This window comes from Sarcophilus harrisii, chromosome 2 (genome assembly GCF_902635505.1).
Source record: "Sarcophilus harrisii chromosome 2, mSarHar1.11, whole genome shotgun sequence".
In the NCBI taxonomy this organism is placed as follows: domain Eukaryota; kingdom Metazoa; phylum Chordata; class Mammalia; order Dasyuromorphia; family Dasyuridae; genus Sarcophilus; species Sarcophilus harrisii.
The window spans coordinates 465,238,916-465,311,004 of NC_045427.1; positions in this window are offsets into that span (position 1 = coordinate 465,238,916).

The window sequence follows — 72,089 nt, forward strand, 5'->3', positions numbered from 1 at the left end:
TAACAAATATTCTTATTTGATCCTTACAACGACCATGGAAGGTAAATGCTATTATTATACTCATTAATTTATAGTTAAGGAAACTTAGGCAAATAAGGATTAAGTGATTTGTGTAAAATAATACAACTAGTAAAGAATCTTAACCAAGATTTGAATTCAGGTCTTTGAGACTCTGGGCCCAGAACTCTATCCACTGCATTGTTGACCAAAATTGTTGTTGTTCAATCAAATCTGACTCTATGTGACCCACTCTGGAATTTTCTTGGCAAAGATACTAAAGGGGTTTGCCATTTCCTTTTCCAGCTCATTTGACAAATGGGAAAACTGAGGTAAAGAGGGTTAACTGTCTGGGGCCAGATTTAAATTTAGGAAGTTGAGTCATCTTGATTCAAGGTCCAGTGTTCAATCCACAGCACTTTATAGTTGTCTAATTATAAGGGACTTCAGAGTGTTCAAATAACTCATTTTACACATAAGGAAATTCAAGTCCCAGACATGGAAAGTGAATCACTTGTGCAATGTTACATAGGTAGCAACTGGCAGAGCTAGAATTTGAACTTGGCTCTTCCAACTCCTGATCTAATAAGTAAGTAATCCTAGCACCATGGGATGTTAAAAATGGCAGGAACCTTGAGCATCTAAAGCAACAGTGTCAAATTCAAGTAAAAATAGGAGTCACTAATCCTCACATAAGGATACTTGTGGCTGCCAAATATTAATTTAGTTTTAAAATCTAATGTTGCCTATGTTTTGTTGTATTTGTACTTATTTGGTTAATTATTTCCTGGTTCCATTGTATACAACAGCAGCAGTATTGTGTGATCAACTATGTTCAGACTTAGTTCTTCTCAACAATACAATGATCTAAGACAAGTACAAAAGACTCACGATGGAAAATGCTCTCCAGAGAAAGAACCATAGAATCTAAATACAGACTAACTCAGACTATTTTCACTTTTTCCCCCTTTCTTATGGTTTTTCTCTTTTGTCCTGATTCTTCTTTCACGATATGACTAATGTGGAAATATGTTTAAGATGATTGTACATATATAATCTATATCAGCTGTCTTGGGGAAAGGAAAGGAAAGGATTAAGGAGGGAGGATGGAAAATTGGAATTCAAAATCTTATAAAAATGAATATATTTACATGCAATTGAAAAAAATAAGATACTATTAAGTGTGAATTTTTTTAATTTAAAAAAAAGAAAGAAAAAATATATCCCAGTTCCATTTTAAACACTTGGAAATATTGTAGGCTAAATATGACTCAAGGACCAATTTTTTTACACTTCCAATATAACCAAATCCCTGTGTATTTAAGAAGAGGAATCTGAAACCCAGAGAGGTAACATAACTATGGCAACTACTTCTTCCTCTCCTCTTCCTCCCATTATACACTGAAAGAAGGAGGAAAGACCCAGGCTAGAAGCAAAATCTAGTTTTCGAAGTGGGAAGGACCTAGGCTATTAATAAAAGCTAGGATTCTCAGTCCAGGCCTTTTACTATGTATAATAGTGCCTCTCTCAAGGCTTAAAAATGTTTTCTAATTTACACACAAAGGAATTAGTTTTCTTTTCATGCGCAAAGTAAGAAGCTCAAGTTGAGTTGTAAAGGTTTACTCAAGTTTACCTTTCTTAGGGGATTTATGCATTATTTACATAATCAGATTTTTTTCTTAAGGTGCAGAGAAACTAATTCAAAATGTAGTAACACGATATTTCACATTTCACTATTTAATGGGCTCTTCATCACTCCCCTCAGAGGGGGCACGTGGAATCTTGGAGAGATAATGAGGAGGCATCTACTGTGTGTTCAACAGCAAAGTTGCAAAGACTGCAGAACTACAATTCCCAGTGTACAATGCAACCTGTAGCCCATTTCTCCTTTAGCTGACTCTGGTTAAAGAAGAAATCAGGACTTGCAAGGTTAGCTCTGTGAGAGAGATTCAAAGCTAGAGGATAGTGCTTCCATAAGAGGAGGAGAGCAGAGCAAACACAGCCCCAGTGGCCAGTTCCTTGGGGACCTTCTCAGAGGTAGGAGAGGAGCCTTTCTCTTCCCAAGCCCTTCATGTTTTCAGTTTCTTAATAAAGATGGGCTAGCCTGAATGGTTAAGGTCACAGCCCCCGCTTCCTGGTTAAAGATGAAGGGAGCAGAGTGCGGAGCCTGGAGAAAACCTGCCTTTTTTCCCAGAAGAGGTAATCTCTTGATAACATTATCCTACTGACCTCTTCACTAATTTATTCTCTGAACATGGGGATGAAAGGACACTGTGTTGTTATATTGCTAAAAAAGGATCTGATTCCTGAGGACTGAGGACCGTTATCCTAACCTCTTCTCTTAGAGCATACCAAAGAAAAAGAGAAGGAAAAGGTTCCTGAAATCTAGGATCCCCGTGGTGGGTGGACTCCCATGAGCAGGAGTCTAGGTAGAGTGGTCGCTTGAAATTAAGACTTCTGAAGGAAGTGTTCTGGTATTCACCATAGAGCAAAGATGTGGGTTTGGATTTTGGAATAAGAACCCCTGAATCTGAATCCCAGCTCTTCTATTTACTACTTATGTGATCTTAGACAAGCTCCCAAGTATCTAAGGACTTCAGTGTCTCCATATATAAAATTATGCGTCGGGCTAGGATCGTTGGATGATAGACTCCCAGATTTAGATGTCTCCAAGGTCCCTTTCATCTCTCAATTTTATGATCTTAAGGAAGACCTAGGGACCAGGAAAGTACTAACTAGTGGTGTGACCATGAACAATCACTTAACTGTAATTGTTGATAGAGAGAGACAGACAGACAGAGAAGAGAGGCAGAGACAGAGACAGAGACACACAGAAACACAGAGAGAGATAGAGAGAGACAAAGACAAGACAGAGAGAAGACCTGAGTGGAGAGGGAGAGGCAGCCTCTGGTTACTGAAACTGAAACCCTTATGTGGGAATTCCACTCATCCCCAGTGATTACAAAAATCCTTTTGGTCTTAGAGGATAGGGAGGATGAACTAAAATCTGAACTAAATGGAAAAATTGTCACAACATGAGGACAATTTGCTCTTTTACTTTGCTCACTTATTGGAGCAATAAGGAACCAAAATGTTTAGCATTTTCTACAGATGAGCTGTCATCTGATACCTGACAGCTTTGCCTAGAATGATTGCTTAGAGTATAGCATAAATATGTTTATACATAGTGGATTTAACATATTTAACATAAATTGGATTGCTTGCCATATAGAGGAGGGGTTGGGGGGAAAGAGGAGAAAATCTGAAATACAAGGCTATGCAAGGGTAAATGTTGTCAAATTATCCATGCATATGTTTTGAAAATAAAAAGCTTTTTAAAAAATAAACAATTTAAAGAGTAACATTTTTTAAAAATAGAATGATTGCTTATGAAATCTCTGTGTCTGTCTCTATGTCACTACATAAGATACTGGTGACATATAATATAAGGACCGGATACTGTCTACAAAATGCTCATCCATCATTTGCTCTGCAAACCATTCAATCCCCAAGTTCTCTTTGACTTTCGTAACTGACTACCTATCTTCCTTTAGTTCTGTCCCTTTGTAGACAAGGGTAGTATCTTGGCAGGGTGGATAGAAAGATGCCCTAGAATCAGACTGGAGTTTATATCCTATCTTAGACATGCTAACATTGGATGACCCTGGGCAATCCACTTATCTTCTTTCATTCTCAGTTTCCTTGTCAATAAATTAAAGATGATAATGGCACCTACTTTAGAAGGTTGGTATGAAGTCTAAATCAGATAGTAAGAATAAAGTGCATGGCAAAGCCTAAAACACTATGTAAATACTAGCTTTATTTATGAAAATTAGCTCCAAATGACTCCATGACATCCATTTAGTTGGATGGAACCCCACTGTATCTTCTGCTGATGAAGTTAGAAATTCCTCTTATGGCAAACCTTAACTTAGAAGCCATCACTATTGGACCATTCCTGTGATCACCATTGTTGATCATTTTCAACCTTCTTATAAAAACAAGGTGCCCGTGATATCTATTTGTCACAATATCACTTCTGGGAAAACATTAGGGTTTCTAGTCTACAAAGCTATATGGAGGGTGTAGTTTTAAGGTAGAGGGTGTTAATACCAGTCATAGATAGATTATAGCTGTAGCCTTCCCTCAGATACATTTGCCCAAATGAATCAATGGTGTTCTAAGATTAAGTGAGCTTCAACAAACTCCTGTAGTGATCGTTCCTTATACTTAGCCTAAACAACTTGAGGAAAATTAGGGTTTTGCTTTTCTTTGTTCCAATGCTCACTTAAGAATAACATGGTGAGTGCATTATAAATGCTTATTGGCTAACTGAATGAATAGAAAAAATGTAAAGCCTACCTATTATCTTGACCTTGGTTTCCTTAGAAACAAAGACTGTATTCTCAGTTTTGGCCATTTTGTGGGACAAATGGACCCAAACATCACAGGAATAGCTCATGCTTTCTGTAAATTCTCAGGGAAAGCTGTGGTTTGAGACTCCAGACACTTTGTCTATTGATCTGCCCCCTAGAAATGCCCCTGGCATACCAATTAGAGAATCCCCCAGCTTGAAAATTTATCCAAGGCCAAACAATTAAACTTGAAGAATATTCCAACTTTAGCAATATTATATAATATTAAAAATATGAATATAACTGACACTATCTCCAAGCTAAGCTAGCATGACATTGTTTCATTGGGACTATATTAAGAGTTAAGGGACCTACATCTCAATACCATTGGTGCTATTTGTATGATTAATTCAAAAAAATAGTTAAGCACTATGTATAATAAGCTCTATTAGTAGGGTTAAAAAAGACAGGATTTGGGGTGCAAACTACCTTGGACATGATTCAATCCCATTTCTTCATTACTTTATATATGGGGAAACTGACATCCACTGATAATTAATGACTTTCCATGAGAAGTAAGATGCAAATTCAGAAGATCCAGAAAAGTCATGTTTTTTTGTCAGCCTTTTGGCACATAGCTCACCACAATGTATTTAAAAATTTGCTTTCTACACAAGAAAGTTGGTTTTAACTCATCTACCAGTCACTTAGATTTTTTTTTAAAAAATCATAAAAACAAGTGGATGAAATTTCAATCTTAACAAGAAAAAAAATCATACTATGTTAAAGTAAGAAAGGAACTTAATAGTCTTCTAGTCCCATTTCCTTACATTCAAATTTGGGAACCAGGGACCAGAGGTAAACTTATTTGCCACCATCATTATCATCATCATCATGATCATTGCCATCATCACCATCACTCTGTAACTGCTGGTTTCAATCTCATCACCATGGTGCTAACTCAAGCTTTGATTGATACCACCTCCCTTAGTCTTCTCTCCCCTCTGATTGGAAGACTGGAAGATAGAGTATCAAAATCCTCTGAAAATCTTACTTTATATAGGGCAGAAATTGGACTTTTGGCTAATTCCACTCTATTTACTGTTTTGCTTGGTTTCAACTCCACTGAACAAGATGACTCTAAGTAATCACTGGTGTCTCTTTTCCCTAAACTGTCTATTTTCCTATCTTCCTCTGTGTCTTGTCTCCCTCATTAGATTGTAACCTCCTTCAGGTCAGGGACTTTTTTCCTCAATTGTATACTCAATACTTAGCACAGTGCCAGTCACATAGTAAGTACATAATAAATGTTTGTTGAATTGAATTGAATAGCTATCATCTCTTTGGTATTTTAAGTATTTATATAGTGCTAAAGCACTTTACATATATTACCTTATTTGATCCTCATGCCAACTTTGTGAAGTAAGAAAAGTACCATTATTCTTTTCATTTTATAGATGAGGACATTGAGACTAAAGGAAACGACTTGTCCAGAGTTACAAAGCTGATGACTGAAACAGGATTCAACTCAGTTCTTTTTGCCTCCAATTTAGTTCCTTATCTATTGAGTCATTTTGCTGCTTGTTTAACCGTGTGATTGTAGAAAGCTAGGCAGAATTTGAACTTGTGTCTTCTGCCTCAAGATCTACTGTATATTACAATATCTCACACTGCCCCATAGGACATTACCCAGTTCTCTTTGTCCTCTGTACTTGTGTGACATAAGTTTCTTTTTTTTTTCATTTTTTTTCTCATTGTATTATTATTTTTTTAATAGCCTTTTATTTACAGGGTGACATAAGTTTCTAAGTACTTTGCCTTTTTTTGTCATTTCTCTTGAATGAATTTCGTGGCTGTTGGTCATATCTGCTCACCTCACTGTGAGCTCATTTGCTGGGGACTCCTAAGCAAGGCTTAACTTGTTTACGGAAGATGCCTACTAGTTCTCAAACTAGAATTATGCTATCCAGTTCAGTTCAAGTCAACAAACATTTGTTAAGCATGTGTTGAATGCAAATATTGTGTTAGGTCCTAGAGACACAAAGATACAACAATACTTCCTTCACTCTAGGAACTAACATTCATTCTACTAGGAGATATATAAACATATAAATAAATATATATGGCATGAAGAAAAAGAATGACTAAAATTATCAGAGAAAACTCCCTGCATGAGGTAGCACCTGAATTAAACTTTGAAGGAAAATAGAGATTCAGGAAGGGAAAGATGAATGAACAGTTCATTCTAGGTATGAGAGCTTGCTAGTACAAATGCACAGAGGTAGAAGATGAAATGTTGTGTTCATTTTAGTCTCTTAAATTCATCTTAATTCAAGATTAAAATCTAGTATTTGTGAAGAGAAGGTAGTATAAAATAAGTCTGTAAGATAAGTAGTACCCATACCATGGAGTAGCATCAATGTTAGACTAAGAAGCTTGTAATTTCTCCTTTAGGGAATAGAAAACCACTAGAGGTTTAAAACTAGAGGGGTAACATGGCCAAATCTATGATTTAGCAATATTATTTCGTTAGCCATGTGAAACATAAAATACATAAGGGAAGAGTCTGGAACCAGGAAGATTAGTTAGAAGGATACCAAGTAACCCAAGTTAGAGATGATGAGAACCTGAATGAAGATGGTGATTGTATGAAAGGAAAAAAAAAGACATGGATGTGATTTGGTGTTATGGAAGTAGATATGGTGGCTGACCAGATATAGAATGGATGTGAAGAAACAGGAAAAAAACAAAGTTAACCGAGGCTAAAGTCCTGAGTGACTGGAAGGATAAGATACTCTAAATAAAAATGGAATTTTGGGAGAGTGACAGCAAGATGATGCAATAGATAGCAGGTAGCACCTGGATTCAGAAAAAAACTGACTTTAAATATATCTTTAGATGCTTATTAACTATGAGATCCTGGATAAATTATTTAAATTCTCTGGGATTTAGTTTTCTCATATGAAAATGAATATAATATTTCCCCTCCCTCCAGAGTTGTTGTGAGAATAAAATATTTGTAAGGTTCTTTAGGAGTCTTAAAGCACTATAAAAATGAAAGTTGTAATCATTGTTTAATGAAGAAAATCAGTCCTGTTGTGGACATATAAAATTAGAGATACCTATAAAATATCCAGGAGATATCCAGGAGATAATTTCTATCTATTTTTTCAGGACATATATTAGAGATTGATATATTGATTGCAGTCATCTGCACAGAGATAGCAATAGAACCTATGGGTGAGGTTTTTAAGAGAGATAGTATATATAGAGAAAAGAGGGGCCAGGATGGTTCTAAAGAATAGTCACCCTAATGGGGAAGGAGATAGATGGATTATGAAGCAGCAGAGGAGACTGAGAAAGAATGGCCAGTCAGATAGGAATAGAATCAAAAAATGAGAAGCGTTAATAGCAGGTAAGGAAAGAAAGAATACCTGAGTGATCAACAGAATCAAAAATTGTAGAGAGAGAAAAAATGATGAGGACTGAAAAAAGCCATTGGACTTAGCAATAAAGATTTCATTGGATAAAGATACCAGAGAACAGAAATTGAAACTTCCCTCTGCCATCACAACATGGGTATGAAAAACAACTAGGACATAATATAGCATATATTGTTCGATAATTTCTATATTGGATATTTTACTAAATTATTTTCTTTGTCATAAAGAAGAATTAATTCTGGAGAATAATACATGAAAATTGTTGTGATGTAAGACAAAAGGTATCAATGAAATGTGTATATATGTTTTTATTGCTATTTTCTATTTCTCACAACACCAAATGTATCTCCCTCTCCATCCCCTTCCAGATAATTCTGAATGCTATTTTTTGAAATGAAAAATGCTATTTTTAGAAAGGGGGTGGGAAATCAGCACAATTGATTGACACATTGAAAAAGCCTCAAAACATGAATAACGTGAAAGACCTGTAAATCTCTCACTTCCACAAAGGGATGAATTGGGGTTGTCTTCTCATATCTCTTCATTCTAGTCCTATTTGATATTCATAATTGTTATATTTGCTTTCGATTTTAATGTATTATTATTCTTTTCCATTTTTGTGGTAAATGTGTGTATTGTTTTCTTAAATCTACTTAGTCACTCTGCATCAGTTTATACAGATATTTCCATACTTCTTTATATTTCTTTCACACTTAATTTCTTACAGCACAATAATATTCCACCTACATTCAGGTACCACAATTTATTTCATCATCCCTTAACTGATTGACATCTACTTTGTTTCCAAATTTAACTATCACCAAAAGTGCTGCTATAAATATTTTGGAATATATGGGGAATTGTTTCTTATTTGTGTCTTTCTTGGGGTATAAATGCAGTAATGGAGACTCTGGTCCAAAGAGCATGGACATTTTAGTCATTTTTTTGCATAATTCCAAATTGTTTTCCAAAACAAATGTACTATTTCACAGCTTCATCAGCTATGTATTAGTGTGTCTATCTTTCCACAACTCCTCCAATATTTAACATTGCCATTTTGGGAGTAATTTTTATCAGTTTTTAAGGTATGAAGTGAAACTTTAGCAGTTTAGTTAGCATTTCCAGAATTAAATCAAATAATAGTTGATAGAGTGGGCATCCTTACTTCACTCCTTTATTTATTTGAAAATGTTCTAGTACATCCCCACTGTGAATGATACTTGATTTTGATTTTAGATAGTTAGGATATTAAAAAACCAGTCTGTGTCTATACTTAGAGAGTTTTTAAGGTGAAAGAGTATTATATTTAGTCAAAGGCTTTTACTGCATATATTGAGACGAATATATAGTTTTAGATTTGGGGTTTTAATATGATCAATTAAGTTGTTTTCCTAATGTTTAACCAACATTGCTTCTCTGATATAAATCCCATTTGGCCATATGAGTGATTTCTTAAATAAATCATGGTAGTCTGTTTAATAGGCTATGCTTCAAAATTTTTAAGTTAATTGTTCACTAATGATATTGGTTTATAGTTTTCTTTCCAAGTTTTATCTTTGGCTAGCTTAGGTATTAAGGCTATATTTGTCCCATAAAAAGGGTTTTGGTTGGGTGAAATATAGATACGTAGATGCACAGATAAATGATAGATAGATAGAGATCTTTATTATTATTATTATTATAACTTTTTATTTACAAGACATATGCATGGGTAATTTTTCAGCATTAATCCTTGCAAAACCTTCTATTCCAACTTTTCCCCTTCTTCCCCCCCAAATGGCAGGTTAAAAAATATGTTAAATGCAATATATGTATACATATTTATACAGTTATCCTGCTGCACAAGAAAAATTGGATTTAGAAAGAAAGTTAAAATAGCCTGAGAAAGAAAACAAAAATGCAAGCAGACAAAAACAGAAGGAGAGGAAATGCTACGTTGTGGTCCACACTCATTTTCCATAGTTCTTTTGCTGGATATAGCTGGTTCTCTTCATTATTGAACAATTGGAACTGATTTGGTTCATCTCATTGTTGAAGAGAGCCATGTCCATTAGAACTGATCATCATATAATATTGTTGTTGAAGTATATATTAATCTCCTGCTCCTGCTCATTTCACTCAGCATCAGTTCGTGTAAGTCTCTCCAGGCCTTTCTGAAATCATCCTGCTGGTCATTTCTTACAGAACAATAATATTCTATAACATTCATATACCAGAACTTATTCAGCCATTCTCCAACTGATGGGCATCCACTCACTTTCCAATTTCTGGCCACTACAAAGAGGGCTGCCACAAACATTTTTATATATACAGGTCCCTTTCCCTTCTTTAAGATTTCTTTGGGATATAAGCCCAGTAGTAGCACTGCTGGATCAAAGGGTATGCACAGTTTGATAACTTTTTGGGCATAGTTCCAAATTACTCTCCAGAATGGTTGGATGCAGTCACAGTTCCATCAACAATGTATCAGTGTCCCAGTTTTCCCATATCCCCTCCAACATTCATCATTATCTTTCCCCATCATCCTAGCCAATCTGACAGGTGTGTAGTGGTATCTCAGAGTTGTCTTAATTTGCATTTCTCTTTTCAATAGTGATTTGGAGCATCTTTTCATATGGCTAGAAATAGTTTCCATTGATAAATAGAGATCTACATAGATTCTTATACAATTAAATATTGGCCAATATCTATATAGATATAGATATTTCATTCTACCAGACAAAACATATATGTATATATACACATGTATATGTATTTATACATGCATGTATACACTTGTGTCGGTGTATTCTCATTGGTAATTTTGGAAAAAGCAGTTTCAGTGAAGTTGTCCAGTTGAAAGACGTAGGATTATGAAGTGAATGGATTGTGAGGAAGTGGAGGCAATATATGCAGATGTTTCTTTCTAGATGTTTGACAATTAAAAGGAAAAATGCTTAGAATGATTTACAATATAATGGTTTGAGGGGATTGTGGGGTCAAACTTCTCAATTGCTTTTAGTTATCAATTATCATTTCTGTCACAATCTCTCTGAAAATGGAAACAAACAGGAACCCTTCTATAAACAGAAATATAATTACCTGATTAGACCCAGTCACCCAGTCATTTCTGCTTAGTATTGAGATGCATATATATTTCGTTTTGCTTCCCTAAATTTTTGGTTCTCTGTTTAAATAACATCAGACTTTGGCCAAATCACCTAGATGCTCTCAATATTGTGATTTGTAAAATAATATATAGGTGGATTAGATGTTCTCTAAAATACCATAACTCTAAATTCTATATTATCTAAGTATCTACAAAATATACTCTCTAATATATAGTCCTAAAAGCACACCTAGCCTTGGCTCTTCCCACTTGAACAGGATGAGGAAAGTAGTAACAGCAATAGTTTTCCCCAAATTTAGTCCAGTTAATTAGAACATTGAGAAATCAAATTCTCTTTTTGAAAAATTCAGTAAGCATTTTTTTTGTTCCATAGACATTCACCACATCCCAAATTTCACCTACAAGCCTCAAAATAGGTACGCTACAGGGGATTTCAGGTGAAAGAGTGTGGGTGTATTCTTTGAGAAATAGTGAGATACAGTGGAAAGAGCTGTCAAAAGACAGCTTATTATCAGGCTTTACAATTGCACAGTTGTGTGATCTTGAATGAATGAATGTATGAATGAATGAAAAAAGCATTTATTGGGTGATTACTATGTGCTAGTATCTGCTAAGTGCTAAGGGATACACATACAAAAGCAAAGGTAACTTACAGTTTAATAAGTGGAGATAGCATATATGGGGAACTGATGGTCAAAGAAAGATATTTTGGTTTGGAAAGTTACAATGAAGCCCAGAGGAATAGACCCTTTACAATAACAGTGACAGAGTTGATATGATAATAGTTCTAGAACAGGAAAGGGGAGAAAAGGAGAGCAAAGAGGTTATTGCACATTGGGGTATGATACCTTTTAAGAAAATGACCAAGAAGTTAAATCTAGAGGCAGCTAGGTGTTCAGTGGATTGAGCACCAGCCCTGAAGTCAGGAGGACCTGAGTTCAAATCTGGCCTCAGACACTTAACACTTCCTAGATGTGTGACCCATGGCACAATTGCTTCAGCAAGAAGAAGAAGAAGAAGAAGAAGAAGAAGAAGAAGAAGAAGAAGAAGAAGAAGAAGAAGAAGAAGAAGAAGAAGAAAGAAAGAAAGAAAAGAAAAGAAAAGAAAGAATGAAAAAAAAGAAGTGAAATCTGCCTAAATGTGGGCATTGAATTAGTAAGCAACCTAGACAAATACCAATAAGGAGAAGTAATTTAATTTTCTAATCCTCTTAGAATTCAAGGAAGATACAAAACACAAAACATAACTAGTTATAATTTGTCATTTTAAAAGCAAAGGAAATAATGAAAATGACATAACATCTGAATCCCTTTTGTCCTCATTCCAAGGTATGCCACAGGAAGAAATGAGATACTTCCAGGAGTTGGCCAGTTTTCTCAGAATGGCAAACTGAGTGTGAGTGACTCCTTGTCATTTCACTCACAGGAGAGTATAAAATAATACTCAAAAGTAAACAAAGGGAGTCGGCATCCTTTCCAAATGAATCATTTTAGGTATAAACAAACTCACATACCCTTAAATCAAGTCAACTACATAAGAATGAACCATCAATTTAACATCATTTTTGGCACACACTTGCTTACCTTTGGACTCACAATTTACTGTAATAATTTCTATGTGTCTCTCCTTACATATCTGGCTAGACTACTTGTGTTATAATGTCTGAGACTGTTTTCTCACTTGTAAAATGAAGATAATAATCCATTAGTCTATCACAGAATTGTTGCAGGAATCAAATGAGACAATGAGACAAACTGTATTTTATAAATTATGAGGTCCTACATATGCAACAAATCTGTGATTTAGTCAGTGTGAAGAACTCTCAATTTGAGAACCTATATAAATTGTAACCATTTGGATTTAGAAAATTAATATTAAGGAGTGACCTGAGTTACAAAGGTTCTAGGCTCAAAGGAATGGATGTTAGGAGTCCTGTATCCCCTTCATATTACAGATAAGGAGATTGACAATCAGGATAACACAGAATTTAGCAGCTTCAACATTAAAGAATAGAAGGGCTTGCAATATGATATTCCAGAGATTAATGAATTTAGGATTACAACCAAGAATCACCTACTCAGCAAAACTGAATATAATCCTTCACAAGAAAAGGTGAATAGCCATTCAATGAAATTTGTGATGAAAATACCAGAGCTGATAGGAAAATCTGATTTTCAAATTCAGAACTCTGGAGAAGCATAAGGAGGTAATTAAGAAAGTGGTATCATAATGGGCTTAACAAGGGTTATCTGTTTACAATCCTCTTTTGGATACTTGTACACATGATACTTGTAACTCATTAGAATTTTCTATTATTATGACCAAAGGAGTATATATAGACAGAGTGTACAGGTCTGAGTTGAATATGAAGGGATAATATCTTTTTTTAAATGATGACATTAAGGTGTAAAAGAAGAATGTACTTGGAGAAAGGAAAAGGGATAAATTGAGTAGTGCAAATTATCTGCCATAAAATAGAGGCAAGAAAAAGCTTTAAAGTGGATGGAAAATGGAGGATGAAAGGGGGGAGTGAATGAACCTTAATCTCCTCAGAATTGGCTAAAGAAAAAATAACATACATACTCAATATAGGCATAAAATCTTGCTCTGAAGGAAAATAGGAGGGAAATGGGATACAGGAAGGGGGGAGGATGATAAAAGAGAGGGCATATTGGGATAGTGAGTGATCAGTAGCAAGATACTTTTGAGAAGGGACGGGGTAAAAAGAGAATAACTGAGGAAAATATAGTTAGCAATAGTAATTGTTTAAAAAAAAGAATTTTGAAGCAAGTTTCTCTGAGAAGGCCTCATTTATCAAACAGAGGGAACTGAATCAAATTTATAAAAAAATAAAAGTCATGCCCCAATTGATAAATGATCAAAAGATATGATCTGTGCCCAAAGATCTATAAAATCATGCATCTCATTTGGCCTAACAATACCACTATTAGGCACGAACGCCAAAAGAGATTTTTTAAAAAGAAAAATGACCTATATGTACAAAAATATTCATAGCAGCTCTCTTCTCATAGCAAAAAAAGGAAAATGATCAATTGGGGAATGGCTCAATAAAGTGTGCTATGTGAGGGAATATTGTTGTTCTATGGGAAATGATGAGTAGGATGCTCACAGAGAAAAAACACCTGGGAAGTCCTCCATGTACTCAAGCAAAGTGAAATGTACTGTATACAAAGTAATAGCAATGTTCTGGGATGACCAGCTGTAAATGTCTTTGCTATTCTCAGCAGTACAATGATTCACAACTACTCTGAAGAACTTATGATGGAAAATCCTCTCCATACCCAGAGAAGAAACAGATTTTATCTGAATACAGAATAAACCATTCTCTCTTTCTCCCTCTCTCTCTTTTTTAAAATTTTATTTTTCTCTAGGATTTTTATTTTCATTAGGGTAGGAGATCTATTTTTTCCCATGACATGGGACATGTTATGGAAATGTTTTGCATAGCTTCACATGTGATTTCTTCATTGTGGGTGAGAAAAATAGAGAGAACCTAGAACTCAAATTCTTTAAAAGAATTTTTAAAAATGTTTTAAATGTAAATGGGGGAAATTATTAAGTAAATAAATCAAATAAAAATAAATAAATTCAATTTTAGAAGATATTTTAAAAATTAAAAATATATATATAAGGAAGCTGAAACCCAGATGTGTTGTCACTTATTCAGGGTCATACAGTAAGTGTGAAATTGGGAAATTAACCTAATTTATCCTGATTCCAAGCCCAATATTTAATCCAACATGTAATAATGCTTCTACTATATAAATATAAGTTAGTAATATTATTTTTATTGTTCAAATATGTGATTTAATTTACATAAGGGACTCTTTATGAAAAGAGATTGGCAACTATTTGGCAACTTTTAAAGAGTTACCTGGGGACATTGTGAGATTCTTGTCAAGGGTCATGTGGCCAATAAGTGTGAGAGGCAGAATATGAATTCAGCTTGTTCAACTCCAGTCGTATTTTTGATCCCTATTCTCTGTCATCAATATTATATTAATGATGGTGGTGGTGGTGGTGGTGGTGGTGATGATGATAATCCAATAAATTCCTTCTTCTACTGAAGTCTTTCTCTGATACATCTTGGCATGAAAGTTTCTCTAATAGATTTAAGGCTTTGCCAGTGAAATGTAAACAGGTCCTTCTAAAAGTGAAAAAAATCTTTCTATATGGATCCAGTTATGGAATATGTATACATCTTCTACAAAGGAACCTAATGAAATGAGGAAAAATTCATCATCTAAGGGTTGGTCACCATGCCATTATTTTTATAGAAGGAAGAAAAGGAGATAAGTGCTTAGTTAGTCAAGTATCTGGCACATAGTAGATATTTTTTAAGTTAATTAATTAATTTAATTGATAAGTCATAGGAGATTTGCTATTTGTATCAGTGAAGAAAGTCCACACGTTGATAACATAATAAGTATTGAAGAGTATAATAATACTTTTGAAGAAAAAATACAAACAATAACTGATAATCAACAATAGGAAAAAAATTCAAAGTACTTGCCCTAGTGAAAATAGCCTAAAAGATCACATCACATAATGGGAAGAGCCCTCAATTTGTGATAAGTAGACAAGTTCCAGTTTCAGCTATATTACTGATTATTATGTGATTTGGAATAAGTCACCTCTGTCCTTTTGGCCTCTGACATGAGAAAGCTGTAATAAAAGTGCCTAATGTCCCTTCCAGTCCTAATAGCCTCAGCTTCTTCATCTATGAAATGAAGTGATTGGGTTAGGTGGTCTTTAAGGTGTCTTTCAGTTCTAAATCCTGTGGTTCTGACTGTAGGAAAGATTGTAGCCATTAGAAAGAAAGAAAGAGTGAAACACATAATCTCTTTGGTGCTGTCCAAGGTTCTAACGAGAGTTATGACTCCTTTTTATTAGCTTAATTGGGTAGTGATATTTCCCTGAAGGTTCCGTGTCTGAATTGAAGCAACCAAAGACATTAGGAGTCCCAAGGATTCGAGGCTATACTCGAGTAAAGTAGAGGCTTGGATGGAAAATTCTTCAGGTGTGGGGTGGCAACCAACAAACATGCGAACAAGTTCACTTTGCCACTTATCACTCAGCAAGACAGGAAGAGCAAAAAATTAAAACACAATATGTGCACACGAGTATACACATACATAGACACACACAGACACACGCACACACATCTCCCAAAAGTTATTCTGTAAATAATAACTAGACTTCTCCTTAAAGATAGTTTGTTTCAGGCCCAGACAATTGCGAGTAATAGTTCCACCATGTCAATGCAGGAAAATTTTGGCTATTTACATAAATATCTTCTGTATTCAAAGCCACACATCAGATTCTTTGCTTGATTGAAGAAATGCTTTGATGTTTCCTAAAGAATAGAGACCTGAATGCAATAGAGAAGAAAATGAATTTTTCTTTGGAGGATGTCAATCTGGCATAGGGAAAAGTTTTCTGTGGGCAGAGAAGGGGAAACAAAGTAGTTCCCCTCAAGAATATAAATAAGGAAATGATATATTTGGTTTTGGTTTATCTTTTAAACTAGATTTATAGAAAATAGTATGTAATTATTAAATAAAAGTTACAAAACATTTCTGTACTTTGTTCCAATGGCTCAATTTCTGGGATTTTACCTTAAAGAGATTATTGACAGGGGAAAGGGGCAAGACTTATCTACAGGAGAATATTTCCACTAGAACTTTTGTGGGGAAATGGGGGAAATTTTTAAGTATATACCAATTAGGTTATAATTAAATAAATGATATAGTGGACAGCTAATTAGCTTTCTGGCACATACTGTTTAATCCTGAACAAGTCTTTCTCAATGCTAAGCAACTCTTTAAGACTGGACATTGTTAAAAAGATGCTAATGTGCATTAGTAGATGAAGTTTTCTCACTGACACAAAAAGCTCACAAGCCCTAGCCTTATCCTTATGTAAACATAATGAAATAAAATTGTTCTATAAGTATAGGTGAATACGGAGAAGTGAGAAAACATGAGGCTTATATGAAGTGACTGGCAGTTAAAGAAGATAGAACCAAAATAACTATCTTCATATTGAGTTAAAGCATGTAGTTAAAAAGCAATAATAGCAGTAAATTCATATTACATACACAGGAAAGTTTGAGTATTTTGGATTTTTTTGGGTTTATTGGTTTTTGTCATTTTTGTAAAGAATAAAACAAATGCTAGGTCAGTACTACTATGATAAAGTCAACATGTACATCTTGTGAGGGCACAATAATTTGCCACTGTTTCTGCAGCCGTAACACCTGACTTTATATCCTGCTTCTGTCTTTACTATTTGTTTGACCTTGTATAATCTTTCCAAAATGCTAGAGTTGGATTAGATGGCTTCCAAGTTCTCTGGCAACTCTAAATCTCTGATGCTATGATCTTATGATTAATAAATAAATAACAGAAATTACAGACACATTCAGGTTTCTACACTGAGTGGTATACTAGGTAGGTAGAATGCTGGACCTGTTTAAAGTCAGGAAAATCTAAGTTCAACTCCTACTTCATGCCACAAACAAATCACTTAGCCTCTCTCAGTCTCAGTTTCAACATCTGCAAAATGGGGATGATAACAAGGTTGCTGTGAGGATCAAGTTAGGCAATATATGTAAAGTGATTTGCGAACCTTAAAATGCTATATGAATGTTAGCTACTCTCAATTAGTTGGGTTCTAACTTATATGTTTTTTTTTATTCTTACTAGGTTTAATGCAGTGAATATAGTTCTGGATTTGGAATCAGAAATAACTGGGTTGCCATTGTTCTCACTGATTGATAATGACCTTTGCTCAGTACCCCTTCTCTTTGACACCAAGGCACTTAGAGAATTTGATAGCCTTGAGCACAATCTCTTCTGGATAGTTTCTCCTCTTTAGATTTTTATGACACTTTTCTCTCTTTGCTATCCTCCTGGATGTCTACCTGTTTTTTTGCAACTTCCTTTGCTGGATCTTCATCTTTTCCATTTTCCTAAGTATCCCCCCACAGACCATGTCTTTAGCTAGCTCCTCATTGCTCTATAGATTCTTTCTCTCACTTGATGATCATCTCACCTCCCATGGTTTAATTATCTTACTTACAGAAATGATCCCTGGAGTAGATGTCCATCAGTTGGGGAATGGCTGAATAAGTAATGGTATATGAAAGTAATGGAATGTTATTATTCTATAAAAGTGATGAAAAGGCTGATTTTGGAAAGATCTGGAAAGATTTACATGAACTGATGTTGAGTAAAACAAGTAGAACTAAGAAAACATTATACACAGTAACAAGGCTGTGCAAGAATCAACAATGATAGACTTGGTTCTTCTTAGTAATTCAGTAGACCGAGGCAATCCCAATAAACTTTGGATGGAAAATGCCATCTGCATCCAGAGAGAGAACTATGGAGACTGAATTTAATCAACACATGGTGCGTTCACTTTTTTCTTCTTGTTTTATTTTTTCTTGTGGTTTTTCCCTTTTATTCTGATTTTTCTCTCCCAACATGATTCATATGGAAATATATAAAATGAATGTACATATATAACCAAAAATGTTGTTTTACATGTAACAGGATGAAAATAAAAATATTTTTAGAAAAGAAATGATTCCTGGATCTATATATCTACTAAGCTTCTCCTAAGCTTCAATCCAAAATCTCCAACTGCTCATTAGACATTTTGAACTTGTATCCTATAGACATCTCAAAATCAAAATATCCAAAATAGAATTCATTTTTCCCCTCCAATTCCATCTTTATTCCCAACTTACCTGTTATTTTAATTGTACTTTCATCGCCAAATCTCCCAGGTTCATAATTTCAGCATTCCCTAACTTCACTCTTGCTCATCCCATATATCGAACTAGGTGACATATCTTTTTATGTCTAATCTGCATTTCCTTTCTAGTTATATCCACTTAGTTCAGACCTTTATCATCCCAATTCTAATCATCCTCCTAAGCATACAGGCTCTTATCTCCAAACTAAACATCTTAAACTCAACATGTCCAAAAGCTTCACAATTCTCCCTTATTCTTAACTTCCCTATAACTGCCAAAAGTACTTCCCTCCTTGTTGTCCAGTTTACAACCTTAGTCTCATCTTTAACTCCTAATTTTCTCTCTCTCTCCTCTCATATTCAATCAGTTGACAAGGATTGTGTTTTGTGACATCTTTTGTATAAGCCTCCTTCTCTGGATTATTATAAATAGTCTGATTTTGTACCTCTGCTACCGGTATCTTACCACCCCAGGCCATACTCCACTCAGCTGTAAAATTAATTTTTACAAAACACATTTGACCATGTTGTCCACTCTACCCTTATACACCCCCATTCAATTTCAGGGGCAATTCTACCCATAATAGATTTTATTTCCAGGATCAATATAAAATCCTCTGTTTGGTTTTTGAATATCCTCCATAACCTGGTCACTTTCTACATTTTTGGTCTTTATATATCTTACATCCCTCTCTTCTCCCTCATTCCTGCCCCCTCCACTGCATATCCTGCAAAACAGTGACAAGGACACACAAGACATTCTAATTCCTGATACTAGCTTTTTCTCTGACTATACTTCATGACTAGAATTCTCTCCCACCCCATTTCCACCTCTTCATTGTCTCAGCTAAAGTCTCATATTCAACAAGAAGTTGGTGCTAATAGCGTCCTTTTATTATTTATCTTCATTTTCTTCAGGATAGACTTTATACATGTTTGTTTGCACCCTATTTCTTCCTTTACACTGTGAGCTCCTTGAGAGCCTTTGTACTGCCTACAACCATTTCAGGGATCCTCCCCCTGTTTACTTCTGTTTTTTTTACATCATGAGTTTCTTTATTTGTGTCCCTGTGGCTTAATACAGTGCCTGGCACATAGTAAATACTTAATAAATGTTTATTGACTAACTGACTATTACACTAGCCTTCTAATTGGTCTCCCTGACAAGTCTTTCCCCATTCCAATCCATCCTACATGCAGCTGCCAAAGTGATTTTCTGAAAGCAACATTCTGAACATGTGTTAGTTGTTTCAGTCATGTCCAGTTCTTTGTGACCTCATTTGGAATTTTCTTGGCAAAGATACTGAAGTGGTTTATCATTTCTTTCTCCAGTCCATTTTACAAATGTAAAAAGTGAGGCAAATAGGTTAATTGACTTGCCGAGGGTAACACAGCTAGGATGTATCTGAGGGCAAATTCTAACTCAGGTCTTCCTGACCTTAGGTCTGGCACTTTACCCACTGAGCTATCTAACTGCCCTTTCTGAATATGTTACTGTAATCAATAAATAAAATAAATAATAAATATAATAATAATAATTAAAATTAATCTAGTGGTTTCCTACTGCTTCTAATATCAAATATGAAGTCCCCTGTTTGGCATTTAAGGTTCTTCACAACTTAACTCCTTCCTATCTTGGTAGCCTTCTCTTGCTTCTTATTTTGCTTTACATACCTAAGCATCCAGTGATTCTGGTCTACTTCCTATTCCTCATTTAATTCAATCTCCTATCCCTTTGCTTTTGTACTGCATACACCCAAACTGGGATCTTCCCCCTATTCACTTCTGCCCCTTGACATCACTAGTTTCTTTCACAATTAAGATCAAATCTGACTTTCCACAGGGGGACTTTCTTGTTTTTCTAGCTACTTGAGCCTTTCTTTCTAAAGCTACATTCCTTCTATTTGTCATGTATCTTGAAAGCACCTATTATTTCTTTACATATTTTCTCTCTTGTTAATTTGTAAAGTGCTTGAGGATAAGGATGATTTTTGTATTTTGCCTTTTTTTTGTGTCTCTAGCAATTAGCACATTGCTTAGCACATAGTAAAATTTTTAAAATGTGATGAAATACTACTGTACTATAAGAAATGATGGATAAGCTTGATGGTCTTAGAAAAACATGGATAGACTTGCACAAAATAATAAAGAGTAAAATGAGCAGAACCAAGAAAACATTGTATACTACAACACCAGTATCATTTAAGAACTTCAAGCAAATAAGTCATTTTGACTATTATCAATATCCAAATTAGCCCATCAATACCCAAAGGACATAGGAAAAAAGATGCTATCTACAGCCAGAGAAAATACTGTTAAGTAGAATTATGAATAGACTTGAACAGACTGATTTTAGGTAGATACATAGATAGATAGATAGATAGATAGATATTTGTTTCTAATGGTAGCCATCTTAAGGTCAGGGGTGGAGGAAGGAAAGAAAAAAATTGATAGGATGACTTTATTATGCATTTAAAAGGAATAGCAAGTTGTACAAAATACATTCAGTTCCATGTGCAATTTTCTTTTTATTATACTGTGTCATAGAAATGTTTGTTTTATTCCAAAAATTAAAAATAAAATAAATATTTTTGAATATTGATTGATTGCCAAACACCTACTAAACAAAGTGAAAGTGTCTGCTTCCATAGAGTAAATATTTCAGCAAGGGAGATATATGCCCATACTTAGGCATAAGCAAGAAACAAACAAAATAAATGTAAGGTGATATTGAATGGAAAAACACTTTCTATTGAGGACACCAGGGAGGCCCTCTTTCAGAAAGTGGTCCTTGAGGTGTCCTGGAAGAAACCAAAGACTGCAAGAGGTAAATCTAAGAAGGAAGAGCATTCTAACTTCATCCAAGGCAAACGTATACAGATAAGAAATGGAAATAACTTGTTTGAGAAATGGGAAAAAGATCTATATGGCAAGGCTATTATACAGAGGAAAGCAACATATAAGAAGACTGGAAAAGCAAAATGGGTTCAGGGTCCAGAGAGCTTTAAATTCCAAACAAGAAATATGAGGGTATGTACATGCATGCATATATGCATATGTATACTATATATAATTTAATATTTTATTTTTCCCCCAATTATATGTAAGAACAATTTTTGTCATTTGGGTTTTTTTTAATTTTTTAGTTCCAAATTCTCTCCTTCTCTTTGAGAAAGAAAGCAATTTGATATGTTATAAATGTGCAATTATGCAAAACATTTTCATAACATGACTATTTCAAGGATTTTAACCTGGAGGTCTGAAAAAAAATTAATTGATAACTATATTTCAATGTATTTTTCCTTTATAATTCTATGTATTTTAATTTATGTATTATTCAGAGACATTATAGATTAAACATAAAGTCATTATTCTGAAAAATAGATTTCGCCAGACTGCCAAAGGGATGTAGAACATAAAGAAATTTTAAAAGTTAACTAGATTCTCCTTGTGTGGATGAGGCAAATGAAGCTGCAAGACTCAGACTAGACTTCAGATCTCCCCATTCTAACCTAGAGTTTTTGCCTTATCCTAAGGACCATTTCAAAGCTTTTTACCATCTTCTCACCAGGTAGGGAATTCTTAAGGAAGGTCTTATTAGATACAGATCAGTAACTAGTAAATAGGAAGAAAGCCTAAAATGAGTTTCTTAGCTATATCTCATTATTCCCCAATTAGATACGCTCTGTAGGACACAAATTAAAGTCTTCTACATCTGCCTAGACAGTGGCATTCCCTACGGTCACACCTCCAAGCCAGTCTCTGACATTTCTAAGATTTGGTCTGAAGGAAATAGCAGACCACAAAGTGTCTGCTTTCATAGATCCTCCATCTGACAGTGAATCCACAGTTGCTTTATTTCTTAGGTTGTTTTTTTCTTTGAATATGTTTGATGTCCATATGAAGCTTATAGTATAGTGGATGAAGTAAAGCATGAACACAAACAGATACGATAAAAGCCAGAATACATTAATGGTACAAACATATAATGAATAGAATGTTACATGAGAGTTTTGAGGAAAGACATTAGTTCCTGATTCAAGGAAAGGGAAGAGGGGACATGAGGATTTATAGACTTTCTAAAAAAAACAAATGGAATCTCACCATTTTCTATTAACTGTGGCTAATACCTAATAGGGGCTTAATAAATGCTCATCTATTTTAATGGAAATTGTTCTACTAATTACACACAAAATGCAACACCAATAAAGCAAAATCACTGAAAAAATAGCAGAATCATAAAAGAGGACAAGATTTTTCTGCTATATTCTCTCTTTTTTTTTTTTTGGCTGAGGCAATTGAGGTTAAGTGACTTGCCCAGGATCACACAACTAGGAAGTGTTAAGTGTCTGAGGGCAGATTTGAACTGAGGTCCTCCTGACTTCAGGGCTGGTGCTCTGTCCACAGCACCACCTAGCTGCCCCTATGTTCTCTTGGTGCCTGCTTTCCCACAAATATGTGAATGGCTAGGATCTCTTACTGATGATCACATTTAGCACTGTCATTCATACATGTGAATGATTGTTGTTGTTGCTGGTTGTTCTTTTCATGAAGATGAATAATGGCATCTGGAAGGTGATGTGTTGACTTGACAGTGAGGGAGGGCCCTCCAAGTCACTCACTCTCTCCTCCTGAGCCATTTAGGATCAGTGGCAAGATAAAGATCAGAAGAATGGATTCAACTCTTAACTTTGACATTTACTAGAAATGACACAATAGGCAAATCATGTAATATTCCCGTCTCTGTTTTTTCATTTGTGGTTTGAAGACAATAATACCTTTAGTATCTCCACAGGGTTATTGAAAGGCAGGCTTTACAAATTTCAAGTATATTATGGTCTGCTAAGGGAAATCTTTTTTTATATAATCTATAAAAATTTACCTGGGCCACTTAAGATGTTAAATAACTTGTCAAGAATTACATAATCAGCAAAAGTGTCAGTGTTTGGACTTAAATCCCCATCTTTAACTGACCTGCCCCAGCAACTTTTTATTCTATGAACTGATTCCCTTCATTCTTCTATGTGCTTTGTCCTGTGAGGACAAATTTAATTTTTGTCCTAACTTGACTTCAATTACTAGAGTCTTAGCCATCAAGACTTGTGTGTGTGTGTGTGTGTGTGTGTGTGTGTGTGTGTGTGTGTGGTGTGTAAGAACTCAGGATTGGCTGGCCCCCTGCATCGGGGGTGATTGTCTTCTTGCTGTTCAGTAATTTTTTTCAGTCATGTCCAACTCTTTGTGGCCTCAATTGAGGTTTTCTTGGCAAAGACATTAGAGTGCCATTTCCTTCTCCAACTTATTTTACAAATAAGGAAACAGAGGCAAACGGGGTTAAGTGACTTTCCCAGAGTTAAGTGACCTTCCCAAATACTTACAGCTAGTAAGTATTTGAAACTGAAACTGAATTTGAACACAGGTCTTCCTAATCTCAAGCCTGGTACTCTATCTACTATGCCATCTAGTTGCCTCTCTGGTGGTAATTGTCAGCACTCTGTCATTATTGAGTCAATACTTACAAGGAGAATCTAAAAAAGCCCAGAGGGTGGGGTAAAAACCTAATTTTTGTAGTTGTTGCTGTAAGTTAAACTATGTTATTTTCTTAAGAATATCTTAGTCTGTGGTCATAGCAAACAATCTCCAGGATGGCAACTTGAGGTCTCAGGGCAGCTGCCCGTTTTATATTCAGGAAACTTTGGGGAAGGCAGCATGGTCTTTCTCAGGGATTCCAGGAAATAGCACCCCATACTATAGTTAATAGTATTTTTTCCATCTACAAGTAAGGATAGTTTTCAACATTTATTTTTGTAAGATTTTAAAACCAAAAATTTCCCCCTTCTCCTATCTCCCTTCTTTCCAAGATAGCAAGCAATATGAAATAGGTTATATATACAACAATATGATATAGGTCGTGTGTGTGTGTGTGTGTGTGTGTGTGTGTGTGAGTTATACAGTCATGTTAAATATATTTCCATTTCAGTCACATTGTAAAAAAAAAATCAGAACAAAGGGGAAAAAACAAAAAAAAGAAAGAAAAAACAAAAAAAAAAGGAAAATAGTATGATTTGATCTGCATTCAGTCTCCATAGTTCTCCCTCTGGATACAGATGGCATTTTCCATCCCAAGACTATTAAAATTGTGTTGGTTCACTATATTGCTGAGAAGAGCTGAGTCTATCCTAGTTGATTATCACATAATCTTATTACTGTGTACAATGTTCTCTGGGCTCTGCTCACTTCATTTAGCATCAATTCATGTGAGCCTTTCCAGGCTTTTCTGAAATCAGCCTGCTCATCATTTCTTATAAAACAATAGTATTCCATTATATTTAAATATCACAACTTATTCTCAATTGATGGAGATCCACTTGATTTATAATTCTTAGAGTTACTAGAGTTTTACACACGTGGATCCTTTTCCCTCTTTTATGATCTCTTTGGGATACAGACCCAATAAAGGCACTGCCAGATGAAAGGCTATGAACAATTTTATAGCCCTTTGGGCATATCAACAAATATTTATGAGAACTTCCTAAATATTTTATCTTTGGCTAGGGAATATAGGGAATACTAAGAAGGCTAAGGCTTTTTTCTTACTGTCAAAGAACTTATAATTTAATTGATATTTATATACAAATAACTATTATACAAGTCAGAATTCAGTAAAGGCGTGAGGTCATAAGATTAGAATTCATCTTTTTTTTGTCCCCTGCATTTAGCACTTAGAACTTAGTAGGCAACTTAATAAATACTTGCTGACTGATGGATCCATTTGAAGCAGTTTTTGGATTGACTACTTGAGTCTGAATTCCATCCTCTTCATTTGTACTGAGCAAACACTGAAAAAAAAAAAGGTGTAATACAGGGACCCTTCAAAGAATAGACACTCTAATGTATCAGGCAACCCTTTAGACAACAAGCAGATAGGGGTCATAAGTTTCAGTAAAAATGTGGACTTTCTGGATTTTATTCTCTGTGAAGCATCAGTTGGATGGCCTGGCAAAAGGTAAAGAATTTTCCAAGCAGGGCCTTTTCTGCTGCTAGCAGGGGGCCAGGGAGGCTGGCTACGAGGTCCTGCCCTTGCATCTGTAGAATTCGCTGGGCCTAGTTGTTATGGAAATGCAGCAGGATGGGGGTCTTAATACATGTCCTGTCTTCATTACAGGCGCCTGTGCTTCAGGAATCTCTCTGAGGCAAGGCCACTTACCTTGCTCCCCACTCTGTTTAATCTCATTATATTCACTCTCCTAGTAACATCTTTATTCTACTTGAAAGAGTGGGAGGCCCTGGAGAATGTGATTACATTGGAAGCTGAATCTGCCTTATTGAATGGTATCCTGTGTAAATTCCAGATGTGAGCGTCTCCTCCATTCTGATGAGCACGGACATACGACCTTGGGTGAATGGCTGCTCCAGGTTTAGGAAGACAGGAAACCCAGGCTCAGGCAATCAGCCCTGAGGGAGAACCAAGAAAAAATAGGACCACAAGCAGATTACTCACCTACTCCAGCAGCAAAACCTTGAGAAATTAAAACAACCACTGACAAGAATGCATTAAAACAAACTAACCATACAAGTTGTTAGAGCCAGAGCCATCTTGCCTGAATTTATGTGGGAAAAAATATTCAATTGTTGAAAGAGTGGGAAGACTCATTAAAAATGAGGAAAGCATTCAACCCTAGGGGTGAAAATTGTTGGATATTGTGCCAACCCATACACTCCAATGTCTTCCTTTTCTGCCTTATGCTACATTTCCTTTAATCTTAATAGTTGTGTATACACATACACAAGCCTAATTTTAATATTTGTGAACACACATACACAAGCATACACATACACTGCAGCTAGGTGGTGCAGTGGTCTGGAGTCAAGAATTCACATTCAAACTCAATCACTTACTAGGCTGTGGGACCCTGGGCAAATCATTTCATCCCCATTTGACTTATCTATAAAATGGAGACACATTAGAGAAGGAAATGGCTTGTTATTCTAGTTTGTTTGTTTGTTTGTTTTAACAAGAAACCCCTAGGAACAAAGTCCATAGGGTTACATAGAGTCAGATGCAACTACACAATTGAACAGTAACAATACATTCACACATAAATACATACATACATATATGTACTTTTATATATTCTTGACTCTCCATTAGAATTTAAATTTCTTGAGAGTAAGAATAATTTCATTCTTTTTATTTGAATCCTCAGCACCTATCACAATATCTGGTACATAGCAGACACTTAAATGCTTGTTGGTTGATTGCTTCAAGGATATAGTTCTGAAATGACCAGTATATCAGAAGAATGTTATGAATTCCCCACTCCCACATTCCATAGTTCCTTATTGGTATGATAGAATTGCATTGTTTAATTCTGATATCCAACCAAACTGAAATTGTCAGTAGATTCATAGTCATAAGAGATAGATGAGACCTTAAAAATATGAACCAGTCCCCTTGTTTTTCAAATAAAGACCCAGAAAAGGGAAATTACTTTCCCAATATCAAACAACAACTCAGCAATAAAATCAGAGCTGAAAGGGATTCCCAATGTATACTTTACAATATTGTTTTTCTCTGGATAGCCTAAGAAATGGATGACTAAAAACAAAATATATTCATTAACAAATCAGTGTTACCATGGAGGAAGGCCTCCAACAGTGTGTCCTAGGAACCTGTCCTTAACCCTATATTGCTTAATGTTTTTACCAGTTACATGATGAAGGCATGGATGGCATGATGATCAACTCTATGGATGACACCAAACTGGGATAAATTACTAACACATTTTATAACATAAGATCACAGACTTCAAACTTTTCTGATTATACAAACATGTCAGTAAAAAAGTGCATATTCACTTATATTTAAGTTGTATAATATAATTGTATACATCATAAAACTTCCAACAAAAAAGATATATTAAAAAAGGTTGCATTAATATATGTAATAAAATTTGATTACATAATAATATGTAATAAAATATAGGTAAATAAAATTTAATAAAATTATGTTATAAGTAGCCACTAGAGATTATTGAGCAGGATATTGAGATAATTAGACTTTTAGAAAAGTTACATTGCCAGCATAATTGACATGGTTAGAATATGAGAGAAGATTAAGGAAGACCAACTAAGAGGCTATTGGAATAATTTGGTTGAGAAGTGAAGGTATCAATTCTAGTGATTGTATAAGGAAAAGAAAGGGATGGATCTAAGAGGTGTGAACATAAAAACTCCTTGGCATAAGATTAGAGACAGATTAGATATATGTGGTAAGAAAGGGTCAGGAATTGATGATAACACTGATATAGTAATCTTGAGTGACTAAGGGTGGTAGTACTCTCAACAGAAGTAGAGAGGTGAGTTTTGGAGAAAAATAATGTAATGAGATAATAATATAATTATCCATGCTTCCTCATCTTGTGTGACTTGCTCTATTCTATACAAAAATGAAAAGGGAGAGGAAAAGACGTTGGTCTACTCTGGCAGACTTCTGAAGGGCATGTGCAAAGCCATGAGGAGATCTAACGATCAGGGGACTGATAAGCTAGGGAGATGAGAATTTTCCCAATGGCACTTAAAAAGATAGTGGTGTGGGTACCTGGATAGCACTTAGATGATAATCTGTTATGAGGAACCAAATCCCTAGCTCAGAAATGGGGAATTTGGAATTTTATACAGATGAAAGGGATGAAGTTAGGACATGTTAAAGGGGAAGGATAGGTGTGGTTGAATTGGAGACAAGCCACAATATTGGCTATAGAGGGGAGGATGTGATGGGATCCACCTTCCAACCCCTCCCTGGTGGATCAAACACTTCTTGAGGTCAATTCACAGCCTTCTTTTTAAATAGTATTTTATTTTTCCAAATGCTTGCAAAGATAATTTTCAACATTCACATTTGCAAAACCTTGTGTTACAAATTTTCTCCCTCTCCCACTCACTTCCTAGACAGCAAGCAATACAATATAGGTTAAACATCTGCAATTCTTCTAAATATATTTCCTTATTTGTCATGCTACTCAAGAAAAATCAGATCAAAAGGGAAGAAAGGTGAGAAAGAAAAAACAACAAAACAAACAACAAAAACATGATGAAAATACTATGCTTTGATCCACATTCAGTCTCCATAGTTCTCTCTTTGGATGTGGCTATCCCTTTCCATCACAAATCTTTAATTATCTCATTGTTGAAAAGAGCCAAGTCCATCAGAGTTGATCATCACATAATCTTGTTTCTGTTCTGTGTATTTTGTTGGTTCTGCTCACTTCACTTATCATCAGTTCATGTTAGTTCACAGCCTTCTTTTTGAAGAACATTCAGCAAAAAACAATAGACTTAATCATATGACAATAGACAATCAGATTTATTAAGATGGAATTTAATAAGAATAAAAGCTAAGTCCCATTTTACATTTAACTGCCTGAGTAAAGGCTGGGAGATCTTAGGCAAAATTTTTTCATGTAGTTTTGATTTTTCTAGCAGTCAAAAAAATTAGCTTGACTTTAGTGTATATCAAAAGCATAAAGTTCAGAAACAAGGTTATCTCTTTGTGCTCTGCCATAATTGCTCCACATTTGTAGTATTGATATTGAGACACTGCAGACAGCCCACAGGAAGGTGACTGGGACAAAACAGATACTGGAGTCCAGGCTTTATGAGAATCCACTGAAGGATCTGAGGGTGTTTATCCTGGAGAAGAGAACATTGGGAAAGGGACATATTGACTTTCTTCAAGAATTTAAATAATTGCCATGTGGAAGAGGTTCTGTTTGGCCTCTGGGGGCAAAACATGAAACATCAGCCAGAAGCTGCTGATCTCACTTTCTTGTAAGGAAAATCCTCTAAAAATTCAAGCTACCCCAAAGTAGAATGGGCTGCCCTAGGAGGTAATAAGTGGTTCAGAAATTCATTGTTCTAGAGCTGTAAGTGACCTCAGAAGCTGTCTAGTCTTGCTACCTCTTTTTATAGATGAGAACACTAGAACCCACACAAGTGAAGTGACTTGTCCAAAGTCATCCAGAGGGGTTCTCCATCACTGGAGGTCTTTAAGCAGAGGCTGAATGGCCACATCAGTGGCATTATATCATAATACAAAGGACATTTTTGGTAGGGTATAGTTTGGACTAGATGCCTTCTGGGTCCCTTCCAAATATGAAAATTGGTGAATCAAAGAGCAAGAATTGCTTTTTCTACCTGGATCCCACTCTCATCCCATTCAAATACTGTCCATTATTCAGGATCCAACTTGAGCTTTGCCTTTTCCATGAAGTCTTCCAAAACTACTACAGCAATACTCAGGGAACTTTCCCTCCTTTTATTTCTTACAATATTTCTTGTCTATACCATTTAATTTAACATTTAAATAGAAATGGGGGGGAGGGAAGGATTTGATCTGTATTGTGTTTTACTTCCCCCAAAACTTACCTAAAGGCAAAGACCAAATCTTATAAGAGATGTTTCCATATTTTCCATAATGCTTGGCACAGGGCTGACATGGCTGGCAGTGAATTCTTAATAAATATTTCCTAAATTGGATTCCATTCTTGGCCAACTGCATTACATTTGCATCCTAGTGTCTTTGGACTATAGTACTATCCACCATAAATCTCACTCACTTTACTGAGTGACTAGCTTTTGGGGCTTAGTGTAAGCCCTTGGGCATCCTTTTTTAAAGATCCAGGCCCACTACTTGTCCCTGTTCCTGACTCTGCCAATTTTCAGGGCCAGATGTATGCAATGAGCCCTGCTATAAAGGGCAGACCCAGTTGAGAACACTAAAGAGATTGACAGGAGATATGTGATTTTCCCATTCCTCTGGAAAAGTTATTCCCTTCTTTAATTACTCCCTGTTGTCATTTTAAACACCTTTAAATGTTACTTCTGCTCCCATATTCTACGTCTCCTACAGTGGAGGGAAGACTAACAAGTGGAACATCTTTGAAAAGCTTTCTAGGGACTTACACATACCAATTCCTATTTATTAGTGCAATCACTGTCCAGCAGTGCACTGAGATCACTGCTCAGTAAATGGTAAGTAAGCAGTGACAATCTACCAAAGAGTGTGCCCTACATGGCCTGACAATGGAACTTCTGTGAACTGGAAGGTCAAAGTTTGAAGCTAAATGGCCTGAGACATTCTCTCTACATCATGTAATTAAGAGGAACACCAAGGAAATAGTCTAGACCAGTGGTTCTCACAGTATGATATGGGGACCCTGGAAGTCTCTGAGACTCTTTCAGAAGGTCTGAGATATTATTTTAATAATAATAACATTAAAGTGTTAATATTATTAAACATATAATATAAAATATTATAAACAAAAGATTTGGGGAGAGTCCTCAAAAAATTGAAGAGTGTAAAGGAGTCTTGAGGGCAAAACATTTGAAAATTGCTGATTGAGACTATTTTGTAGAAAAGTTTAAAATAATCTCATGTAGAATGTTCTCTAGAATCATAGCATTTTGGAATCATAAAAGCTTAGAAACTGTAGCATATCAGAATCAGGAGACACATGAGAAGTTACCTGGTCCAATCTACTACCCTCTGCAGGAGGGAATCTCTACAGTGTTCATAACAAGCTCTGCTTCAACATTTCTGGTGAAAAAGGAGCTCACTATCTCATAAAACTGATTGCTTCATTCTTATGGAGCCCTCATTATTTGAGTGCCATTCTTTGGAGCTGAAGACTATATACTTATATAGCTTTAGACTCCTAGAGTACCACAGTCTTCTCCCTCTTCCATCTGACAACCCTGAAAAGATTAGAATTTTGTGACCATTTTCTAAGACATCTCTTTTCCAGGTTAACCAGTTCTAGCTCTTTTAGCTAACCCTCATATGACACCATTTCTAAACATTTCAATTTACCAGTCATCCTATTTTGGACATGATCCACTTTTACCATAACTACTTTATTACATAATGTTCAGAACTAAGACTAATAGCTAACTGTTCTTTCATTCCAAAACCCAACCCTTCCTCTCCCAGCCATATACTCACTATAAGGTTTCTGGGATTAGGTATTACGCCACATATAAGGAGAGAATTATTTGACCATGGCAACTCATAAAAACTTTTAAAAGAAAACTTTTTAAATGACTTACTTCTGTGTGGTCCCCTTCTACTTCTACAGTAATGGTAGTAAAATGATGGAAAGAGGGGCAGATGGTACTAGGAATCAGGCAGTTTATATTATCTGATTGAGCTGTGGAAACTCTAAATGTCAGATATCTGTTCGTGGACCAACAAATATCATAAAAATGAATATCAATTCATAGAATAACTAGGAAAACTGGTTCACATAAATATTGACATACTTATGGTAAAAATAACCAGAAGACAAATAGAAGTTGCAGCTAAATCAAAGGATGGCTGAGAGGCTGTCTTTGAAAAGACAAATGAAGAAGTCAGGAGGTTGATTTCATTAAATAATTGGTCATAAGATTTTGAAGAGGATCATGACGAATATAAATGAAAAGATCAAATAAAGTTAATTGTCATTCATGCACCAACATTTGCTATAGATAATTAAGAAGTAGTGAAATTTTTTGAAAACTAGGCAGGATTGGGGCAGCTAGGTGGCACAGTGAATAGAGCACCAGACCTGAAGTCAGGAGGACCTGAGTTCAAATCCGACCTCAGATACTTAACACTTCCTAGCTGTGTGATTCTGGATACGTCTCTTACCCCAATTGCCTCAGAAAAAAATTAAAAAGAAAAGAAAAGAAAGAAAATTAGACAAGATCATCCAAAGTTTGGAAGTGAATGAAAAAGTGGACATGGGGATGATGTCAAAAGAATAAGAAAAATTATTTAGGTTTAATCAATGGTTTGAATACCACTCAGAAACCACTGATCCCTTCCCAAGCCTGTTCCTAACATTTTGGATTTCAAAATCATGCATTTTCCACTGCCTTATCCTGAAAATTCTCTTATTATCTGGGACTTCAGCCTAAAACATCTCACCACCCCTGTGATTTGTTCGCTCTGGAATCTCCTCTTCAAGGCTTGCTTCCTTCTCCCATAGGTGAATTCTTCCTGGAGTCTTCTTTTTGTGATAAGATCTTGGTTAGCGCTTTTATCCTCCTCCTTCCTGACTTCCTACACTTCAAAATCACACTCCTATGTGGGTACCATAATTCCTTACCCTCACCCCAATCTTGCTTTTTAAAAAGTTTTCTTAATGTTTTGTCTTCCCACATTAAAATGTAAGCTCTGTGAGAGCAAAGACTTTTTGGTCTTTATTTCTTTTATGTATCCAGAACTTAGCACAGTGCCTGGCACATAATAAGTGCTTAATAAATGTTGGTTTCCTTGCTAACATACATATTAAATGAATATTTTCTCCCCAAAGGGAGTTGAAAAGAACATGGAGAACATCAAACAACATCATAAAAAATGAAATTCTATCATAACAGACAGGAAAAAAAACAAGCACTGAAATGGGAGTCATATCAGAATCAGCCATCTGTGTGCAGTAAGATCATCAACTAGTCAAAGAAAAGGTCAAAATTCACATAAAATTAAAAAGATATTGATGAGAAGAAAGCTTCAGCAGCTTCAACTTAACATTCAAAGAAGCTATTGAAACTGGAAAAATAGGAAGTGAAAAAAAAAACCCAGCAGATCCTTGATTAGCACTATCTTCTGAAAAAAGTTTTACTAATGATATATAGTAATCATCACAATCAGGAAGCCAAGATAGCCCAGAATCCTCCCCAGTCAACAAATATTTGATCTCCTTGAGAGACATGGGAGCCAAAAGCAATACGAATTAATAATCTACGCTCATTTGTATAAGAAAAAAATTTTTGAAAAAAAAGTAAGATGGAAGATTACAAAAAATATTACCCCACAAATCAGGAAAAATCAGTGGAGAAAAAGTAAGACTATGAAAATCATAATGTGATTGAACTAAGCCATATCATTGCAGGATTATTCATAGATCAAACTGATAGGAAGACAACAAATAGAGAAAAAAAAAATAAAATGGACTTTTCAGCATTTCTATGATGAGCACTATTCAATATCAATGAAAATAGAATCCTTACATTAGACCCTAATATATCTACTCCCAATTTATTATGTGAAGAAATAGAAATAGTACTTAAGAAGATGAAATTAGGAAGAGTGGCTGAATCAGATCAAATACATGCTAAGGAAATCTATTCTGAGAGTGATTCAATTTTGAAAGCATTAAATATTGTTTTACAAAATATTTCAGGGAAGAAGAAATTTTTAAAATGGGAAAAATTACAGGCAATATTATCCACTTCAAAAGACAATCAAGATGTTCTGGTCCATGGAAATGATTTGTACATATATTGAGAGTAACCCTCATGAAAATAAGAAAAAGGATTAAGTAGACTTTTTAAAATGCTACATCTTTATAGTTAAAGAAGGACAGAGAATGGAGCACCTCACTATCTTTATTATTTATGTATTGAGAAATACAAAATATACTTTAAAGTCTCTCCTCCAACATGAAGCATTTCATGTGCATCTGAATAGATTTATATTGACTCTACTTCTCCATATTTTTCCCTTCTCATTTTTCCAACAATTTTGGCTAAGGTTATGGCACGCACATATGAACTGACAGTCAATTAATTGAGGCAATTAGGTAACACAGTGGATGGAGTTCTGAGACTGAAGTTCAAATGACTCGAGTTCAAGTCCAATCTAATACTTAATCATTTAACCTAATTTTGCCTCAATCTCCTACACTGTAAATTAACAGCACCTACCTTCCAGGTGAGGCTTAAAAGAGATAATATTTGTAAAGTGATTAGCACGGTACCTAGTACATAGTAGGCAATATAATAAATACTTATTCCTTTCATCCTCATCCTCAATGTGGTATCAGTGGGGCAACTTATGACAAGGCAAGGATTTTATATTTTATAGAAACATTATCAATATCAGATAAAAAGCATTAATAAGGATAATATAATGTCTAAGAGCACCCACAGAGAGATATAATGTTCACCAAAGGTGTTCCACAGTTATTGAAAAGCCCCTGAACTGAATGTTAAGAGAAGACCATTGGTGAAACTTTCTTTATAAATAATATTGTGCTGATTATACAAATGTTCAGATATTGCTGGCCTCCTCAATAAGGTTCATGGTTGAATAAAAGAAATTGGCCTAACAATCCATTTAGGAAAAACTAAATGGACTTCTAATGGACTTTAATAAGGGGAAAGTTGTATAGAAGAAAGAGCTTGAGGGACTGAGACGCAAAAAGTGAGAAAAGAGAAGAAAAAAGGAAAATGAATTATGAATGAGTTGGGAGTGCTTTAGGATTGTAAAGACAAAGTGTGAAACTGGTAAAAGAAATAAAAGGGCTTAAATTATTATTATAAAAGTATTCATAGATTTTAAAAAAGTCACCAATGAAGTGAAAAAATGCTAAGATGAGGGAAAAAGCAACAGTTCTGGAGTTGATAACAAACTACAATCTCCAACAACAAAAGATTGAGTATCTTGCTTCCAACAAGTATGAAGAGCAGAGAGAAATGTATAATGACTTTCCTAGAGTGTATGATATCTTTAAATCTACCAAAATCAAGGTATTATTATTTATCTTGAAAGTAGATAATAGCTGCCCTTGTAGAAATGAAGATAAAGGGGAGCATTCTCCAGGCATGTATTAGAAACAATAATGTGTTCCTTTAAAAACAAAATTTGAAGATCTTCAATATTAAAACAAAGAAGAAAAAGAATATGAGACATAAGAGACATCTGACCAGTTTCAGAAGGTTACAGAGAATAAAGGATATGACTAGGGAAAAGAGGGAAGCAAACAACTAAACACAAGCTACTATGTCATGAACTTGGGTCTCTTCTCAAAACAATGATCTGGATCCTCTGAAGACAAAACAATTATTTGCTCTCCAAAGCATGATGATGGGACTCCATAGCTGCTCTCAGATGAAAGAACAGTAAATGTCAGAAGAAGAGTATTGATATGTCATGACTCCCAAATGAGGATACTGAATCAGCTATTTGTCACTCAATTAACAACAATAGAGATCTGCTGTCTTCCTGGGGCTCATATCCAGGATAAAACAGAGAGTGTCCTACAGCTTGTTAAATCAGATGACTACTACCCACTTCAAGTGATCCACGTGGGCACTAATGAAACTTCAAGGAATCTAGAAAACATTACATACAAAATCTTAGGGAGAAGTTAGAATTGCTGTCAATAGAGACCAAGACTAACAGAAGAGAAAGGAAGATTTGAAAAGTGAATTGCAAGTTAGGAAGATGACTAATAATGGAATTTGGATTTGGGGAGCCCATCTTAAAAGAGAGGAATACCAGTTTCTTGGCCAAGTATGGGATGTCCCAGACAAAAACTATTAAGATTTTCTTTGTTTTGAATCTTGCAAATCTTAGCAATAGAGCTTTAAACTGAAAAGAACGAGGTAGTGGAGAAAATTGTTTAAATTTTCACAAGGCTGAGGAGTGTAAAAAAAAAACCAGCCATGATATGGCAAGAAAAATAGCAAAATATAATGATATCTGGAATTTCAGAAGAAATAAGAATTAGGATAGGTACAAATCCAACTATGAGTAACAAGGTGATGGAGCGATCCTAATTCAAAGAGGAAAGAAGCATAGTATAATGGGAAAAGTACTGGCTCTAGTGTAAGAGGAGCCACATTTTAATAATCTCAGGCACTTACCTCAATTACTTTGAACAGGTCCTGGACCTCAGAGCCCTCATTTTTAAAGCAAAGCAGTTGGATTCTAAAGTGTCTTACAATTCTAGACCTATAATCCTCTGAACATTTGACTCCACAGATGCTGATGTGACCCATGACTGGAATATGGATCTGGATGGGCATACCTTATTTACAAGAAACAAGAGTTTATATTGGATGCTGGAAATAAAAGGGAGCCACTAGAGTTCCTTGAGTTGATGGTTTGCGGGTGGGTTAGATGTGAAATCATCAGACTTGCATTTTAGGAAAATAATTTTTATGATTGTATGAAAGATATGAAAGATTACAGTAGAAAAAGATCTGAGGAAGGGACACCAACTAGGTTATTACATTAGTCCAGGAAAGAAGTTACTAGGCCTGAACTAGTATAGTAGAGGGAAGAGGAGAAGACATACTAGAAAATTCATGAAACTATAATGGACACAATTTGACAATTGGTTGGATATAGTGAGACTAAGGATTCAGTGAGGATCTCCAAGATTGAGAACCTGGATACTTGGAAGGATAGTGGTACCCTTACTAGCAATAGGGGAGTATGAAGAGAGGAAGGTTTTGAAAGAAAGATGATGAGTTCTGTTTTAGATGTGTTTAATTTGAAGTGCCTTTGGAATACCCAATATGAAATATCTCATTGAAAGGATAGAACTAGATAAATAGATCTGGGAATCATTTTCACATACACACACACACACACACACACATATATATATATATATATATATATAGAGAGAGAAGAGAAGAGAAGAGAAGAGAAGAGAAGAGAAGAGGAGAGAATGCATTCAGGACAGAGCCTTGAGATCACACTCATAGTAGGCATAGGACAATTGAAGATTCAGAAAAGGAGACTGAGGAGTAATCAGACAGGCTAGAGGAGAACTAAGAAAGAATAATGTCCTGAAAATGCTGAGAGAAGAAATATATGGGAGGAGAAGGTGGTAAAATGTCAAATGCTACATAGAGATGAGGGAGGATTAGGATTGAAAAGTCATTAGATTCAGTGATTAGTAGATCATTTATAATTATGGAGAGGGCAGTTTTGGTTTAGTGATAAGGTTGCAATCAAGATTGCAGTAATAGGGAAGTTAGGAAGAAGGGAAGGTATAAGGAAAAGATAATAAGATTAGTTTTGGATATGGTGAATATAAGATGTCTATGGAACATAACAGTTCAAGAAGTTTAATAGGCAACAAGAGACTGGAAGTGACAAAATGAGGCCTGAAACTCAGGTATCTTATCATTGATAAAATGGTCATGAATCTAATATCACAGAATCATAGAATTTTATGATTTTGGGGACCTCAAAAGAAATGTAGTCCAAATCATGTCAGAAAAAAATATTTTGTCATTTATCTTCAATTTCCTGAAACATCACCCAAACTTTAGGCTTATTTTTATGAACCAGGCAGTATGATGTAGTGGATAGAAAGCTAGCAGCATCACTAAGAACTGATTTCATATCCCCACTCTGTCATATGTTTTCTATATAACTCTGAGCTATTTACCTAACCTCTTAGTAGAGCTGGTATAATCTTGAATTGGTAAAGGGAGTTTTTTCCCCCACAGGGAGTTTCATAAACTCATGAAATCATAGAAAGAAAAAAAAGTAAGTTAACATTCACTCAGGGTTTTTGCTCAGTACTTCATGTATTGGGATGTCTGACAACCTCAAGATGAATCAGTAGGCAAGTACAAGTATACTGGAAATGCATCCATTACACTTTCTCAAGGTCAAGCCTTCTCCTTGAGTCCTTGATTCTTGCTAAGCCTATACAATATCTTTTAAATGTTCAAAGCTGGTCCAAAGGCAGCATTACCCACCCATTTCATCACCTCTGTACCTCACTGGTACTTGGAAAGCATTAAAGATCCCCAAATCCAGCTTTCAAAGGATTATTCAGTCCCCACAATATAGAATGTGTCACAAACAGCATTTAAAGTGGCACTTTCTTTTTTACAAAATGCTATTATTTTTAGTGATCTTTAATTTTCATATCACATTCATTTCTGAATATATTCTTTCTCTCCCTCTACTCAGTGAGCTTTCCTTTGTATTATAAATTTTCAAAAGAAAGAGAGAATTTGATGCTTTTTAAAAATCTTTTTTTTCTTTTATCTATAAAAACAATTCTTTGCTTTGTGAGAAAGTCCCTGTAATGGGGAAAGGTGATTCAGATGGAAAATTAACCAATGTAAAAACAAAAGACATCCAAAAATGCATTTTTTAAAAAATAAAGAGAAAGAGAAAAATTCTAAATAACACAGTGGATAGAGCACCATAGATTTGGTATCTAGAAGATTTGGGTTCAAATGCCAACTCTACTATTTACTGCCTGGGTTATTTTGTTCAAGTAACTTCTCACCTCTGGGCTTTAATTTCCTCATTTATTAAATGAGAGTTCTAAATCAGTAGTTCTATGATTCCATCTTCTATCTCCCCCATTTCCTGCAAAAGCTTGTCCCCCCTCTTATTAACTCATTTTTTTTAATTTTCTTTTTTTATCTGCAGTCTCCTTCCTGTTGCCTGTAGCTGTAGATTTATAGATTGAGAGCTGGAAGAGCTTAAAAGCTATTTAGAACAATTCCCTCATTTTACAGGGGAGAATACTGAGGCACAAAAAAGTTAAGTGACTCAACTTAATGAAATTCCATAGATAATAGCAAAGGCTGAGTTTGAACCCATACTCAGGTCTTTCCATTTTAAAGGGGAAAAAAAAACTTCATTAGTACCATGCCCTCAAGCTACTTTTTGTTTCCCTTTTCTAGCCAGAGTATTTAAGAAAAAATTGGTCTTCATCACAACCACTTCTCTCTCATTCACTTGAAGTTCCACCTTTAAACCTTGAAATCCAGCGTTAGACTCTACCAATTAATTGTTCTTTCCAAGAGGACCAGCAATTTCCTAGTTATTAAATATAAATGCAATGCTCTTAATCTTTCTTGCAGGTACAAACCCTATTGACCAAAGTCACCAATCTTCTCTTGCTTTGGCTTTTGTGATGCTTCTTGTTCCCAGAGTCCCCTCCTAAATATCTGAAGCTTCTTTGCAATAGTAGATCATCTTTTTTCTGTCTGCTAATTATGGAGATTCCCCAAGATTCTGCCCTTTATCCATACCAATTTTCAAGTTCTATATAGATGAATCTCAGATTTTGTTTATCAGATACAATCTATCTTCTGAACTACATTCCTACATTTTCAAATGTCTGGAAAATAGCCTCACTTGGATGTTTCATCAGATATTTTTAGTGGGAATTCAACAAGTTCACAGTAGACTAAAATACTGGGATGACTTTTAAAATAAGATGAAATCTGATGGGAGATACATGCAAAGTCCTGCACTTGGGTTCGAAAAATGAATTTCACAGAATGAGTAAAACATGACCATCCTACAGATCCTGGTATATAGTAAATGATGAGGTCACTGAATTGGCAGAGAAAGTTGAAGTACTGATAAAATTACTTCCTGAGGCAAGCAAGGAAGGGCACTGATGGGAATCAATTCAATCTTATAATTCCATTCTCTGTGGAGGTCTTTGATAGCCCCACCTTGCAGTGTTCAGTCAGAAATCCAATGTCAAACCACTGAGGCTACATTTCTCCTAAAAATCTGTTGCCTATGGCCCACACCATCTTTGTTGAATCCTTTTTGGGTTAGCCTACCTCAGCATTCTGCCTTATATTTTTCTCCCCCCTCTCCCTCCATTGATCATGATGTCTTTTCTCTCATTCCCCCAACATGTCTCATGGTGTCTTTTTCCTTTTTATAGCTAACTTACTGCTTTCAGAGTGATAAATCTCTCTATGGATTTTGCCTTCCAGTCAATAGAGTATTTCCACCTCATGATGTATTCCTTTAATGGATTCTTCCACACTCCTTTCCTAAGTTGTCCTATTGCTCTCCCAAATCTAGTTCATATTTACCATTCATCTATTTTATCTCTTCATTTTGTCTATAACCTCTTCTCCTAATTAAACCAACCTTTTGCCAAAGAGAATGGCCATTATGACTTTATCATATGACTGCATCCCAACATTTGATCCCAATTGCTCCTCCTAAATAACATCATTTGGTGCCTAAATAAATTTCATCATTTGGTGTTGAACTTCAAACACATCACTAGAGGCTTAATAAATGTTTATTGATTGGTTGATTAAGAGAAGCATAATGCTGCATCAAGAACTGGAAAGGTGCTAGTGTTGCATTCTTCTGCTCAGACTACCCCCAAGTATTGTGTATTCCAGAGATCATATTTTAAGAAGGGGAAATAAGTTGTTTGAAGACAAGGATCATTTCATTTTTGTCTTTGGATCCCCAGTGCCAAGCAAATTGTAGATGTTTAATAAATGCTTATTAATAATTTGATTAATAAATGGGTAAAACATGCACAGGAGATCTATAACAATGTAAAGGGCTTCAAGGTAATGACATATGAAAATCCCTTGGAAATACTAAAAATGCCTATCTAAAAAAAAAGAGATGACTTGGGACTATATGATGGCCATTAAATGGGATTTATCTTGTTCTTCTTAGTCACACAGAGAACTACTAGAAGCAACAGGTAGAAGCTATAAGAAGCTAATCCAAATTAATACAAGGAAAACCTGCCTAAGAATCAGAAAAATACCTTGATATATTGATCTCCCCTCTATTCCCCCCTCCCCCCCAAAAAAGAAAGCTAAAATGAAACTTAGTGAGGGCTAATTTTCAACACTGGTCAAAGTTTATATGCTGTAGCCCTGAGACAGGATGGCTTACCTTGGCTTTTTATTGGCTCTGTCCATGACTAGCCATGTAACTTTGTGTCTCTTGGTCCCAATTTCCTTTTCTAATAAATGAAGGGAATGGAATCAAGAATTCTTATTCTCTTCCAGCTTTAACATTCTATTATTCTGCTCTTTCCCTAATACTATTCCTTAAAAGTATTTACCTTTTCCTTTCACCATATAGTACTGAGCATGGGGCTGAATCCTAAGGGGAACAGCAGGTTAAGAAAAAAAAAGAAAGAAAGAAAGAAGAAAAAACCAATTCTGTAACTTAACTTGATATTGGAGCCCTGATTAGCAACAAAATAAATCCTTTACATCCCCCAGAACTCCCTGAGGGTAAACTGAAGCCAACTTCATTTGCCAATTCAAAGAGGGTCATGATGGATGATGTTTCTACTAACTCTACCTGTCCCAGGGCTGAGCTATCCCTCCCAGATACACAGTCACTAGGGAGAGAAGAAGAGGAGGAAGGAATGAAGAAGAAACCCCAAATGCTTCCTTTCTCAGGATTTGGCACTTTCCTCTAAACCACAGAGTGAAGAGACTAACATAATCTTGTTCCCAGGGGCCATTTCTCAATTACTCTAGCCAGTTACTTCTGTTGCAGCCATCCACTTCCTGTGGTTATTGTCTATGGTGCTCAAGGGCACAGCAAATATCCAGGATTCCCAGAGGATTTTCTCTCTTTCCAATCCTTGTCAGAAAGGGAGAGCAATTCTTTCTTTTGGAAGGCCTGTTTTGGCAGTTTAATTTTCTTTTTCTTCTCCTCAGCCACGGGCAGAGTCAATTGAATGGTAAGCAGCCAAGTAACTTGTAACCCTAACTAGAGGCTGACACTGAGCCAGAAATGTCTCTGCTGTAGAACTGCTAAAGAGCATGGAGAGAAAGATGGGATGGAACAGAAGGGGCTCATTCTGAACATGTCAGGGAAGACTGAGGGCTTTCCAAAAGAGAGCAAGAAGCTTCCTGAGATCAAATGTTCTTGACTTTCTCTACCTAGCACTTCCCTCAGCAGCTTTCAGTCCAACACTGGAGAGATACAAGTGAGCGCAGGATAGTGTAAATTGTCTTGAGTTTGTCAGTGACTTGGCGCCTCTCTCTCTCTCTCTCTCTCTCTATCTATCTATCTATCTTTCTGTCTCTGTCTTTCTGCTTATCTCTGAGAGGTCTCAGTCTCTGTCTCTGTCTCTCTGTCTCTCTCTCTCCCCCTCTTCTCCTTCTGTTTTTCTCCTTTTCCTCTTTTTCTCCCTTCTCTCTCTGTACACACCTTCCTTTTGATGAGGTTCGGCACAGGGCAGAGAGTTATGGGAACCCCTTCTAGTCGGCAGAGGTCCTTTGTAAAAGAATTTGCAAACCCGAAAAGTTAGACTGGCAAAAAGAAGTTTATTGGCACTGAGAAGTTGACATTTGCTAGAAAGACTGATTTCCTTCATGGCAAGATCCCGACAGAGAGAGAAAGTTCCTAGCAGAGAAATCTCCTAGAAGAAATCCCGACAGAGAAATAAAGAGGGGTGTAGTCCTGTTAGGGAAATGGAGTTTAGCACTGAGAAGAGAATGCCTTCTCAGTGGGCAGAGGGCCCTTGCAATCTGCTTGCTCTTCTGCAAGGAGTGAGTCCAGAAACTGACCTTTAAAAGGAGTTTTGAGGCTTCAGGACTCAGGTTCCCAGGCTTAAATGTTTATCAGTGTCCAGCCCAGATCTTCTATTGGAATTAACAACACTTCAAAGGGGTGCTTTTTGACCAGGATTTCTAATTGAATCAAAGGCTCTGGCATCATGGAAAGATAACTTATCTGGGGGGATATGCCTTCCCCAGGAGGAGCTGAGACTCCAAAAATGATCACAGATCAAAAGGGAACACAGTTTCATAGTGATACTTAAAGGGAACACAGTTTCATAGTGATAATCTTAAAGGGAACACAGTTTCAGTAAAGGGAACACTGTTTCAGAGTGATAATCTTAAAGGGAACACAGCTTCAGAGTGATAATCTTAAAAGGAACCCAGCTTCATAAATAGAACAGTTTCCTTCCCACTTTACTTTTGCCACATGCCAATCAAAGCCATCAGAGATTTCCTAGAGGGCACAGTTAGGTAGAGAACTACAGAGAACCAAGCAGATGAAATTGGCTGTCATCTCCCTCCTTTCTCAAACCACAGTTGACCAAAGATCCTAGAGAGAATTCGAATGAAGGCAAAAACATTATTTTCTTTTTTAGCCTCCCTTTCAGAAGAATGACTTGGACAAAGCAGGAGGCCAGCAGACTTTTCTTCATTGGTTTTGTAAGAGGTATTAGTGCTAATAGAGAAAATATCCATTCAGGAAAAGTTTACTTTTTCACCAGCCCCAGAAATGGAAAAGAGTGTAGGTAATTGACTTGACAATGGATGAGAAGGTCTTTCTGAATCACTCTAGCTGACCACATCTGGGGAAATTTAATACTGCAAATGAATTCCTTTAATTTCTAAAATACTTTCTGGCCCCAAGACCAGAAAACACTTTTCTTTTCAATCTCATTTATCCTTGTATCATTCCTATAAGGCACAGAATAGACAAGAATCATTATCCAAGGCAGGGGAACCTGGGGTTTAGAAGGATAAAGTGACTTGTTCAGAGGAACACACATACCAAGCAGAGAATTCATGTTGTCTCTACTCATTCTCTTCCCTTCAGGTAGATTTTTAGATAAAAGAGTTAGAAGTAGGTCTAAAATCCACAAGCAATTAACAAAGAGGTCTTTGATATATTTCAGAAGGACAAATGACTAAGCCAGGCTTTTTGGATAGAAGTTGAAAAGAGACAAGTTTTGGTTCAATATAAGTGTAACAAGCACTGCTGCTGGGCCCAGGGAGCTTCTGTGCTATGTCCTCTCCCAGTCCACTAAAGATACTCTCTCAGCTCAGAACCTTTCTGGGGACTCTGACCTGTAAAGAGAGGGATTCGTCTCTCTGGGATCTTTTCGTCTTTAGGTCTTTATTCCCCCTCCTCAGACCCCTAGAGAAAATGACCCAATACTTAAGTTTGGTGCATGTCTGAGTTCTCCCCCAAGAAGCTGGGAGCTTAAAGTTGCCCAATAGTGAATGTAGACCAGGTAGAACAATTATTTATTTCTTCTTCGCAAAACAAATGTTCAACACAACAACTCACAAATGTGCATTGATAGCAAAACTTAAATAAGCACCACTTATTGCTGGTCTACTCTTCTGGGAAGTTAATATCAAATCATTAACATATTGCAGTTTGTAGACCTACTGAATAAGCATTTTACATTTCACCTCAGCTTTGCACTGTATAAGTAATTCCCTTCAGGTCCATATCTTCTGGTAATACTGGTCAAAGGTTGGATTAATCTTCTAAAGAAGATTCCACTAAAGAATCAAAGGAAGACAGAGGTTGGGATTATTCCTTTTTTAAGATCCTCTGAAAGGGACAAGTCTCCTGAATTAGTGACCATTATTATCTGATGATCTGATTCTGACTTATCTATCCATTCCCTCTTCCATTTGGCTATCATGGAGTTGGAGACCAAGGAACCATTCATTGTTGGAACATTACAAAGTGATGGGTCCTTCAGAAGTGAGTAACTATTTCCCTGGAAGTGGCCTGTGCCACTTAACATGTTTTACAAGTATAGAAGGAAACATATTTTTACAGTTTATAAAAGTAGAAAGGGTTATCCTGAAATGTAATGAAATTCCATCACTGCAGGTCTTGAAGCAGAACCTGCCTATGACAATGACAAGACCTCTCAGGATATTGTAAAAGAAATTTCTATTCAGGTTTGTGTTGGATAAGCTTCTCAACAACTATATAGCTCTTGGAACCAATGGTTCTGGATCCTAAGTCTGATCCTGGCATTCACTAGCTGGATGACTATCATTTGACCTCTCTGAATCTCCATTCCTTCATCCATAAAATGGGGACAATCACATCATCTGCTTCACAGGGTTATTGTGAGAAAAGCACTATATAAATGTGAGTTGATATCATAGCTCTGTCCTCTTACTTTTTCTTTGTGTATCTTATCTCCTCATCAGACTCCATAGGAATAAAAACTATCTTTGTAAGCCATCTCCCAACTTAGTGCCTTTGCCAAGGCTTTCTTATCACACCAGAAATGCATCCTTGCTTCACTTCTGGCTCTTGGAATTTCTAATTGCCTTCAAGGCTCAGTTCATTGCCACCTCCTATGAAAAGCCTTCCTTATTACCAGTGCCTCTCCATTCCTTCTCCAATTATCATATACTGTATTTGTTTATCTGTTTACCATCATTCCCAAGATAAATGTTTCTTGAATATGGGAACTATTTTTGTTGTTGTTTTGTCTTACTATCTTAAGCATGTATATCATATATATAGTAGGCATTTTATAAACACTTGCTGGATTTAATTAATGGGAATCAGTGTGACATTGTAAAGAGAGTAATAAATTTTGAATGAGTTTGAATGCCAGCTTTGCTACTTACTATGTGCCCTGACCATGGGCAAGTCACTTAATCTCTCTAAAATTCAGTTTCTTTATCTCTAAATAAGGAGGTTGAATCTGTTGACTTCTATGGTTCCTTCAAGTTCTAAACCTATAAGGTCCCGACATGATTATCAAAGTGACTAACAAACAGTAGGTGTTCAGGGAATTTAATTCATTCAATTTAACAAGTTTTTCCTATGTGATATTTATTGTGCTATGTATTGAGAAACATAAAAACAAAAATGAAAAACTTGCTGCCCTCAAAAGCTTACATTCTAAACCAATATGAAAAAAATTTAAATTTGCATAATTAATGCACAATAACTTGGGAGCAATAGACATCAGAAAAATTACTTGCAGAATATGATACATCAGCTAAACTGCAAGCAAACTAGGTAGATTTAAGGAGAGGAAACATTCCAGATATGGAAGAGGGCTGATTAATGCCACATAATGGGGGGGGGGGGGGGGGGGAGATGAATACTCATTCAAAGTATAACACATCCAAGTTGCTGGAGCTCCTAGTCCCAGTGACCAACAAGGCCATTGGACAAAGTTAATGTAATTTTTTTCCCTGTGGCATCAGCCAGACTAGATTGTTACTTTGCTTAGAAGTTGGCACATAGTGCTGAAACTTTGTGCTAAGATATTAATGATTATTCCCCAAGAGTGATTGAATATCAGGAGATGAATTGACTTTATCCCTTCCCCATATGCATTTTTAAAATATCTGTGGTATGGACCTATATTGCAAGATTCAAAACAGGGCTATCTTAGTCTGGTATAAATGTATAAATGGTTAAATAAATTGAAAAAAATTTATGAAATATTAATTATATGTCAGGCATTGTGCTAATTTCAGGGAATATGAATACCAAGGTGAAGTAGTTTCTGTCTTCCTAGAACTTGTTTTTAAATAAGGATAGTTGAGAATAACTAGGGTAGTAATGTCCAGGGGAGGATATTTTGTGACACACCTATTTCCAAGGAATGACAGTGCTGTTTTGATCACGGTTCTCAGAGAATAAATAGAAAGGCAAATGGGAAGATAGGAGAAATAGGAGCTGGAGATACCCTGGATAAAGATCCAAGGGTAAGAATTCAGAGCTGAGTGATTTAGCCAATATGTTACATAGTTTTCTAGAGGTCTAGTTTAGAGGCAGAAAAGCAACAGTGACGAGGCAAGAGATGGAACGAACACTAAACTAGGATTCAGGACATTTAGCTTCTAGTCCTAAATCTATGATTAGTTCCCTATATGATCTTAGGCATATGATTTTTATTTTCTGGGTCACAATATTCCCATACATAAAATGGGCAGATTACTACTTAACCTAGCTACCTCAAAGGAGTGTTGAAATTATCCAATGAGATAATGACTTTTAAAGTATTGAAAAACGAAAAAAAAATGAGATATACAAATTTAAACTACAATGGCTAAAGGGAAGTGTGCAAATTTAAATAATTTCCCTAAACTGTGAACTAGTCCAATCATCCTAGAGATAAGTTTGGAATTATGCCCAAAGGATTATAAAAGGGTTCATACCCTTTGATCCAGAAATACCACTTTTAGTTCTCTATCTTGAAGGAGATCAAAGGAAAAGGAAAAGAATCCATATTGTAAAAAAAAAAAAGTATAGCAGGTATTTTTATTGTGGAAAAAAAGTGGAAACTGAGGGGATGCCCATCAACTGGGTAATGGCTAAACAAGTTATGGTATGTGACTGTAATGGAATATTATTGTGATATAAGAGATTATGAAGGTGATGGTTTCAGAAAAACCTAAGAAGACTTAAATGAATGCAGTGAAGTGAACAGAACTAGAAGAACAATGTACAAAATAACAGCAATATTATAAAGTTAATCAAATGTGAAAGACTTAGTAACTGATTACTAATATAATAAGCCACCACAATTCCAAAAGATTCATGACATAAATTATTATACACCTACAGAGGGAGAACTGTCTCTCAGCATGCAAACTGAAACCTATTTTTTCCTTTATTTTTATTTCTTTCTTAAGGATGACTAATGCAGAAATGTTTTACAAAACAATATGTATAATGGGTATTGTATTTCTTGCCTTCTCAATGTGTGGAAGAAATGTGGAGAGAAGAGAATTTGGAACTAAAACTTAAAATTAAAAAACAAATGATTTCTCTATCTTTGATTAATTTGTCGTGAAGACATACTAGTCATGGGAAGTAACATTGCAGACTAGTATATATTTATGGAGTATATATTTATGGAGCCACATTTATTTCTCTCCTAAATGGTTAAGTAGGAATTGGCACCAATAATACGAATACACTCCGATTCATCAGAAGCTATGACAGGATGAGGATTATACTAGGTGGAAGGGAGTAGAATTGCTAGAGGACCAGTTGACTGCCATTAGCATAGAATGATAGCTTAGGGAGGTAAAGTACCCCTTTCCTTTAGTATCCAAGTGCTTCTAATAGACACTAATCTAATCCTCTTCAATAGGGATGAACAGAAAATGGGTGAACCCTATAATAATGGTAGTTTCAGAACTTCATCATGCTACAAGTATATGGTGAAATGTTAAGATTTCTAAGGTTCTCAGAGAATGAAGATCTTCCATCCTTTCCTACATCTCTTTCTCTTTAGATCTGAACCACACTACTTATTATATGTAAGGAGTGGAGCAAGTATGGATTTTCCCAATCAGAATCAGACCAAAAAAATTAATTCCTACTAAAATTCCAATCTACAAAACACGCCTCCTTCTCCCTGAATTTCCTCAATTTTACCAAATCCTAGCAAGATGACCTTGGCAAAATGGCATTGAAGATATAGGCATTCTTGGATAATATATAAACCATTTTACTCTTTAATAAAATTAATAAAGGCAATAAAACAATATATTAGAACCTCTCTTTAACCCCTAAAACTGCATATGGTACATAAGCTGTTCCAAATTTAAGAAATGCATGATTCCACTTTTCCTGTCCCATGCACACTCCTATAAATAGGCAAAGGAGAAGAGATACAGCACATTTTTCAGCATACACCCATTAGAACTGGACATTAGATGAAGACTTAACTTCTCTTCCAGCATAGTAACATATACACAGAATCTGTTGCAAAATAATTTCTGATTGTATCTTTCTTTGACTGATTCATTGTTTATGATCAAGAGAAAATAGACTCCATGGCAAGTCCCTTGCAGTAAAACCATCACCATTCTGCCTTTGTGTCTCTGACCTTCAGTCACCTTCAGAGCTTCAGACCATTCTTGGTCTCCAGGTGTTATGCCATATACCTTCTCTCCCTCTAAGCTAAGTGGTTTTGTCCAAGACAGCTCTCTCTCAATGCCATATCTTACTACTTCCACTTTCACATTTCCTCACTTGTCCCCCACCAATAGTCAAAACTTTACCATCCTACATAGTGAGAAAGAAGCAAAGAAGTAGGAAAATAGATTTTACTGATCCATGACCTGATTTATACTCTCAGATTTTGATCTGTGCTTTGAGAAATTATTTAGATAGGGCTCTCAGTCAGAGGTGAGAGGCTAAGGATAGAGTGAGGGAGCAGTGAGGGATTCAGGTCTTTCTTTCTTATATCAAATTGACCCATTAAAAGGCCAGGCCCTGGAAAGTGTTATTATAACCTGTATCACCAGTGGAATTCAAATGAATTTTTAATATCTTCTCAATGCTTAATTTAGTTTTGCCAGAGATATTTCATCATTCCCTCCTGTCCCTTAATTAAGCTAATGACTTCATTTCTTTTCTCCTTTCTGATCAGCTCACAAATAATTTCTAAGCCTGATTTTTTCTTCATGAAACCTGCTGTTATCTTTTCATGGGATTACCCTGCTGCTGGATAGTGTGGGAATGTATTCCTTCAAGACAAAACAGTCATTCATGGCATCCTTATGTAAATTCCTCTAAGGAGCTGAATAAAAAATTATAAACCAAGTGGAGTAAAAGCTATCTCACAGTTATAACCATCATTTTCATCATCATGTATAATAACATTTGCTATCACTGTCATGATGCTTTATAGTTTGTAGATTATTTTGTACAAATTATATAATTTCATCAGCTAATGCATTCCCCTAACTCTTAATATGATGATAGCTAATGGATAGGTTATTAAAGCAAAAGTTTGAACCATCACTAATATGTGATTTTTTTGAAAATCATTATATTAAGGATTTCTGGTCAAGAAAGATGCCAAAATAGAAGCAGGAAACCTAGTCCCCACATATGTACTCCAGTAAAAACTTTAAAATTGCATCAAAGTAGCAATCAAAAGAACTAGGCCTTTGGCCAAAATATTATATCCAGCAAAATTATCCATAATATTCAATGAAAAAAAGAACATTCAATTAACTTGCAGATTTTCAAGACTTTCTATCAACCAAATCTGAACTCAATAGAAAATTCAACATATAAAAATTAATATCCAAGATTAATCTCAAGGAACTTAACATGGACAAATTGTGTTTTTTTCACATGGAAATGTATACCATATGTTTAAAATTGACATCAGCAATTGGGTAGCTCAAAAGAAACATCTGTACAAATGAGGTGCAGAGGAAGAATAGATACAGAGACATTAGAGAGGGGAAGAAGGTTCATTGTTCTGAAATTCACATCAGGAATAGGTTAAATAAGCAACAATACATATATACCACGAAGGGTATAGAAACTCCCCCAAATTTATAAAGAAATAAGAGAGAGGGATGGGCAGAAGGGAAGCAAAGGGAAGGGGAGGGAGAAGATAAGGGAGAAATCCATGATAGGCAGAGGTTAAGTAATAGCATGGCAACTTAAAGAGCAGAATTAAAGTAAAAGAGCAGCAATTGGAAAAAAGAGATCAACAACAAAGATCAGGAGACATATTAGGAAAAAAAGAGTAAGGTTAGAGATGGATGATCTTAAACTCAAATTTAGAGATTCAATCGAGAGAAATCTACATTATGTGCCAGCTATACTAATATTGTTTTAGATGTAAATATATCTGTGCTTAACTATAGTCTCCTTAGGGAAATTGCAGAGGATGAAAGGGAAAAAAAGAATAAAGTAAAAATGTGCACAGCAGAGAACAAAAGAACAACCTACAAAGAAAAAAAGAAAAGATGGACCCTCATGAATATAATTTCTTATACTATTATATATCCTTTCTTGAACTGGAAATTTATTGTTATATATTTTGAATCTTCTCTGATATTCTGCTGAGCACATGACAATGTTCTGTTTTGTTTTGTTTTCCTTTTATGCCTTTTTTTAATATACAGAAAAAATTGGAACAAACTAAATAATAATAAATCCAATGAGAAATGACAGTGACATCTTTCACCCTGAAACTGCACAAAAAAGTCATCCAGAATCCTGGGAGTAATAATAAAGAACACTGATAGGAAAACCAATGCCAGACACACAAGCCAGAAGGATCCAAGTGTGACCTATTCAGAGATAGGCCAGAAATATGTATAACCTACAAAGCTCTGTATTTAGAAGTGGAAAGAATGTAGGGATTCCTTGAGGAAATCCCAAAAGGATAAAACCTCACAACATAGATCATTGAAACCTCAGGGAATAATAATGACAAAAGTAAGCATGGGCATTCTGAGTATAAGATAACCCAGGGCCTCTACAATTCCTAGTACTTTGTCTGGAGAAATAATATAAGGCTCTGAAGATCCAGGGTTCTGAAACTCAAAGATTCATGGAAACCAAACCCCATATGGTAGAAATCAGTATAGGAACCCAGATAACCTGGCCAGAGATCAAAAAGGGATACAAAAGAGATGAGTAAACCAAAGAAGCTACTGAAGATGCTAAAGAATTATTGTAAACCAGATACCCAAAAAAATAAGAAGAAGAAGCAACACAACAACTGCAAGAAGAAACTAAAAAGAAAAACAAGTAGTTTTTACACGAAGACTCTATGAATACCTAGAAGAAATAAAGAAAGAGATTAAAAATGAACTAAATTTTCTGGATACCTGAAAACCAGCACAGAACAAGCAGAAGTCAACGACTTCTTGAGAAACCAAATATATGTGTATATATAAGATGTATATATATACATATATATATATAAACATATATACACATATATGTGTGTATATATGTATTAGAACAAAATTTTTAAAATTAAATAAAAGAAAATGTACGCAATCTGATATCAGAAACAGCTGACATGGAAAATAAGCCAAGGAAAAATAGTTTAAGAATCATGAACTACCTGACAATCATGACCACCACCCAAAAAAAAGGCCTAGGCAAAAAAAACATAACCACTACACACTTCTCAGATTGGCTAAGATGACAGGGAAAGATAATGATGAATGTTGGAGGGGATGTGGGAAAACTGGGACACTGATGCATTGTTGGTGGAATTGTGAAATGATCCAACCATTCTGGAGAACAATTTGGAACTATGCTCAAAAAGTTATCAAACTGTGCACACCCCTTGACCCAACAGTGTTACTACTGGGCTTATATCCAAAAGAGATCTTAAAGAAGGGAAAGGGGCCTATATGTGCAAGAATGTTTGTGGCAGCCCTCTTTGTAGTGGCTAGAAACTGGAAACTGAGTGGATGCCCATCAATTGGAGAATAGCTGAGTAATTTGTGATATATGAGTGTAATTGAATATTATTGTCCTATAAGAAATGATCAGCAGGATGATTTCAGAGATGCCTGGAGAGACTTACATGAACTGATGCTGAGTGAAATGAGCAAGACCAGGAAATCATTGTACATAGCAACAACAAGATTATACAATAATGGACATGACTTTTTTCAACAGTGAGATGATTGATGTCAGTTCCAATGACCTTGTGATGGGTTCTTTCTATACCCATAGAAAGAACTGTGGGAACTAAGTATGGATCACAACATAACATTTTCACACTTTTTTATTGTTTTTATTGAACCAGAGGGCAAAGTGAAAACAGAAAAAACTCACTAATCATCTTCAGAAATTGACCCTAAGTAGAAAAATCTCAGGAATGTTAGAGTCAAAATACTGCAGATAGCCAAAAAGGAGCTCCAAGTACCACGGAACCATAGTCAGGATCACACAGAATATATCAGTTTCAACCATAAAGGAAGGAATATCTTAGAATACAATTATTCACAAGACAAAAAATGGGGTTTATAACTAAGAATAACTGAATATATTCCCACAAAGTGAAAATACTCTTTAATGGAATGAATAAAGGATTTTCAAGCATTTCTAATTAAAGACCAGAGTCAAGTGGAAACATTGAACTAGAAACACAAATCCGGAGGTATGTAGAAAGGTAAATTTACTTGAGTAATTAGCAGAGGCTATATTTATAATGATCTAGTAACAGAAGAAATAGGTGTTCCTTCAGAACTTTATGTCCCCAAAGGGTATTGAGAGGGTTAACTAAGAAAAACAAAGGATTTGAGGATAGGAAAAGGAGAGGAGGAGAATTGGTTCTGTCTAAAGATTCTAAGAAGGAAAACTGGTAGGAAAATGAATGGAATTTGTTAATGTTAAAAGTACAAAGAAAGGAGTAAAACTTGTTATTTCCAATAATTTGGAATGTATGAGAAGAATATACAAACATGAAGGAAAGTTTGGGAAGAAAAAAACATCAGATGAATTTCACTCTTACCTGAACCAAAAAAAGGAAGGTTGAATAAAATTTAGTGTAAAAATACAACAAACTCAACTAGTAAATAAGTGGATTGAAAGGAAGATTAAGAGGAAGAATAATACTTGAGAGGGACTAGGTGGAAACAAAACAAATTTCTGAACCCTGAAAGGGAGGTTAAAATGGAGGTAGGATGAGGAAAAGAAATAAAGAACTGGAATCTAAGAGGATGGTGCATCAATTTAATAATTACTGAACAAATTGTAGTAAATATAAAAAATTATGAAGAAAATAATTTCAAAGAATTGTAGAAAGTAGGACAGAACTAGGAGAACAATTTATACAAGAACAACATTATAAAGAAAAAACTTCAAAAGACTGGAAAACTCTGTTCAAAGCAATGACCAACCATGTCTAGAAAATCTTTGATAAAAAAAAATGTTACCCATCTCTTTATAAAAAGGCAATGCATTCAAAGTACAAAAAGAGATGTACATTTTTGGACATGTTCACTGTGTGGATTTGTTTTGCTCAACTATATGTATTTGTTACATTGTAGAGGAGAAGGAAAGTTAAAGTTGGTAATAGTGATGGAAAAAAGGGTCATTGAAACATTTTTTAAGCAAAGAACAAAATGATATTCAAAAGGAGGCTAAACAGTTTTGAAAGTAATGTGTGGCATTTATTATATACTTTTTTAAGTAAGTGGTTTACAATGGAATTTTACAGTTTCATACAAAATCTTCTTTTGTATTCTGTTGAATATGTAGAAATGTGTTGGGGGGTTATTAGTGGTATTTAAGTTTAGAATAAAAAATATATTGTATTTGATTCAACAAATACTTTGAAAGCAACTGATAAGTACAAAATGCTAAGGTTGGTCTCAAACTTTCCTCAAAGAGTTATAGTCTAATGAAAGTTGTGGAGTGGTTGGCAGAGGAGTGTTCTGGGATGTTGAGGGAAAAGAAGGTCCTCTATACTGACATCATACCAGGGATATGCTATGTTCAGAGACATAAGGTATGGCAGATATGCAAAAATTAAATAAAAACATGGACCTGTCCACATTGAGTTTATAGTCTAATAGAATAAAATACATATACATAAATAATTATGCATGATACAAGACAGAATGAAATAGATAAATGTGAAAATTTGTTTAGAAGAGTTACACATATTTAACCAATATTGGATTACTTGTTTATGGGAGGGGGATGGAGGGATAGAAGGAAAAAAGTTTGGAACACATGGTTTTGGAAAGGTGAATTTTGAAAATTATCTCTGCATATATTTTGAAAAATAAAAGATCATTATTTTTTAAAAGATAGGATGCAATAGAGTAAAAAGGGAAAATGCAAAAATGATTTAGGAAAACAAAGAAGGAGAGATCAATATTATCAGGGGTGAGGAGTAGGAATCCCCTGGTGCTCTTATCTGAGAATGAACCATAGTTGGAGAAGAGTTCTGATCTCCTTTCTGGAGTATACTTAGGCTACTCAGTAAAGAGTCTATTTACTCTACCAAAAATTCTTCGAAAGAAAGAATTCCTTAATTTCTTTTACTAATGTACATTCATGAATCTCATCCTAGATCATCAGGAAACTCCACTACAGATGTTGCCTCTAAAGCAGGGTCTAAGTGTAAAACTTTTTGGGTTTTGACCAGATAGCTTAGACAAGAATCACAAGTCAGGATTATAGAAGTTTAGGATTTAAAGTTTCTCATTCAATTATACAGCCTTATTTAATCTTTTTATTTTAAATCCCCAGGTAAATGAAGTGACTTACACAGAATCATGGAAGTCATAAGTAGCAGAGTTCATGTTAGAAACCAGTTTTTCTGACTCGAGGTCCAGAACTTGGAAGTTCTTAGAGATGCTTAGCAGTTCCCTCTGAACTGAGAGAAATCTTAAGAATGGTACTGACATTTTTGTAGTGACAAGGAACTGGAAACTGAGTGGATGGTTAAATAAGGTATGGTATATAATGTAATGAAATTTTATTGTTTTATAAAAAATGATCAGCAGGATTTCGGATTTCAGAAAAGCCTGGAAAGACTTACATGAACTGATGCTAAGTGAAATGAGCAGAACTGTGAGCAACCTATAGAATTGTCTTTCAAGGTCATGTTGGCTAAGTTGTGCAAAATAAGATACTGAGCTGCTGAACTGATAAACTGATAAAAATCACCCCAGACCAAGAAGTGGATGAAAAGTAACTGCATGTTTAATGAGTTAATTAATAATAAGTTCTCCCCAAAGAAGGAATTTTCCACCATTTTTCAAAATGGGTTGTATGATGATGGAAAGGGAACATATCAAGAAGGAGCATGCAATGGGAAGACCAAGATATCTGTTAACTTTGTCATCCTTAGCCAATTGAGGTTAGGAGGGAGGGATCTTATGCTTCAAAAGAAGAAATAAAAAGCTCATCCCTGCATCTAAAATGTGGATTCACCCAGCAAGAACCATAAATAAAGCAACTTACTTCATATACTCCTGAGTTCTTTTTATCTTTATATTATATTTCTAGCAGAACCAAGAGAACATTGTATACAGTAAAGAAGATTGTTTGATGATCAACTGTGATGGACTTGGTTCTTTTCAATAATGAGATGATTCAAGGCAATTCCAATAGACTTGTGATGGGGAGAACCATCTATATCCAGAGAGAAAACCATTAAGACTGAATATGGACCAAGGTATAGAATTTTCACTTTTGTTGTTGTTGTTGTTGTTTGCTTGCTTGGTTTTTTTCCTTTATTGTGCTTTTTTCCTTTTGATATGATTTTTCTTGCACAGCATGATGAATATGGAAATATATTTATTTGCATTTAACCTACATCAGATTGCTTGCTGTCTTAGGGAGGGAGGGGGAAAAAATTTGGGAACACAAGATTTTGCAAAGGTGAATGCTGAAAACTATCTTTGCCTGTATTTGGAAAAATAAAATACTATTAAAAAGAAAAAAAAAAGAATGGTGCTGAGTGGGAGAGAAAGAAAAAAAATGACACCTATTTGCTCTTCTCTGGGCATCTTGCCCTCCCTTGACAAATGGTGGGTTATTCACAAAGTAAATGTGCCCTGTAGGGCAAAGATGAATTTGCAAACACCTCAGTGAAGGAGATCTTCAGGTTAAGCAAAAGTATGAACAAAAGCATAGAGCAGTTCTCTCTCTCTCTCTCTCTCTCTCTCTCTCTCTCTCTCTCTCTCTCTCTCTCTCCTCTCTTCTTCTTGGGCTGCCATCAACATTTCCTTTCAGCTAAAAGAATATGTCAAATTTGATTAAGACCTTTATTGGGTCCAGCCAGCTCTGTGATCCACTAGTAGCCCAAGAAATGGTGAATTGGATATAAAATAGCCAGAATAGGGAACAGGCAGTATTAATTTTAAACACCACAACATGCATCTTTTCAGAATGTAGGAAAAGACATTTCCGCAGAAAATCTCTCCTACTGAATGTCTGGTACCTGAAATTCTACCATTGAATTCTCAGCTCTCTGCTCTTAGGAAGGGTCATTCTTTAGATTAATCTTGGAATCACAAAATTCGGGTGCAGAATCCAGACTTTATTACTTACTAGGACTATAACCCTATATAGGTTATATTGTTTCTATGGTCCTGGCTCTTCTCATCTATAAAATGGGAATCATTTTTGTATAACTTAATTCAAAGGATTGTTATAAAAAAACATTCTTTGTAAATATTTAAAGCACTATTAAAATGTGAGTTGATATTATTGTGATTATTATTTCTACCTAATATGAGTGAGATTTACTCTGGGAGTAAGTTTATTGGCAGAAAGGAGAAAGGAATATGAGGTTCCCTGGAGAGGTGATGGAACAGATTTAATCCAACTCCAGAGTCCCCATCATTGTTCACACTGGTAACTGGCTTTCTGGGGCCTACCGGATTTCATAGAAGAACAATGATCATTGGCTTAATGATGTTCAATGTACAGGAATACTAAATATACTGAGTTTTCTGAGGTAAAGGGAATCAAGGTACAGAATAGGGTGTCCAAGTCCCCGGTGATAAACTCTGAAAATTTTGCCAGGATAATTACCATCCTCTTTTGATTAGCTAAACAGACTGAGCTCTGGATGGACAATATGAGCTCTATTTATCCCAGCCTTCCAAACAATATCCAGGAAGAAATTTAGAAGGAGCTATATAACCTGTGCAACCCTCTGCAAAGCCAGAGGAAGAAAGATATATTTTAAAGCATTCATCAAAGATGCAAATAAAAGAAGCAGAGCAGTACAGTAGACAGAGCACTCACTGACTCTGGACTCGGAGAACCCAAGTTCAAATCTCTCCTACCTACCTCAACATTTATTACCTGTGTGACCTTGGGGAAAGTCATTCTTCCTGGGCTATAAAATGAGGGGCTGGGACAGAAGGCCTCAGAGTTCTGTACAATTTTTAGATCCACGGTCTTGTTAGCATGAAGGGTCAGAATAATGATTTACCAGGTTTTTAAATCAGAAACTTATGATGAAGATGGAGGGAAGTTTTTACAGTAGGATATGTTTCAGGGCAGCCATAAGGAGCCCCATAAGGTCACCATCTACCACCCTGGAAGATCATTTCCTAAATCAGCCCTCTATGATGTCATTAAGGTTCAGTCCCTACATTCCCAGATGAGCAAACTGGCCACAAAAAGGTTAAACAACTCAGCTGAACATTCACAGTAAATCAGCAGTAAGTTTCCTGACTGCCCCATCCACCTCTGCCCACCAGGCCTCCTCCACCTCCCATAAGCCAGTTAGTAAAGTAGGCCAAGGAAACAGCAGATTCCCAGGACTAAGTCAGGTCTCCGCTGAGCCCTGAGCTCGGCCGGGCAGAGAAATTAAATGAAGCATCCTGTGGATAAAGCAAGCCTGGACCCAGTAGAGTCATTCCTTTCTCTGGGCCGCCCCAGGTGAGTCAAATGTTTTATATCTGCTGCGCTAATGAAAAACAGCTCAAAGGATAATATTAGCCCCTCTTTATTGCCAGCCACTTTGCCTCCCCAGCTGTTTGGTTCCAGACCTTTGCACTACTGGTCTCAGGGAGCCAAGGATTCTGCTTTGTCCTCAGAACTGAAGTGCCCAACACTCCAAGGGCCAGGGAGGAGGCGGGGGCGGCCCGTCACACACTGGCCCCAGCTTCACAACCAGCAAGATAACTTCTCAAAGTCTGGGAAGAGAGTCTCGATGTTGGGGATCTGACTCCTGGGGCACAATTGCAAGAGATGCACCTGTAAGCCACGTTGGGGAGACCTTTCCACATGAGGCTGGGTCTAAGGATCTGTTTATCCTAGAGAGGAGAACTAGAGGGCACACGATAGCTGTCTTCAAGTGCTTGAAGAGCTGTCAAGACAAGTCAAAAAACATTTATTAGGCATCTAGTATATGCCAAAGACTGCACTAAGTCCTGAGGATACAAAGAAAGGCAAAAAATGGTCCCTGTTCATGAGGATTCACAATCTAATGAAGACAGCATATAAACATCATGGGAAAAAAAGATACAGATAGATAAAATGGCAATAATATGAGAGGAAAGGAGATTGGGAGAGGCTTCTTGCAGAAGGTGGGGGTTTATCTAAGACCTAATAGAAGCAAGGAGATGGAGAGGAGAAAGGGGAGAAAGCCAGTAAAAATTCAGGTGAAAAAGAGACAAAAATTGTACTGTTGGGCCCTACCCAGGGCCAAATTGGTGGAATTTGCAATGAGGTAGATTTTAGCAAATATAAAGAAAATCTTCCTAACTATAAGAGCTGTCCCAAAGTACAGTGAACTGCCCCAGGAAGAAGTGAGTTCCAAAAAAGGCTACTGGCTTGAAATTATAACTTCCAATTTAGAGCTAAAGGGGATCTTAAATTTCATCAAGTCTACATCACTCATTTTACATAGGTGAAAATGGAGATTAAGAAATTTAAAATCCAATTCTATAAACAATAAGCACCTACTATTCGCCAGACACTTTTCTAAGTGCTGGGGATACAATTAATAAAAAGAAAAACATTCCTTGTCCTCAAGAAGCTTTCATTCTAATGGGGATGACATAAAAAAGGAGGCAAAAAAGTAGGAAGGGGGGACAGACCAGGGGCACCGGGCATGCAGACATCTTGTTCCATTGGGAGAAGTTTGTTATTCCATTCTCCAGTCCTCCAATCAGAGAGAAAAGGAGGCAGAGAAAGGTTGTATCTATCAAGTCCTGAGGTAGCAGCATGGTGATGGCTAGTTGGTATCTGAGACAGAATTTGAACCCAGTCTTCCTGACACTAGTTGCAGCATTCTATCTACTATACTATAAAGCCTCTCAAATAAGGGGAGATGAGCTCAGATCCTTCTTCTCACAATAACTACAGTTGTCTGACCATGAGCAAGTTCCTTAATTTCCTCATCTGTAAAATGAGGGGGAAGGACTAGATAATCTACAGGATATACAAGGTTCCTGCTGACCCTCATTCATCATCACTTAGAATCTTCTCCTCTTTTTACCTTTTATCCAAACATCATCCTGGTGATAGTTATCTTCCAGTCCCAAGGTCAATCTCCTTCCATTCTCCTGATTCACAGTTCTCCTTTCCACCTCAACTTTTGCCTTCATATTAAGAAACTTCAGCATACATGTCAATGTTTTCTCAATACTTCTCCACAATATCTCTTCTAAACTGCCTCTTCTCTCCTTAAGCCTTTCACATTACCTCCTCCCATGACTAGAGTCCTTGATTTATACCTAAGTGATAAAATTGTGGCAATTTGCCATGAACTTCCTCTTTTCCCTTCTCTAGATATAATGCTCCCCTAACAACATTATCATTCAATCTCTCAACCTTTATACCAGTTTCTGATGAAGAGGTAACCTTTCTCCTTGCCAAGGCCACCTTCTACATGCATCTTTGATCCCATCCTCTCTTCATCTCCCCCAACATTTTACACCTTCAATCTTCCCTTTCCTTTATTTATCTTCATTCTCTCCCTGTCTACAGGTTCCTTCTATTCTATTTACCAAAAACTTCCCACAAAAATCCCCCATCATCATTGAAAAGAACTTAATTCAATCTTATAATTCCTTTCTAGCTAGCTGTACCATCTTTCTTCTCCTTTTCACAACCAAATACCCAGAAGGGAAAAAATATCTGTTTTCAATACCATCACTTTCTCTTCTCATCATTTGTTAACCTTTGCAATCAAGCTTTCAAATTCAAAGCTCAAAATAAAAGCTCATCTTGAGCTCTCCAAAGTCAACAAGGCTTTCTAAATTATAAAATTGCTACATCTTTCCCCTTTACCTCGTGGCAGCATTTGACTTTTTTGACTACCTTCTCTTCTCAATATTTTCTCCAATTTGGGTTTTCATAGTATTGTTCTCTTGGTTCTGGTATTCATTTGACTATCCTTGATTTCCTTTGCTAGATCATCCTATATCTCTCCTACCTTCAATTATATTCCAAGGTCCTATTCCCCTTCTTTATAATCTGTCTCTTGGTGATATATAGAGATATAGATATATCCCTAGTTTCTATTGATCTCAAATCTAGCATCACCGTTTTGAACTAAATATCCCATAAGCATCTCAAATTCAACATGTCTTAAAGGGCACGCATCTTCTCTCCCATCAAACCTCACATTTACTTATTGAAAGATGGTATTGTTTCATTCTTTATATTCATTTCCTCAGTGCCTAGCACAGTGTCTGATATATATTGGGTACTGAAGAAATCATTGATTATTTGATTCAGTTTTTAATTTCTTTATTTTTGAAAGGCATATCACCATCCTTTCAATTAATTTTACCAACTCAAGACTTTTCACACCTGTCCCCTCCTTTCTACTTTTATGACAGCCACTCTAGCTCATACCTTCATCACCTCTCTTCTAGATTATAATTAGTTTTCCTGCCCCAAATTTCTCCTTTTTCCACTCCATCTTCCTGATGGCTAACAAAGTAACTTTCTTAAAGCATAGATCTGACTAGACTACTACTCTACTAACAGAGGCTCTCTATTACTTTTCAGGTCTAATATAAACTCCTATATTTATCATTTAGTTCTTCACACAGTGTTTCTAACCTTCCTTTCCAGACTTATTATATATGACTCTTCTTCATATATTCTATAATATGGTCAAAGTGTCCCTCTTGCTATTCCTCACACACAGCCCACTATCTCCCATCTCTGTGATTTTCCCAGGATGTCTCCCCTTCCAAGGATGCCCTCCTCATCTTCACTTCTTAGGATCCCTTGTATATTTCAAAGTCCCCAAATACCCTTTATACAAGTCTTTCCTTAATCTTCAGAGCTGCTTACTTTTCCCTTCAAAGGGAAACTTGCACTTATTTTGTCAATATTTTCTGTATGTTATATTTGTACATATTTTTCCCTTGATAAAATGTAAGCTCTTTGAGGACTGGGACTTTTTTTTGTCTTTGTATCCACAGTATCTAACACAGAGCATGGCACACAATAGGAACTATATAAATTTCTGATGTTTGGTTGATTGATAAGAGTCTTCTGAGTCCTGAATTCCATAATCCGTCACTAAAATTCTTCCAACAGAAATCATAGGACTTCTTCTCATCCGTGTTGCAGAGGGAATTACTGTTCAGGTAGCTCAAGTTGGACTGAATGTCCTCCAAAGTTCTAAGATGAAGTGTTTCAGTAACTATAAAACTACTTTATAAGTACATAATATCTCCATTTTGTAGGATTCTAGAATCCTAACACTAGAAGAGAACTCAGAGTCATCTGGTCTAAGCCCTTTATTCTAGAAATAAGGAAACTGTGGTTAAGAGGGGCAAACTGAGTTGTCCAAGACTATGAGTTAGTAGGAGAACTGGGACTTAAACCCAGGTCTCTTTATTTGGGTTTTTACCACTGTAGCATATAATAGTTGGGGATTCCATAGTCCTCTATGAAATGCAGGTCAAGGATACAATCTGAAAGGAGCACTTACTCTTTTAGGATACAGTCCAGAGCCCACAATTCACCAAGTCAAAGGCTCTAGGAAGCATTGAGGGCCAAAAGAAACAAATTCAAGAAAAAAATAAAAAGACAGCTTTCCCTAGCATTTGTCCTTCTCCTTTTATAGCCGTTTTCCTATATATACTGTTGGAAATTTTATCCAGCAGAAAAACGATCCTTTCACCCTGTTCCATTATTTTTCAATTGGATTTGGCCTCTCCAAATGGATTTTGCAGATCTCCCCACGTGGGCCACTGGAGTGGTTAAAGAATTGCGACAGAAAACACATCTTCCCATTGTTTTTAAAGACCTCTGCATGGCCCAAGATCTGCATCCATGTAGGAGACGTGGCTAGTTACTGTCTTCCTGTCCATGCTAGTTTAACTTCTTGGTTCCAGGCACTGTGTCCACTGCTCCCAGCATTTCTGCTGACCATTCTCCCTGTGCCATCACTAAGGGGTTAAGTTTCACTGAGTCAGACTTTATTATTGCAGTCTCTCTCTCTCTCTCTCTCTCTCTCTCTCTCTCCTCTCCTCTCCTCTCCTCTCCTCTCCTCTCCTCTCCTCTCCTCTCCTCTCCTCTCCTCTCCTCTCCCCTTAAACAACCCTACTTCCTGGGAAGCAAGATCCACTGGGACAGCATTCTCAGAGCTGTTTAGTTTGCTGCTAAACTCAATTTTATTTTATTTGTTTTTGAAGACACACTAAACAGTGGGTAGATAAGGTCATTTATTTTCTCCCTGTCCTGCACTTTATTTCTGGGCGACTCCATTAAATCAGATTGTTTAATTAGTGGGCAGATGTTGCTGATTTTTTCTTTAAAGAAATGCATATTCATTGACTTAAGTCAGGGTGAAATATGCCATTTACATGTATAGTCAATCAATCGTTCAATGATCATTGATTAAGCACTTACTTTGTTATATGCTAGGCACTTTGAGAGGTACTAGTGATACAAACAGGAAGAATGAAATAATCCCTACTCACAATGAACTTACATTCTAATTGAGAAACAAGTACATAGATAAGTATACACAAAGTAAATATAAAGAAAATCAATATAGAGAAATTCAAAGAAGATGAATACAAAGTAGTTTAGAAGGGACAGGGAGAACTCCAGCAACTGAGATGACTAGGAAAATTTTTATTAGGAAAAGTATTATTTGCAAGGACCTAACATCCTAATTCAGAACATAAGGATGTAGATATATATAATATATATATACACCTATATTATATGTATACTATATCATATATGCACATGTACAGGAACATAGAATAAAGGCAAATTCAAAGTTTAATAAAAAGTAGTTTGGAAGGGAGTACACCAGCAGTTGAGGGCATATGGAAAGATGGCCAGAGAAGCTTGGCCACCAGAAAGGGCCCACCTAAAATCTAAATGGAAAAGCCCTTTCTCATCATAAATTAAGCAGGACACTATATTATTTGATTTGGTTTCATTTTCTTTTTTGGAGTCTTTCATCTCTTTCCCAGTTATCTCTAACAACTTAATACTATTAAGAGATTGCCTCTAATCACTGTTCATGTGCCCTGGCTGTGTGGCAGATTTATGGGAAAGCTTTATGGAATATACCTTTTTAGAATTCAGAAGGATTTTATGGAGTTTTATTCATAACATCTGCCACTTACTGAAAAGAGCCTTGAAACACTCCTTTAATGTGTATTTAATGCCTTTGATACAATATAATATCCAATGAGATGGGCTTTATTATAGCAGGTCTGTTTGTATAGTAACACTAAAGATCAGCCTCCACTGTAAACCCGAGGTGGAGGGTTTATCACATCCATAAAACCCTGTGTTGAGCTAAACTTGGCATTTAAGGACATACTGAGAGGAATATTCCACCTGGGTTGGAGGAACAGGAAGAGAGGCAGGCTCCTGGTTCTTTAAAGAGCAAAAGAATCTAGGGATAAAGTCACAGTCCTCTAAGGAACATCAGGACCAGCTTCCAGTTTACAAGCAGCTGAATGCCCTTTGATGGAGGAGCATCCTGGCCTGTCAAAACCAGAAGGAAACCAAAGAAAGCAGCTCATCCAAATCCCTCTTCCTCTGAGGAGAACCCTGAAGTCCAGAGAATGAGTCAAACAGTGAATTAGTCCCTCCATCCTGTACAGATTGACACTATTCTGCTCCACAACTTGTCATCATAAAGTGTTTTCTAGAGCATTAACTTACCCAGTACATGATCAAGGCAAGACTTGAACATAGGTCCCCCTATCTCTGAAGCCATTCTCTATACACTGCACCATACTAACTATAGGATCAGAGGACTTGGATGAAATTATTTATATTCCTGAAGCTCAGAGATGTGAACCAACTTGCCCAAGATCACAGAGATAGTAAGTAGCCCAGCCAGGACAAGGAAGGACAGCCTTACCTGGCTCTCATTATATCAGGGGAGCTGTGACAGTGCTTTGACTCTAGACTTAAAAATATCAGATCCCAATTTCCGTATTATCCTCTGTATCATTTGCACATTAATTTATTTGATACTATGGCACTAAAATCTCATTAGCTCCTCACTCCCAAATACCAATATGTTATAAATCCAACCCACAAAAATTATTAACTGAGTTTCAGGCAGACCAAGCAGGTGACTGATTTTGTGGAAGGTTCAAAGATGAGCATTTTCAGAGCACAGGATTTGGTTTTATTTCAAACCAAAAAGCCTGGGGCTAAATCTGAGATCTGTCCCTTACCACCTGTGTAAGTTACCTTAAACAAATCATCAAAGTTTTGTAAACCTCATTTTCTTCACCTACAAAATAAGAGGGCTGGCTTAGACAATCTGAAAGGGCCCTTTCAACTAAAATCCTGTGATGCTCCATAGCAGATGGAATGAATGGGGTGACGATGGGTGTGGTAGGAAAAGTAGTCTGCTCTTTCTCTCATTGGCAACTTTAACAGTCCAGTGCTGTCAGCTCTGAGTAGACCTTAGCTTCTGAAATTCCCCTAAATGTGCTGAGACAAAATTTGCTGAACATTCAGCTTTCAAAACATTCTCATTACAAGCCTGAAGTGATTCCACTTTCTGGAATGTTTGGGAGTAAATATGGAATCAGGGAATTCTTAAACCTTGTCTTAAAACATGCTTTATGTGCCCTGTGTTTTGTTATTTGATTTTATCATCTGAGTAATTTTGGATGAAAAGGAAATAGTACAGCAGAGAGTAATGGGAAGAGCTGGTGGCATCTTGACATTTGCCTGTCTGTAGTCAGCAACATCCTATTAGTCAGGGTCCTCAGAAGCCTTTTAATCAGTCTCTTCACCTCTGTTCTCTCACCCTCCATTCCATCCTGATCAGGTTTTTAATTTGATCTTCCTAAAATATTGCTTGTTTATGAAACATATCCAGAAGAAGGCAACCAAAAATGGGAGGGACCTATGAACTATGCCATGTGAGCAGTACCCTGCTATAAAAGAATCAGTTGAAGAAAGTGGAGGTATTAACCAGATAAGAGAAGACTTTGGGGGTACATCATCACTGTTGAGGAGTTTTTATGAGAAAGAAGAATTGTATATATTCTTCTTGGTAGATATAACAAGGACAGCAAGTAGAAGTTACAGGAAAGGATATTTTGGCTTAAAGAAGGAAAGATTTTTATTCCTTCCCCTACTCAAAATCGAAAGTGGTCTCCAATTACCTTTGGGACAAAATACAAAATTCTTAGTATGACATCTAAACCCCTCCACAATCTTCCTCCCTTCTAACTTTCTAATTTTATTTCATATTATTTCCTTTCAATTCCTCTCCCAAACATATTAGTCTATCATATTGTTTCTCATACAAGATATCCTCTGTGACTTTGCACAATATCTTCTACTTGTTATCCATTCCTTCACTGTCAACTCTTAGAATCACTGATTTCTTTCAAAGCACATAGTCTCATTGATTCAGATCCTAAAAGGACCTCAGAAATAATCTAATGTAACCCCCTCATCTTAGATAGCAATAATAGCTAGCATGCATGTGCAGTGGATAGAGTATTGAGCCTGGAATCCAGAAAACTCATCTTTCTGAGTTCAAATCTGATCTGACACTTAATAGCTACATGACTCTGGGCAAGTCACAACCCTGCTTGCCTCAGTTTCCCCATCTGTAAAATGAGTTGAAGATGGAAATGGCAAATCACTCCACTAAATTTGCCAAGAAAATCCCAAATGGGTTTCAACACAACTGAACAACAACAAAAATATAATACCTACTATGTCAGGTGCTGTGCTAAACACTTTACAAATATCGCATCTGATCTTCACAACAACCCTATAAGATAGGAGCTATTTTTATGCCCATTTTAAAGTTCAAGAAACTGAGGCAAACTATAACTAAATGATTTCCCTAAGACTACACTGCTAGTTAGCATCAGTGGTCAGATTTGAATTCAATTCTTCCTAATTTCAATCTCAGCATTCTATCTATTTAGTTCTACCTCTGTATGGTGAGGGAACAGGGCTTCAGAGAAGTTAACTGACTTGCCCAAAGTTAGATGAATAGTTTCAGAGCAGGATTAGAATCCATATTCTCTGACTCCAAAGCCTGTACTCTTTCCAGTGTACCACAGCGAAAAGTTCAGGTGCCATCTCTTACACAAGGTCTTTCCCAATCTGCACTTTCCCAAATCTGTCCTTAATGCTCGTTAAATCTTAAAAGAACAGCAATGGATAGAGGGCTAGGCTTGGAGTCAGGAAAGCCTGAGTGCAAATCTGTCCTCAGATTTGCTGAGCTCTGTGAGCCTGTTCAAGTCACTTAACCCAGTTTGCCCAGCTTCCTCAGCTGTAAGCTGAGCTAAAGAAGGAAATCTCAAACTTCTCTAGTATCACTGCCAAGAAACCCCCAAATGGGATCACGAAGAATCAGATATGACTGCAAACAACTGAATAACAACAAATTTTTAAAGTCTCTTTGTATTAGTTTGTATGTATCTAGTAATTATCTGGGCTCATGATGTATCACACTAATGTGGAAATTCCCTGAAAGCAGACACTCTTTTATTTTAGTCTTTGTATTCCCGAGACTTAGGCTTGGTATCTTGTACATGTGAATGTCAAACGAAAGCTTGTCAAACTTAATTCCATTAAAAGGGGTTTGTTTTGTAACAACTTTCAAATGACTAGCCATGAGATCTGCTGATAACTGTAGGTTTCAAATGGTTTCAGATGATCACTTCTCAGGGAGATTGTTAAGGGGGCTCCTGCTTAGCCCAAGAAAATATCCAATTTCCTAGGAGGTCCCTTCAAATTCTGTAATTAAATGCCTGAAAAATGTTTAGTGATCCCTCAACTGCAGGTTACAAATCTGTTCTCCTTAACATGGCATTAAATATGCACTGAATTCTGGTCCGTCATGCATCTTCAACCCTGTCTACCCACTTCTCTCCAACATGCACATCATTCCAGTTGTGATTTTTTTCCCTTGGTAGCTTAGATTCCAGTTCCCTTTGATTCCAGCTTTCTCTTAGTAGTTCAGTCTGGGCCCCATCTCCCTATTTTTACTCTTGCCATTTCTATTGTCTAGAGAGAACAAAAGTGCTAAATACACAATCAACTGCCAAAACCAGATTAATATGTAATTGATAAACATTGAACAAAATAAATAAAAATACAGCAGAACACAGTTAATGCTAACATGTAGTTTTCTAAGTCAAGAGGTGACCCACAGGATTCTATTTGAGTTTGATGCTGTGAGTCTGCCATATCCCTCCTCTTAGATAGTCTTCTCTGTCAGCTTCTGGCCATTTGGGTTTCTTTTATCTGGAACCCTACAGCAATTACTGCCAAGATCATTCAGTACTTAGGACAGCGCCTGTCACCCAGTGAATACTGAATCAATGTTTTTCATGATTTCATTGAATCGTATTGTGCCTTAGATCTTTACTTAACTCCTATATGACTTTAGTAGCAGTGTAGTGCAATAAAACAAAGCACTGGCTCTGGAGTTGGACCATGTCTACATGCCTGTATGACCTTGAACAAGTCTCTTTAACTCTCTGAGCCTCTGATCTTGACATTTTTCACTGAGAGATTACACATTTATTTTCACAATAGTGCTTGTGGCATTCCCCAACTCCAAACCTTTTGTTGACTTCTCCCATGTAAACAAGAGAGAACAGGATCTCCACAACCTTTCCAGTTTTGAGTTGCACCAAAGGAATGGGAAAGGAAGGAATCCAATGGCATTTTCAGATCTTTCTAACACAACTGTGATAAATCATCCTCATCAAAATAACCAGCCTTTAGATAAAGTTTGGAAGTTTGTAAATCTTTAGATAAAGTTTGTAAATCTTTAGATAAAGATTTACAAGCTGCTTTAGGAAAATTACTTCACTTTAGCTTTCAAACAACCTTGTAATATAAGTACTAATATATTATTACCATCTTTTTTCAAATAAGGAAAAGGGGGTACAAAGAAATTCAATGATTTACTCAGGTTCACATAGCTAATAAGTACCAGAAATAGGATTTGAACCTGTCTTCTTGATTCCAAAAACAACACTCTATCCACTAAGCCATGCTGCTTCCCTATATACTAATTCAATTCAAATTTATAAATATTTATTAAGTCTCTAATATTTCTGAGACATCTGTAGGAAGTTTTTCCTCATCTTGCCTGGTTGCTAGCACACACACACACACACACACACACACACACACACAATATGTTTTATGTTTTGAGTTGATGGATATAGTCATATGCTATATTCCTAATATATTAATTCAGCTCAATTTCACAAATATACAGTAAGCCTTACCATTTCCCAAACACATTATATTATAATCTACATGAAACTTTTCTTTTCTCCCAGTTGCTAGTCCCTTCACACACATACACACACACACACACACACACACACACACACACACACACAATGTGTTTTATGTATGTTTTGAGTTGATGGACATGTCATATGCTATATTCCTAATATATTAATTCAATTCAATTTCACAAATATACAGTAAGCCTTATTATTTCCCAAACACATTATATTATAATCTACATAAAGCTTTTCTTTTCCCCCAGTTGCGTCTTCACACTTGCACACATACACAGAGGAGCACACACGCACAGTCTTTTATGTATATAGTTTGAGCTGACGATCACAACTACCATATGCTTTCCTCCCTGGGAGAAAGTAAACTCCTTGAGGGAAGGGAGTGTTTCTTTTTTTTTTCTTTCCCTCCCCAGCCCTAGTAATAACTTTTGGCCACAGAAAGTCCTTAATCAGTGCCTGTGGATTCACTGATTGTGCCCTGTGCTGGGGATACCAAAACAAAAAACACAATGGTCCTTGCCCTCCATGAGATCATCTGTTACTTGGGAAGGGGGAGGTGGGAGATGGTAGAGTACAATATGGACCCAAATAACTCTATTACAAGATATATTTCTGGGGATAAAGGAGAAATGCATAACACTCTAGGATAATTTAAGAAATAACTCTAAGATTTAAATGAGTCTAGGCAGCATGTGCCAGTAGAACTAGGGATGAAAAAAATTCTGTCTTTCACCTCTGAAAGCAAGCCCCAGCTGCCGTTTGTGGTTATTAATCACTGCTGCTAATCTGACTGAGTCTGCTTGGCATGTTCTGCATTATTAAATTATACCATTGCTCACTTTGAGAGTTCTTGGGCTACCTCGGTCAACTGCATGGACAGAATTTCTGATGGATTCTCTCCAAAGAGGAATGTCTTGTCTGGCTGAAATCTGCTCTCCCTGAGCCCAAGCCACATAGACAAAGCAACAGGAAAAACAAAAGAGCCTGTCCAGCAATTCTGACCCACTGTCTATCAAAAGTCCTCTTCTCGCCATCTCTTCTCCACCTCCGTGCTCGTTTCACACTCTGGGCTTGACTTACACTCTTCTGACCACTTCAGATAACTTCCCTTATCCTTTCCTTTATCCTAGGTCCAGACTCCCTTCAAGGGTCAGCCCTATGAAGTCTTCCTGATCCCTCCGATTCCAACATCTCTTTCCCTTCTCTGACTTCTCATTCACATGTTTTTGTTGCTCCTATTTTCCATCTCCCACAATCTTTCTCTTTATTATATCCCTTTGCAACATTAACTGTTCACTGGGGCAGTGGAAGGGTGGATGGATTGGAGTTTTGAACCCTGCTTTTCTACTTGTGACTTTCTTCATTTGTAAATTGGGAGTGGTGATCTTTGTATTATATACTTCCCAAATTGATGTAAAACCCAAATGGGATAACTGATTGAGAAAAAAAATGCTTTATAAACTGTTGGGCTTTCTAGAAAAAGGAGTTCTTCTACTTACCTATGTAATTTGGGCAAGACACAATTTCTCTGAGCTTCAGTTTTCCCCTTTAAAAAAAATGGTGGGAGAAAGGGGAATGGACATTAACTTTCTAAGGCCTTTTTTATCTCTGTCTCTATGATCCTAGGGTCCCATAATATATATCTGACTGAGTTGTCTGTTCTACTACTACTGCCAAAATTAGCTAAAATTTCCAAAGCACCTACTATGTGCCACATGTTATGCTAAGTGCTTACAGTTATTATTTTATTTTGTTCTCACAATTCCAGGAAATAGGTACCATTATTATCCCTATTTTTTTTTTAAAAACAGGGGAGGAAACTGAAGCAAATTAAGAAGGGGTGATTTGCTCAGGCTCACACAGCTAGTATGTCTGATTGTGTCTGAGTCCATATTTGAATTCAAGTCTTCCTGATCCTAAGCCCAGTACTCCATCCACTGCTCCATTTAGGGATCTGGGTGCTAGATTGCAAGATCATAGGTAGGGTAGATTTTGGAATCTTTACAGTCTGGAGCTATGTACACAAGTAGACACTTAATATGAGCTCATTGATTGATAGACATCAAATACCTAGAAACTATTCAGATCATTTAGTACACACCTCTTGAGTTCAACAATGACCATGTTCCCTTTTGAAATGATTCAGAAAATTTAATATCTCTAGAAGCTAGAAGACCTTGGTTCAATTTCTGGCTCAGTTATTTGCTATCCTTGTGACCTTAGACAAAACACTCAATACCTCTGGGCCTAGAGTTCTCTTTCTGTAAAATGGGGGTAAGGGTTTATGAGTCCATATTTGAACTCTTAAAGGTGAATCTTCCCGAGTCCAAGCCCATTGTTCTATTTCCTGCATATTCAACAAACATCATAAAAAACATGTTATGCTAAACAATATAAACAACAAACAAACAAACATCTATTAAGCTCCTACTTTATGCATGGCCTCCATTGGATCTTGAAGGAAGTAACAGGTTTCAATTGTCAAAAGCAAAAAAACTTTGTCCTAGGCAGGATCCTGATTTTGGAGAGATCAAAGTTGGGGTGACTTATAAAATGCCAGAATGGAACAGAAAATGAAGTTTTGTTTCCAACAGTTTATAATTCCACACCATCCAAAGCTGAAAGAGATTTTAGAAACTATCCAGTCTCATCCCCTCTTTTTATTTTTCTTTTTAAAATTGTATTAATTTCTTTTCACATAGCTTTCAGTTCTAAATAGATTCCTCCCACCCTTGAATGAGAAAAAAATGCAATTCCACAAAGCTAACCAACCTATCAGTTGAACCTGATCATGTATGCAGCACTCCATACCCACAGCCTCCCACTTCTGCAAAAAAGGTAAAGAGGAAGGCACATTCTTATCTTCCCTTCAGAGACATGGCCAGTAACAATGATTGCAGAGTATTCACTTACATTTTCAGGTCACTCATTTTAAAAGGAAGAAATTAAAACCCAGAGCAGAAGAAAGACATGGAAGACCACACAGTGAGTGAATGATAGAGCAGAGACTAGACGCCCAGACGTCCTCAAACCCAATGCCTTATTGTTGTTTTCACTACGGCACATCCCTTTGCATTATTTGTGCTC